This window comes from Gossypium hirsutum, chromosome D04 (genome assembly GCF_007990345.1).
Source record: "Gossypium hirsutum isolate 1008001.06 chromosome D04, Gossypium_hirsutum_v2.1, whole genome shotgun sequence".
Taxonomy (NCBI): Eukaryota; Viridiplantae; Streptophyta; class Magnoliopsida; order Malvales; family Malvaceae; genus Gossypium; species Gossypium hirsutum.
Window position 1 is genome coordinate 51,541,508 of NC_053440.1, and position 72,089 is coordinate 51,613,596.

At 33.2% G+C, this 72,089-nt stretch overlaps 2 protein-coding genes across 3 annotated transcripts; one reads left to right on the plus strand and one right to left on the minus strand.

Annotated features, from left to right (window-relative positions):
- The first annotated feature begins 33,759 nt into the window (after window positions 1-33,759).
- Window positions 33,760-53,962, plus strand: LOC121215934 (O-acyltransferase WSD1). 2 transcript variants are annotated; one of them, XM_041090833.1, is made up of 5 exons: window positions 33,760-34,116; window positions 34,200-34,784; window positions 35,521-35,874; window positions 53,487-53,624; window positions 53,718-53,962. In XM_041090833.1, the coding sequence occupies exons 1-5, from the start codon at window positions 33,886-33,888 to the stop codon at window positions 53,862-53,864; spliced, it is 1,455 nt and encodes a 484-aa protein (XP_040946767.1). In that variant the 5' UTR covers window positions 33,760-33,885; the 3' UTR covers window positions 53,865-53,962. The 2 variants fall into 2 exon arrangements, with proteins under 2 accessions (XP_040946767.1, XP_040946768.1); XM_041090834.1 differs by having other exon boundaries at window positions 33,832-34,116; window positions 53,557-53,624.
- Window positions 53,963-58,394: 4,432 nt separating this feature from the next.
- LOC107898967 (transcription factor bHLH162) lies at window positions 58,395-59,606 on the minus strand. The gene is made up of 3 exons (XM_016824541.2): window positions 59,417-59,606; window positions 58,981-59,325; window positions 58,395-58,909 (listed from the first exon to the last, which is right to left on the minus strand). Exons 1-3 carry the CDS (start codon window positions 59,582-59,584, stop codon window positions 58,715-58,717), a joined length of 708 nt encoding a protein of 235 aa, XP_016680030.1. The 5' UTR covers window positions 59,585-59,606; the 3' UTR covers window positions 58,395-58,714.
- Window positions 59,607-72,089: the final 12,483 nt, after the last annotated feature.

The window sequence follows — 72,089 nt, forward strand, 5'->3', positions numbered from 1 at the left end:
AATTAGCAAGTCACTTTTGCATTTTACGCGATTAAATCTTTTTCACAAATTAAGCACACAAACGGATAAATTAAATCACGAAAATTTCACACATGTCAATTCACATACTATAAGCACGGAAAATAATATTAAAATATTTTTTGACTCGAATTTGTAGTCCTGAATCCACTGTCCGACTAGGGTCTAAACCGGGCTGTTACAAAAACCCGATTCATAAGATCTATGAATGTAGTCAGAGCATTTTTCAAATCGAAGATCATGACTAGGAACTTATAGTGCCCATAACGAGGCCTAAACGCAGTCTTATGTATATCAGCCTCTTTAACCTTTACCTAACGGTACCCTGAATGGAGATCAATCTTCAAGAATACAAATGCCTCATGAAATTGATCGAACAAGTCATCAATCTTCGAAAGTATGTACTTATTTTTTACCATCAATTTATTCAACTAACGGTAGTCCACACACATCCTCATAGTACTATATTTCTTTTTTATGAATAGAATTGGTACTCCCTACGAAGACACATTAGGTCTGATGAACCCTCGATCGAGAAGTTCCTGAAGTTGAGCTTTCAATTCCATAAGCTCCTTCGGTGCCATATGGTAAGGAGGAATGGACACTACAGCTATGCCTGACAAAATCTCAATACTGAACTCAACCTCCCTATTCGAAGGCAACCCAGACAACTCTTTGGGAAAAACATCTGGAAATTCTCTAACTGTTTAAATATCCCCAACAGAAGATTCCACAGAACTCGAATCATACACAAGGGCCAGAAGTGCCTCACACCCTTTCCAGATTAACTTTTCAGCTACTAGGGCGGAGACCATATTAGAGAGGTAATCTTAGTAGCACAGTCCAAGCTGACTTGATGCTCTACAAACTAGTTCATTCCTAGTATCAAATCAAACTCCTCAAATGATAATTTCATCAGATTAACTGGAAATACAACACCTTGTATCTCCAGTGGACACCTCTTATAAATCTTATTAACAGTACCGATTGACCCAGTGGACTAATCACAGAAACCTCACCAGAAGTATTATCGACAAGAATTCCCATGTTTACAGAAATAGAACTAACTATATAATAGTGTGTTGAGCCAATATCTATCAGTGCAAAATATGAAACAAGATTAATAAAGAACGTATCAGCTATCACATCAACGACGTCTCTATCCTCGCGGCGCCTTACCGCATATGCCAAAGAAGCTGACTAACCGTAGATTAATTTGCACCTCTTCTGGTACTCTCTAACCCCTACCTAAACCATTTCCACTTCTGGCCTGCCCACGGCCCCGAAGTGGCTACTGAATTGTCCTCTGAGGCAGAGCCAAACCCAGAACTAGAGTTTCAACCTAATCAAAACAAAGCAGAAAATCCATAATGCAATGCTCCATAGACTCGCATCGAAGACAAGCTCTCAACCTCCTCCAACACTCGCTCAAATGGCGTCTACCACAGCCCCACCATAATTGAATCTCAATAGATGCAACCGATACCTTATCCCACAGAGTCACATCAAATCTAGCACATTTCTTAGGCAACTGAACAGAGCTAAAAGGACCCGAATCCCTCTTCTTCTTACTCTGGCCCCTCTCTTTCTCTCTCTTTCTGCGCTCCGTGTACTTTATATCTTTAGTGATCTTAGCCTTCTCCACTAGTGTTTCGAAGACTCGCTTCCTTTGTCATACCGTTGCCTACATAAGAGTACGGGGGACTAGTAAGCAAAGCTAGATACAGAAGGCCTAAATTAACGCAGAATTGCCACTAACCAATTGGGGCTATGATAATGTCTTAATCTAGGCTAAAATCTTATGTAAATCTTAATTAGAAAATCTAAAGAAAATGCCTCTGGTTTACTTGTAACTCAATTAAGATGTGTTAACCAAACTTATCTAATTTGAAACTTAAATTAGAGATTTTTACTTTTAACGGAAACCTTAAAGGATAACTAAATAATTCTAGTAAAATGCCTTCAATTCCTAAAATTAATTCTATTTTATAATTCTAAAAAAAACCTAGAAACTACCAATGAATTAAGATAAATATTAAAATCCATCTACAACTTGTTCGATCTTTTATTATTATTTAAAAGATTTAATTAATAACATTGAACCTATCAATATCTTACGAAAGTATCATATGCCGGGTTTATGCTTTATCTTACTTTAAAATTCTTGATCTAAGGTTTAAATTCGTCAAAATTCTAAAATAATATATTTAAATAACATTTATTAGCTTTCTTAAAAAGTTTATAAAGTAAAATACTTAGAAAGACCTACACATGATTTAGAATTCACCTACAAAAATCTTTAGTTTTAATCTTGAATAAAGTCCTAGAGAATATTTACATATTAATTTAATATTCTAATCCTATACGATATTTAAAATTAGTTTAAAACCTTAAAAAATATCTTACATATTATTTATAATTTTTCTAGGGTAAATGGTAGATAAGATCTAAAAGACTAACCTAAATCCGAATGTAAAAATATTATGGTTTCATTAAAATGTAACACCTACTTACCTACCTTCATGTCAAAATTTATAGGATGGAAAAACGACCTAAAGTTCCTTCTTTTAAAACGAATAGTAATAAAATAAGAAAATTAATTAAATTGACTAAAGTTAATGAAAAGTTAAATCTCCTTCAAAAAGGGCAATAATGAAAAGAAAACTTAAATAAATGAAATAAATAACACCTTGACATGATGATAATAATAACAACAACAATACACCTTGTAATAGGCCAATTTAGCCCGAGCTCACAAAAAAATAATAAATTCAAAATAATAAAATAAAGTCCAAGTCCAGTCCAAAATTATACCATTTGGCCCGATCGGAATGGCCCATTACTTAAAAAGATTGAAGGTCCATCTACAAGCTTGATGCATAGGAAACATAATTTTCAAGGATAGGCAATCTTAGATATGATATGAAATCTTAGAAGATATGATTTTGTAATCTTAGAGATTTAATTTGTAGATACCCTTTAATCTTAGTCGTTGATGTAATTGATCTGTACTGTTGGATTTGGGGAGGCTCAACTATAAATAGAGGTCCCTCCCTTCATTGTAAAACACTGGAGTTTAGAGCAATAATAATTCTTAAGAGCATCCACTCAAATTTCTCCCTCTCTTCTGCTCTTATTTTCTGTGGAGTTTAGATATGATATGAAATCTTAGAAGATATGATTTTGTAATCTTAGAGATTTAATTTGTAGATACCCTTTAATCTTAGTCGTTGATGTAATTGATCTGTACTGTTGGATTTGGGGAGGCTCAACTATAAATAGAGGTCCCTCCCTTCATTGTAAAACACTGGAGTTTGGAGCAATAATAATTCTTAAGAGTATCCACTCAAATTTCTCCCTCTCTTCTGTTCTTATTTTCTGTGGCTTGTCCTTATTTTGTTCTTCGTTCATCTTTGTTTCTTTTTAAGTTGCTTTCATTTGAGTTGGATTTTGGTGGAGGAATTTCGTTGAATCTTCATATTGTGAGAGTTAGGCTGACTTAAGCATTTTTTTTAACCTTTTTTATTTATCCATTTAATTGTTTAATCATTAATTATTCTTTTACTTTTATTCGTTTATTTATCCATCAACTTTCTTATTTACATATTGTTCATTCATTTAACCATTCTTATCATTCTTTTATTTTCTTCCATTAATTATATACTTTATTTGTTTTTAATATTATGTCACACATGTTGTTTATTTTTTAAAAACTCGTGTTATAAATCATCCATTTTAAATTGTTTGATTATTTGCCTTAATTTTTTTCCATATATTATCAATTGCAAATTTTTTTATACTATCTATTTTATATACCATTTATTTTTAAGATGTTTTGTGTATAACTTGTTCTAAATTCCTTATTACACAATATTTATTTTTAAACTCATTTATATATTATTACTTTATATATTACCTATTTTCATTTTTTATATATTATTTATTCCAAACTTATACATATATTACCTACTTTTTTATATATAATTTATTTATTGATTTGTATATTGTTGATTTCAAATTTCTTTTTCCCTTATTATTCATTTTCAAATTCATTATTTTTAAATTTTTTTACATTTTATTTTGCCTTATATATATTTTATTTTATACTCTTTGTTTTAAATTCATTGGTCTTTGATTATTGATGCTAGTATTTAAATAATTGTCATTATGTGTTTTATAAATTGTTTAGTTTTATTTTCATATTGCCGTTTTTTTATCAAAGTTTTAACGCATCGTTTTAATATTGCGTCAATTTTCTCCAATTTTAAAAAAGAAAACTTTTAAAAATAAGGCAATATTTGGTACTTTGGAGCTTTGAGAAAATCGTGCCCTAACTTACTGGGTTTCAATTTTTTTTATCCAAATAACCGAATATCCTTTTTAAACTTTAATGCATGAGACAAGCTTAGTTTCGAGGGTTAAAATGCCATATCCTAACTTACTAGTTGTGACATCTTATTACTTCGGGACAAGGAGGTCTTAACATCAAATTCGATTTATTCAAATTTTTAAAGAGGATCGTATTTTAAAATCTTTTCAAATTTTCGACATTAGAATGTTAATTAATCAATTAGGTACCAATTTTTGGGCGTTACGAGGGTGCTAATCCTTTCTCGTGCGTAACCGAGTCTCGAGCCCGTTTTCTAGAATTTTGTAGGCCAAAATCATTATTTTAATCAATCAAAATGTTTAATTAAAATGATTAATCTCAAGGTGACCTGATCACACATCGAAAAAAGATTGGTGGCCACTCCATTTTCGTTTTAAAAGTCGACCCTGTTTTTCAAAATAAAAATGGTTTCGACAGCTTAGCGACTTCGCTGGGGACCATAAGAGAGTCAAACCGTAAATTGATTAATTTTTGTCTTTTTTTTCGAAAGTTGAAATTTTGGTTTTTAACATATGATCCTTTCATTGCATTTCATATGTTTTGAGTTATAGTTTTCATCATGTTTTGTATTTTAAATTTTTAAATCTCCACACATTGCATTGCATGACCGTTGGTCACACCCTTTTAAGTGGGAGTCAGAAGCTACTCATTCGTGAGGTTTTCACCTCCGTGCAGGATAGTGGATCATTTTCGAGATACATCCGTACCTATGTCTTTGTGAGATTTTCATCTCCGTGTAGCCATAAGGACATGTATTCCCCTAAATTGAACTCAATTCATAGGAGCTTATAATGGGTGAGGATCGAGGAATCTGCTGGTTCAGGTACCCTTGGCTTAGAACCGAACCTCATATAAAGAGCCCTAAGAACCTACCCTAGGTAAAGCCGCGCCAAACCCTAGTGGTCACCCAGATAGGTGTTCTATTCTGTTGTTTATTTCTTCTGTGCTGACGTATTTTGTTTTGTTTTGTTTATGATTGCTTTGCATTTTCTTCATAGAAAAGAGGTGTTGATTCAAATTCGATTGCTAAATAGAAAAGCTTGTCATGGAAAATGAATTTCTTGATAAAGTGGAATATAATGCAACTGCCCGAATATGGTCTGATTAAACACAATGAGAGATGGCTGGAAGTTCGTGGAGGAATATACGACTATGCTTCACTGCCTGAGGATTCAAACTGACAGAGATTATTCAAGAGCTGTCACATCTCAAAGAAACTAAAGAGCATTGCAAGATGAGTAATGGGTCGTGGCTCGGATTAAACAAAAAGGAGATAGTAGAGACATGTTTTAGAAAATTCGCAAGATTTGATCCTATCATCTGGATATGAAGAAAAAGATCAATGTCTTCACCTGGAATATGAGGGCAAAGCCGCATATGTAATCCATTTTATGTAAAGAAATTTGTTTTCTAGGAAAGTTGTTCTAATGAAATTGAATTCAGATCAATGCCTTTCTTCTTGCATTCATTCCATGCATCTGCATTACATTACACCATATGCATTAGATTTTTAGAAAAGGACCCTAATTAGGTAAAATTATTTTAGTTAACCTAGGAACTGAAAAAAAGTCTATCGACTAAGCATCGTTACGGTACTCGCGTAAGAACAAAAGTAATGGACCAAAGATTGGAAAGGTTAGAACATATTCAAAGAGAAATGCAAGACCAGTTGCAAATGCAAATGTAGAAGCAATTGACCAAAATTCAGCAAGATATGAGGGACCAGATGTTAGAGTCCCAAAAGAATATAATAAATCAATTGACCCAATTGTTAACCGGGAGGCTAGAAAAAGGGAAAAGCCCTATGATTAATTCTAGAGATGATAATGACGAACCTCCGGGTTTCACCTTGATAAATGCTCAGACACAACTCGAGGTGTACGCACAAGGACCATCTATTATGATCATGCCTCAACAATATTAGGTCGGTACCTCTATACCAATAAACTACCCGATACGCTCAGTTTCTAATCCGGGGAATAATCCAACTAATCTCGTTGTCCCTAATCTCGATGAGGTGGAAAAAAGGGAAAAAGTAAGGGTAGATATTCCGAAACAACTTAAGAACCAATGCGGATGGCTGGAAGAGAAATTTAAAGCAATAGAAAATGTTGACTACCATTGCGGGGTTGACGCTAAGGACTTGAGCCTGGTCCCAGATCTAGTACTACCGCCAAAGTTCAAAACTCCAAAGTTTGAAAAGTACAACGAGGCTAGTTGTCCTGAAGCTCACATCACGATGTTCTGTCAAAGGATGACAGGATATGTTAATAATGACCAGTTATTAATACATTACTTCCAATATAGTCTAATCGGGTCAGCAGCAAAATGGTACAACCAATTGAGCTGTGCTAAAATCAATTCATGGAAAGACTTAGCATAAGCTTTTATGAAGCAATATAATCATGTAACAAACATGACACCCGACAGAATTACTTTACAGAATATGGAAAAGAAGCAAAGTGAGAGCTTCAGGCAATATGCCCAAAGATGGAGAGAGGTAGCAACACAAGTCCAGCCACCACCTTTGGAGAAAGAAATGACGATGCTTTTCATCAATACTCTGAAAGTCCCGTCCATCAACCACATGTTGGGAAGCGCTACCATGAGCTTTTCAGATATGGTAATGTCCGGCGAGATAATCAAAAACGCGATAAGGAGTGAGAAGATAGATGCAAGAGAAAGCGCTAAATGATAAACCCCAAGAAACAAGAAAAATGAAGTGAATAACCTAAGCACCAGGTATTCCAAATCAGTCACTGTAGGTCAGCCGAGGACCGTAACCACTGGCTATCAAGGCTCTTCAAGACAGAAATCCAACTCGAGGCCAAATACAGAAAGGCTCTAGTTCACACCCATCTCGATAACATATAAGGAGCTGTATTCATAATCTTTTTGAGATGCATGTGGTTTCTTCGTCCAACTCAGAACCCGTACAACCTCCATTCCCAAAACGGTATAATGAGAATGCCCAATGCAAGTACACGTGGGAATAACGGATTACTCAATCAAAAACTACACTATGTTTAAAAAGTTGGTCGAAAGGTTCATTAAAATGGGAATTGCGAAGTTTGACATTTCATCAGAATCTAATCACTTTGACGAGGCAATAAATGCGATAATTGAAGGAAGAGGCAAGAAAGTTGTGACTCCTTGAAGAAGTCAAAAACCCAGAGGGAATATTGGAGAATTTGAACATTAATGATGTATCTGAAGAGGGAACCGGGGAATAAAGTTTCCAAGCCCTTCCATACTTGGGAGTGTTTTGAACAATGGGACTGTGGAAGAGATCCTTGTATTTTCAGAGATAATCTAGAGTAATATTCAAAACACACTTGTTGCTTTAAAGCCTAGAGGCAATAAGAATCCTTTTGTGAAATAGGCTTGTGTCTAAAATCTTTATTTCAATAAAATACATCTTTTTGAGCAAACATTCTTTCCTTTTCATTTATAGATTCTTTTGTTCTTTGGACTCTCTTTTATATATTATTTTATTCTTCATTCATACAAATAATTGTCCTTAGATTTATTTATTCTTTGGAATCCGCCTTTGTACCTACAATAGGTCTTCAGATATCAACGACATGAGCGATGTTGCTACTGACTCAAAATCTCCTTTTGAGTAAGATATGTGTCTAGGGGGATCTCAAGACTTTGAATATGACTGAGATTGTAACCTATCTCTTGATTTTTTAAGGATGGTAGAACAAGATGAAAAAATAGATCCTACCTTACAAAAGTCAGTGGACAGTGAGCCTAGGAGAAGAGAAAGAGATTGGAGCTTGTTTTACCATCGAAACAAAGTGAAACGTCATTCAATTATTCCAAGAATTCAAAGATGTTTTCGCACGATCATATCAAGTTATGTTTGGCTTACTAAGACCTGTGGATGTTGTTAAGGCTAAATGGTCCATAAGTGTGTCAGAAAGACACATACTAATGGTTTTACGATAGCCAAGTTAATCACGAGGTTTCAGTACTGCTGGTCCATCAAGGAAGGGGATTACATCAGTTATGTCGTAAATACCAATTTTAGGAAGATAAAACCTATGTGCCTCTTCTATTTCTTCACAAATTTTCCATATGTGGGGCATGGATGTGATGGGGTCAATCTCATCAAAAATAGATCAAGAGCTGATAAAAAATGCAAAAAAGGAAAATGTCAAAAGTTTGTAGTATGTTCAAAGATCAGACGCCATAGGCAGCCAAAAAAAATAAAACAAGGATCGTGGGAAAGATGACCGAGACTTGTAAAGATTGGCATAAAGAAGATACCATTTACCCTCTATGCTCATCAAGTATTGGCCAGGACCTTTGCCGGGGCAACACCTGGCCCATTGATTTATGGAATGTTGAACCCAATCAAAGAAAAAAAGGTTAAAAGCTATTGGTCACGGTCAGATGATGCAAGCTTACGACAAAGAGGTTCATCCTAGAGAATTCCACGAGGGGGACCTGATGTTGAAAAAGATCATTCTTATACAAAAGGATTTCAAAGGAAAGTGGATGCCAAATTGGGAAGGACCTTATGTTGTAAAGAAGGCCTGTTTTTTAGAAGCATTGATATTGATCGAGATGGATGCCAAAGACTTGCCCAATCCGGTGAATTCAGATTCAGTCAAGAAGTATTTTACCTAAAAGGGGAGAGGCCAAGGTGAAAACCCGCAAAGGGCGCCTTGAGAAAAAAATCAAAAAAAAGAGAAAAAAGAAAAAGATTAGAGGCCAAGGTGAAAACCCAAAAATGGCACTTTGAGACCAAAAGGGTTTTGAGTTGAAAACCCGAAAAGAGCGGCTCAAATTTTGATCAAAAGTAGGGATGTGGTAGTCTTGCTATGCCTGAATTATTAATGAGGAAGTATGCTACATCTTAGGGCATTGAAAAAGTACTACAGATCCCCTAAACACATATTAAGCTCAAAATGATCCACAAGAAGTTCGTACAAAGAAGCTCAGGCTGCGATATCTGGGGCACCTAGGTTTCCATCTTACCCATTTTTGAATTTGCTATCTTTGATTACCTTATTCTTTTCAAGATACGCCCCAATCAATTTCTTTTTATTGCCTTAGCTATCTTTGATTAATTTAATTGTTTCGAGCTATACTTCTAATTAATTTCCTTCTTGTCCATTGTTATGATCTTTTTCAAGCATTTTATATTGACATAACGATTAATGGACTAATAATACTTTCATAAAAAGAGTTTCGCATATTACTCTAGAAGCTTCTAAATAATACGAGAATCTAAAACAGGACTATTATTTAGAACGCATCAAGTTTAAAGGTTGAAATATCTAAAAAGAAAAAATTCTAAATTAATACTATCTCTTCAAATTTTGTTATCAAAAGTATTGATTGAAAAAATGATAAGATATCGTGTTGGTGATAAAGCTTCAATGAACAAGCAAGCAATGATCACCGAGTAATAGGAAAAGGTTTTTCTTGGAGAAGAAAATTCTACAATTGTGCATAAACATTTGGTATGACACCCTGGGAATGGTGTAGGAGACCAAAGAGATTCAGATCCTGTATCCTTGAATTGCAGTAGGAGAGGATTGAGAAAAAGCCAGATCTTATACTCCTAAATTACAGTGGGAGTAAAATGGTTCAAATTTTATGTCTCAAAAGTACAGTGGATTGAACCTTGAAGATTACAGTGGGGGCAATCTGATTAAGTAAAATATGAGTGTTTCTGTAGAAATACCCACCGAACAAAATGGCGTTCTGACGTGTCGGTGATAGAGCCTTAATGAACAACGAGCAATAATAACTCAAATATTAGGGGATCATTTTCATGAAATTTTGCATTTGTGCATACACATCTAGTTAGGAGATTTTGATTCATTCTAATCATAACATCCTAATCACTAGACATAAATAGGCCCATGAAATGGATTCTACAGGTCGTGTTCCCTAGAGAACAGATCGGTGAAACCACAAATCCTATCTCCTTGAAGTTACAGTGGAGCGGATTAAAGTTACAAGTCTTATCTCCCTGAAGTTGCAGTGGAGGAGACTGAAGAAAGCAAGTCTTATCCCCCTAAAGTTGCAGTGGGGCAGACTGAAGATGGCAAATCTTATCTCCCTGAAGTTGCAGTGGAGCAGACTGAAGAAAACAAGTCTTATCCCCTTGAAGTTGCAGTGGGGCAAACTGAAAATGGAAAATCTTATCTCCCTAAATTTGTAGTGGAACAGATTAAAGCCAATAATTCTATCTCCCTGAAGTTGCAGTGTAGCGGGTTAAAGTTACAAATCTTAACTCCCTGAAGTTGCAGTGGAGCAGACTGAAGATGGCAAATCTTATCTCCCTGAAGTTGCAGTGGAGCTTATTAAAGTTACAAATCCTATCTCCCTGAAGTTGCAGTGGAGCGGATTAAAGTTACAAGTCTTATTGAAGAAAGCAAGTCTTATCCCCTGAAGTTGCAGTGGGACAGACTGAAGATGGCAAATCTTATCTCTCTAAAGTTGAAGCGGAGCAGATTAAAACCAATAATCTTATCTCCCTGAAGTTACAGTGGAGCAGACTAAAGATAACAGATCTTGTCTTTTTGTATTGGCAGTGAAGCAGATCGAAAACACCAGCCTTGCCTCTCTGAATTTGCAGTAGAGTAGGTTGAAGATTGTGGATCCTATCTCTCTAAGCAGTAGTGGAGCAGATCAAAGACGGTGAATCTTATCTTCCTAAGATAGTAGGGAAGCAGATTTAAGCCACCAGTCTTATCTCCCTGACCAGCAGTGGAGTAGGTTGAAGATTGTAGATCCTATCTCCCTAAGCAGTAGTGGAGCAGATCGAACACGATGAATCTTATCTTCCCGAGGTAGTAGGAAGCAGATTTATGCTACCAGTCCTATCTTCCTAAGCAGTAGTGGGGTAGGTTGAAGATTGTATATCCTGTCCCCTTAACAAGTAGTGGAGCAGATCAAAGAAGGCGAGTCTTATCTTCCCGAGGTAGTAGGGAAGCAAATTTAAGCCACCAGTCTTATCTCCCTGATGTTGCAGTGGAGCAGGTTGAACTTACCAATTTCTACCTCTTTGAAGTTCCAGTGGAGAAGATCAAAGCTAGAAATCACTTCTCCCTGAAATCACATTGGAGCTGATAGAAGCACTAATTCCTATGCCTCTGAAGATGCAGTGGGATGGAATGAGACTACTTGAAGAAGACAAGCACTCAAAGAAGTCAGAACCCGGCAAGACCGAGCAAAATTGGCAATTTTATAGTCTTTGCTCCATTCACGTTACACAACAATGAGCAAAGAGGGGCTGCTGTAATAGGCCAATTTAGCCCGAGCTCACAAAAAAAAATAAACTCAAAATAATAAAACAAAGTCCAAGTCCAGTCCAAAATTATACCATTTGGCCCGATCGGAATGGCCCATTACTTAAAAAGATTGAAAGTCCATCTACAAGCTTGACGCATACGGAAACATAATTTTCAAAGATAGGCAATCTTAGATATGATATGAAATCTTAGAAGATATGATTTTGTAATCTTAGAGATTTAATTTGTAAATACCCTTTAATCTTAGTCGTTGATGTAATTGATCTGTACTGTTGTATTTGGAGAGGCTCAACTATAAATAGAGGTCCCTCCCTTCATTGTAAAACACTGGAGTTTGGAGCAATAATAATTCTTAAGAGCATCCACTCAAATTTCTCCCTCTCTTCTGTTCTTATTTTCTGTGGCTTGTTCTTATTTTGTTCTTCGTTCATCTTTGTTTCTTTTTAAGTTGCTTTCATTTGAGTTGGATTTTGGTGGAGGAATTTCGTTGAATCTTCATATTGTGAGAGTTAGGCTGACTTAAGCATTTTTTTTAACCTTTTTTATTTATCCATTTAATTGTTTAATCATTAATTATTCTTTTACTTTTATTCGTTTATTTATCCATCAACTTTCTTATTTACATATTGTTCATTCATTTAACCATTCTTATCATTCTTTTATTTTCTTCCATTAATTATATACTTTATTTGTTTTTAATATTATGTCACACATGTTGTTTATTTTTTAAAAACTCGTGTTATAAATCATCCATTTTAAATTGTTTGATTATTTGCCTTAATTTTTTTTCCATATATTATCAATTGCAAATTTTTTATACTATCTATTTTATATACCATTTATTTTTAAGATGTTTTGTGTATAACTTGTTCTAAATTCCTTATTACACAATATTTATTTTTAAACTCATTTATATATTATTACTTTATATATTACCTATTTTCATTTTTTATATATTATTTATTCCAAACTTATACATATATTACCTACTTTTTTATATATAATTTATTTATTGATTTGTATATTGTTGATTTCAAATTTCTTTTTCCCTTATTATTCATTTTCAAATTCATTATTTTTAAATTTTTTTACATTTTATTTTGCCTTATATATATTTTATTTTATACTCTTTGTTTTAAATTCATTGGTCTTTGATTATTGATGCTAGTATTTAAATAATTGTCATTATGTGTTTTATAAATTGTTTAGTTTTATTTTCATATTGCCGTTTTTTTTATCAAAGTTTTAACGCATCGTTTTAATATTGCGTCAATTTTCTCCAATTTTAAAAAAGAAAACTTTTAAAAATAAGGCAATATTTGGTACTTTGGAGCTTTGAGAAAATTGTGCCCTAACTTACTGGGTTTCAATTTTTTTATCCAAATAACCGAATATCCTTTTTAAACTTTAATGCATGAGACAAGCTTAGTTTCGAGGGTTAAAATGCCATATCCTAACTTACTAGATGTGACATCTTATTACTTCGGGACAAGGAGGTCTTAACATCAAATTCGATTTATTCAAATTTTTAAAGAGGATCGTATTTTAAAATCTTTTCAAATTTTCGACATTAGAATGTTAATTAATCAATTAGGTACCAATTTTTGGGCGTTACGAGGGTGCTAATCCTTCCTCGTGCGTAACCGAGTCCCAAGCCCATTTTCACAAATTTTGTAGACCAAAATCATTATTTTAATAAATCAAAATTTTTTATTAAAATGATTAATCTCAAGGTGACCCGATCTCACCTCGAAAAAAGATTGGTGGCAACTCTATTTTAGTTTAAAAAGTCAACCCCGTTTTTCAAAATAAAATTGGTTTCGACACACCTTATTCATAATACAATAAAAGAATCAAAGTAACATAAACAAATCATATTAAAATGTATGAAAGGGGAATGTGTAAAAAAAATAATTATAAATAGACATGAAAATAAATAAAAAACGAAATAAGAATAAATAAAAATTATACAAGTGTTAATAAATATAAAAAATTAAAATAAAGTGCATAATTTACATTAAATACATAAGGTATAAATGCATATTGAAGGGAAGATATAAGTGTAAATAATTTATTAAAGATGGAAACAAAATGACATAGCTTGATTTTGGGACTAAAAGATAAAACAATGTTGAAGACAGAGGACTGATGTAGTAATTAATTTGCTTTTAATTTATAAATTTTGGATTAAATCGAAGGTTGGAATAAACAAAAGGGTTACGGGTGAAAATAGGTCAAAGAGTGAGGGCGGTGATGCAAAAAATAGGGTATTTTTATAAATTTAAAAAGTAAGGAGGTAGAAATAAATTACCTATTTTTGGCACCTATAAATGAAAAAAAAAACAATTCACTCTTTCATTTTAAGCTTATTTTTTTCAAAAAAAAAAACTCTTCCTCTTTTTCTTTTTCCTTCTATGTTGGCCATGGCTCCACCACTCGAGAGCCCAACGACTCTCTGGCCACCGGTGGTGGAGCTGTCGCATACGTTGACCCGAAATATATTTTTTATTTTTATTTTTTTACAAAATCTAAGTTTTCTTTTAAAAAAACTCACTACTTTTTCTAAAATCAAAGTTTTTATTTCGAAATACTTTTAAAAAAATAAAACTTTGTTTTAAAAATTTTAAACTTTTCGTTAAAAATGACTAAAAAATATATTTTATTTTAAAAATAAAAACTTTCAAAAAATCAAAACTTTTCCCAAGATCAAGCCTATTTTTTAAAAAAAACGTTCATTTTAGAAAGGGGAAAATGGTGTTTTTGGGGCTCCTAAGGGCGGAGGACCGACGTTCCGGTGACGTCTCCTTCATCAGAGCCCAAACTCGATCCCTCGTGATATACATATGGCAAAAAGAAAAAAGAAAGTAGAATGTTTGTTGTTGATTTTTTTCTGTTTTTCTTTAAGAACAAAATATGAAAAGCCTCTCTTTTTTTTTCAATTCAATTTATCTATATATATTGTTTTTTTAATCTTATTTATTTGTAAAAAAAAGATGATAATAATAATAGTAGTAGTAATGATAAAAATAATAATTCGGGCTCTTGACAAGCCCAAAAAGGAAAGAAAAATAAAAGAAAAACAAAGGTCTCAAATTGACCAAAATCGAGTGGGCTTCGAAAGGCCCAAGAGAGAACAAAAATTTAAATGGGCCTCTAATTGGGCTCAACAGAAATTGGTGTATTAATACCTTAATATCATACCTCAAGCCCTCCTCAAATTGAATACTCTTATCATAGCCCATTGCCACTAACCCACTAGCATATTTGCTCAACCTAAAAAAATTAGCCTAATATTCGGTCATAGTCCTATCTCCCTGAGTTAGGCCCATAAACTCACGTCTATGGGCCTCAACATAACTCGCTCCCACGTACTTGTTCTAGAAGTCGTTCCGGAAATAATCCCAAGTAATCCGCTTCGGTTGAGTACCCTCCTTAACGGTCAACCACCACTGATAGGCTTCATCGCAAAGCAAGGACAATGCACCCTTTAGTTTCTGGTCAGGAGGGCAATCTATGTCATTCATAATCCTTTCGACGACCACCAATCAATACTCGACCAAAGTCGGGGTGACCCCAGTGAAGCCTCTAAATATCTCTGCTCCATTTGACTTGAGTCATTCAGTTATCGACCTTCGGCTCCCAGATCCGAAATGGGTCCCTACGACCCTCTCAAGAACTCTTAACATGGCTTGAGACAATGTGTCGTTCCCAACCGTCTGAGTCTAAGACCCTATCTTAGCAATAGGCGTACCCATAGTCTCGCTCGTATCCAAATTAGGCATACAACCTATTGAGGATACCTCAGCTTGAGCCCATCTTTGGTGCCCATCATGCCTATGGGTACCTTGTCCACGAGTTACACGCGTACTCATTGTAATTTATTTACATTTCTAGGAATTTATGTATCAATTTTGAAGTTTATTTTCAAATATTTTATGTTTGAAACTTTATCAGAAGAGTTTACAGAGTTGTTACGGTCTCTAACTACAACAAAGTAATTCTAATATCACATTGTTTTTCTAAACTAAAAGTTTAGCTAAGGTAGAAGTACTTACAGGATCGACGTCAGAGACTTGGCATTCTACAAACTTATTTTTTTCAAATTTATACAGAAATAAATTTTGTTCGTAAAACACTTTTCACAAAATTGTGAACTCAAAACACAGTCCAAGTTTTGAACCTAACTCTAAGACCACCAAATGTAACACACAAACTCGGCCTAGACATTATGGCCAGATCTAGAGAAGCTACCATGATACACATTAAAAACTCACAAAATATTAGAGCTTCTAGGAATAACACAACTTTTAGTGAAAACAACTTCGGTTTATTTTTTAGTGAAAATATCTTTCTTATTTAATTCATTAATTTTGCATACTTAATTTATATTTACAAAACGTTATTTTATGCAGCGGAACTCTTAATTAAATTTAGTTTGGAAAACGCGAGTCATATTTTGAAAATCCAACGTTTTACTTACAGTGAAATTTTAACTTAAAAATGATAAACGATTTAAAACAAAAAATAAAAGTCTCAAAATAAAACAGTCCAAAATGTTCAAAATAGTCCAATAATACCAAAACAGAACAAAGCAGATTTTCAATTAACACAAAATAAAAGTGTTTAACCGAGCTCTCGTCACACCAACCCGTCTTATGTCTGGGGATTACTTAAGAATCAAACAAATGGAGAATGAGCTTACATGCTTAATCTGTAACTTAAAATTAAATTATCAGTTACAATTTTATACATGATTTTAGATTTCAGTTGGACATATTTCATATACGAAAACAAAATTAGAACATATCAGATGCAGATATACAATCCAACCCCCATCCGCTACACACCATATAAGGTATTAAATACCCATCCAACCCTACATACCGCTTAGTGACTGTATGTCACTTTTCAAAATTTTTGCAATCTAGCTGCCAGATCATTAGGTAATAATTCGCACAAAACATATATATATATGTGGTTGAGCCACCAATTGCGGTAGATAGATTAAACTGCCACACTTCCTCCATAACCATATTCTCATCCCAATGCAAATGTAGAACTAACAGATCAGAAATGTATATGACATACATGCTTTTATAACAATTAAGTTCATGCTTAACGAATAATAGTTCATATTTATCATAATATAAATCATACTAAGAATGTAACATATTAATCATGCATAAATAAATCGTATTTAACACAAACAAAACATCATATATCATGATTTATAACCTAATTTGTATCATACGAACCCTACGGAAGGCCTACGTTCGACTCGTATGACGAATACGACTTTAAGGAAAACATTCAGAATTTAGGCCCATACGCTTGTGTGGCCCACATGGTCCAATTGACCCAGATCATGTGGCTCACACAACCGTGTGATGTTGACAGTCCCAAATTTTGGTTTTCACCATTCACTGTTTTCTGGGTTTTTTGTTACACACCAGGTTAAAATCCAATGTAGGCTAAAAAATTGAGTATTTAAGTACTTAGATTAATGAACAACACAGATTAATAACCGAAATTTACCAACCTAAATGATTAATTTAATAAATCCAACAACGAATGAACCCAATAACAGAAACGAATGAACCCTACAACGACAGAACACTCACCTCCTAACAAGACAACAATTTTGAAATGAACTCAGTTCATCAGAGAACCAAAAGTCTCACGATCTTCCCCTAATCGTGACACAACATATAAATCAATAATCAAACTCACCTCCATCGAAAAAAATTACATAACCTCAACAAGCACATCAACCAACAAAACAAGTATAGTCTTACCCAATACCCGGATAAGCACAGGATCGAAACAACAAAGAAGAAATTAAAAAAAGCAGAGGTTACGAGCAAAAAAGTACTGATAATTAGTAAAACTTAGAACAAAATTGAAAAATAATTTGTTTGGAAAATGGCAATAAGGGACGACAAAATAAAACTGAAAAATGAAAAAAAAAAGAAAAAGAGGAAATGTTAAAATAATGTAAGAGATTTTAGGAAATTACTAAGGGATAAAATCAAACCACAATCTCACTACTAACCACCTTCCACTCTTCAGAATTTAAATTCAACCCCATTACCACATGTGGATGGCACACGCAGGAAGTAAAAATATTTCCACTTGTTCATGCAGATATTCAAACACAAGAACCAAATGTAAGCTAAGACCTTACAACTGAACCAGTAGGCTCATTCTATCACAAACCGAGTGAAAATAACATTTAAATGAAATAAACAAAGATAGAGCTAGGGAAAAACATAACTAAATTTCCCAAAAGTGAGGTTTGAACCCATGACCTCAAACACACAATCAACACCCTTAACCACTGTAACAGATACTTATTATGGAAGAATTTAACAAATCAGAAATTTAAATTTTTGGGGTGTTACATTTACACCACCTTATGAATAAATCACTCATCGTTGTGAATGAACCATTAGTAATAAAAAGGGTGGATGAACCATCAAATTTTTTTTGATAAAAAGTTTTTGCAGACAAGTTGTTAGTATAGTGTGGATGAACCACTCATCGGTGCAGATAAAAGCTGCTAATACGGTGTGGATAAACCACTCATTGGTGCAGATAAAAGTTGCTAATATGGTGTGGGTAAACCACTCAACGGTGTAGATAAATTGCTCATACTTCCTCTGTTCATATCATCCCACCCCACCCCATACAATGCACTATATGTTGGATGTTGTGCCCTAAGTGTACATGATCTGCAGTAATTCGTTGTAGCAAATTAAACTAGTTTTCACAATTTAGGATCTTAAATATAAGCATTTTAATTAAGTTTTATTTACATTTTAGTAAGTATTAATTAAGTTGATAAAATGTGTAATTTGAGTCATTTATTGACTTTAGAAGGTAAATGAAGCCTAATGATGAGTTGATATACTTTGTGAGTGTGCAGGAGACCATTAGAAGGCATATTAACTCGATATTGGCCGTTAGATTGCAACACGGAGCAAGGGATGTCACAACATAGGGAGCAAAATAAGAAAAGTCCAAGACTACCTTCAATGTCTCGACAGAACATAAGAATGTCGCAACATACCCCTGAGGACACCATAAAGTTTAGCATATTGTCCTCGATGTCGCGACACAAGACCTGGTGTGTTGGACATCGCCTCTGTATGGGAAATTAATATGAGCCAAGGGCGTTTTGGTCTGCACAATCTGATTTTAAGCTGGAGAACGTCAGCTGACCTAGGGTTGTATCATTTTCTCTTTAAATTTTAGTCTTTAGTTTTTCTATTCTCTTAGGTTTTAGATTTTTTTCTTATTCTTATTTATTTTTGTGAGGATATCAGATTCTGGAATTCCTATCAAACTCTATAAGGATTCTGCGCTTAAATTCAATACAATCAGGCTTCTTTTAAACTCTATTCTTGAAATTGTTCATTATATTCATTCTTTCATTCAAGTTTATATTGTTTATTAGATCCATGAGGAACTAATCTTCCTATGGGGGATTAGCGAGTGGAAGTATGAACAATTAACTATTTTGTAGGGATTCCTTAATGAATCAGTTATTCAGGAAAAGAAGAATCTAAACTCTAGGCTTGACAACCCTAAGAATTCATCAAGGTGAGAACTAACCCAAATTTGGTATTGTCTATCTGTGAATACCTTAACCTTGAATCGATCTGGACTATGAGGTTGAAAGATAAATAGTTCTTACCGACTCAATATTTCAGTGGACATAACGAAAAATCCTGCTAAGTTATTGACTAGTTAATTAAACAAGGAAACTCGAGATGATAGTTGATTATGACTACCAAAATGAGCTAATCACTTATGCCCAAATTTGATTTACATTTGATTATTTGGTTTCTTATTTTCATTTATTTCTATTTCCTTTCTTATTATTTTATAACTTATTCAAAAACCTTTTTTTTAATTCTTCGTACTATAATTTAATTAGAGTATTAATTAGATCTATTAATGTTTAGATTAGAATTAACTTAGTGTTCGCCTCCTTTGGGTACAATCCTTGGAGTACTTACATACTCTGTTGTAACTATATTACAATCTGACCTTTATACTTGCGAAATTGCCTTTTCACATCTTTTGTGCAAGATTTCTACTTTCGATGTTGGTATGTCCGAAGGCGGTCAAGTTGTTGATGCCGTTGTCGGGGAGGCAACGCCACTACATTATTATTTTTTCATATTGATAGAATTAAGAAATATTCATATTATAGTTATAGGTTTTAGTTATTTTATTGCTCGCTAACATTACTAACATGTTTCTGTTCTCAAAGAATCCTAGTGCACACTCTCGCCCAAGATATTCGTAGCAGTGACCATAGAAATCGGTTTAGAAGAAATAATGGATAACTTTAACTCTATGTGGTTGGATGAGGACCTAGATTACGATAGTGATATCTACTGTAACAACCCGTTTTCAGTGGTGTCGAAAATAGTGGTTTCAGAACCACAATTTCGACGAGTGAGTAAACATTTTAATGTTTATTTATTTTTATAGGGTTAAATTAGAGTCGTATCCATATTAACCAATGCTACAACGGACCTTGGTTCAACCCATAATTACCAACATTTCACAATAAAACCCATGAATTTACATTTTCAACAATTTAATTCCTAATTCAAAATTAATCAAAAATCACTTAACAAAACAAGTTTGTTTAACAACCAAGATTAATAATCTATTAAATAACTTCAAAACATATTAAAAAACAACCATGTCAAATCCCTCATCAAAAATCACTTAACAAAACAAGTTTGTTTAACAACCAAAATTAATAATCTATCAAATAACTTCAAAACATATTCAAAAACAACCATGGCAAGTCCCTCAACCTTTAACAGTTTTGCAAATTAACCCATAGGCTAGCAAGGGTAAGCTAAAGTGAGCTCAAAAATATAAAAATCATTAAAAATAGGAGAAATTTACATACCATGTAAGAACAAAGTGTTGGCTGAACCTTCCTTCTTCTCTAATGGCTATTTTACGTTTTTGAAACAAAAATGGAGAAGATAACATCTTTCTTTTGTATTTTATTTACTTAAATTTTCTTTTATTTACTAAATTACTATTTTAACCTTATTATTAATCAAAATTTTCAATAAAACCTTGTCTATAACTATCCACTAACTTAATTATGGTATATTTACCATCTAAGTACATTAACTTTTCTTTCCATAGCCATTTAGCCCTTTAAACTAATTTATACCCACTTTTGCAACCTTTATGATTTAGTCATTTTTATCTATTTAACCATTTAAACTTTAAAATTTCTTAACGAAACTTTAATACGACCTTAAAAAAATCTCATAAACATTAAATAAATATTAAAATAATAACCCACTCCCCGAAACCACTATTTTCGATACTACTAAAATTGGGTTGTTACATGGTTCTTCTAAGAAAGGAAACATTCTTTGTTTTCTTATTTCCTATAAGAGGGTTCTACTATCAGGATTTCTAGATTACTATAGTTGCTTACAGAGATACTTTGTCTTTAAGACGCTTAACCTATGGTTAACTGAACTGTGTATCAATACTCAGAAAAAATAATAATACATTAATAAAGACGGTTACACCAGAACTCAGAAATACTGAAAACAAATTGAATATTTTCAAAAGCTTAGAAATATTCTTTCCTCCTTGGCTCTGATACAAGAATAGTCCTGAGACTCTGGGAATTGGATGGATTATAATAGTATGGAAATATTGGAAATAATAATTTGAAATTAAATTTGATTGGTTTTAAATTTAAATTTTTGAAAAACAAAAATAGTTTGAAAAAAAAAGTTAGATTCTCTGTAGAAAAAAGTTTGTAATCTAATAATATGTTATCTGAAAAGTAGCAATTATATAGGTTTGGGAATAACGTAAGGATAAGATCCCCCCAAACAAAGATGTTGTAAAAAGGCAAGAGCCCTCTATAAAAGACTCTTAGTTTTGTAATGAAAGGTATGACTTCAAAACACTCAATATAGAGATCAAAAGTTTGTTTCTCCGAAATTTTCTAGCTTTCACAATTTAAGTTTTCAAACTATTTAAGTTTTTCAAAAAATTTAAATTTAAAACCAATCAAATTATTATTTCTAATATTTCTATACTCTTATAAAAATAAATTTAAAAAATATAATACATCAAATACATTAAAAACATTAAAATAAATATTTCTCAACAAATTGAAAATACATTAAAAAAATATTTATACTTAAATAACATAAAGATAGTTACAACTTAACAAGCAAATGCCTTTAAAATAGTATCATCATTAACAATAAAAGAAGAGTTATACAATATCTAAATAATAACAATTAAATAGTAACAATATAATAACAAAATGGTAGCAAAACAACAACAAAACAACTGATTCCGATCGAGCTGAGGCCAAAAAATCCTACTTGAGGCCTGGCACATTTAAAAACCGGGTTTTATTTGTTTTGTCCAAGCCTATTTTTCGAACCTATATTTTTACTCAAATCCTCTCAATATTAGAATGAGGACTTGGACGAATAACCTTACGAGCATGAGATCTAAGTGTAAGGGATCACTTTTCCTAATTAGTTGTGTTCAAGTTTGGTGTTAAAAATTCATATAAAAAATTGGGCTAAAAATAAAATAATAAACGCTACAACTAATAATACTAAAACTAGGGCCAGATACTGTTCATTGTATTATGAAAAGAGAATATATAATATTGGCGCTGCTATTACTATAATAATGAAGAAGATGTAGATTACTAAAGTCAGAAAAATACACTAACTTCAACTGTTGGTCCGCAACATTTAAATCTTTTATCATCCATCCTTGTACTCAATATTTGACATTCAATAATTATCAAGTTTACACAATTTTATCTGAGGCATCTAATTTTATTTGTGGGCATAATTTAGATGCGGGTTTTGGATTGGTGAATTGGCCTATAAATTTCCATCTTCAAAGATTGAATTGTTGTGAATTTAATTTTTAAAATGAAATTTTAAATTAAGTTATAACTTATTTTAATTTCTTCTTAGTTTAATTTAATTTAATTTTTAAAATTTTGACATGAAATAAGGTGGATATTTGGATATCGGTTTTGAGAAAAATAAAATAAATTTTGTTTTTAAAGGATAAATTTGTTTTATTGATTTCTTCACTTTTGCAAAGCAAATGTATTTATTTTATTAAAGCCCAAATCAGATTTAAATTTCATATTGCTTTTTAGAGTGATAGACCAACCCGAGGCCCAATTTGAGTTGCTGCTAGGATTGAATCCACGCCATTTTTAGGGTCCATCAAAATAATCAAATTAAAATGATGTCTTAAACATAAAATCAACCCAAACCCCAAATACCATCACCACTCATAATTTACACTGCAATTTGAGCGTTTAGCGACCGACGGTGCCGTTACTGCGAAATAATCGCTATTTGAATCCCTGGTTTCTTTTTGCAGTTCACATAACGGTCGTATGCGAAAACTCATTGGCGGATATAAGGGGCAAGTAGAGGGACAGTCGCATTTCCTTGAATTTTATTATATTAAACCCCTTAAAAATTTAAAATGTGTTCCCTAAACCCCCTCCCAATATATATTTTTTAATTTTATTCATATTTTAAATTTTGTGCTTAACGAATCAAATTTACAAGTAACAAGTTTACTTGATGATAAGAGAAAATAATATGAATAAAATTAAATAATAGTTGTTAACTTTTTTTAAAAAAAAATTGGCTAGTAAGTTCTAAGCGACAATTTGATAATAGATACAGTAGACCAATACCCATCAATGAGTAGAACATATCTTAAATTCAAGTCGATCTAACGGTCAGTGTCGAAGATCGAAGAAGAAAGCTTTTTAGATTTTGGTTCACAGATTTGAAATGTTCAAAGTTATTTCATGAAAAACATGAACAGAAGAAAATAAGAGGAAGGAAAGTTTCGATTGGTGTAGACTGTGCGAATAGAGAAGGTCATACAACAACAATTTTAACAACCCGGTAACTTAAATAAAAACTTTCAAATAGTTCAATGATCATTTTATAACTTTTTAAACTTAAATGGTCAAAACATAAACTTATTTAAGTGTAATTTATCCTTATAAAAAATTCACCCGGTTTCACTTTAAAATATATCTGTTTTCTCATTTTAATACTTAAAATTTTTTAAATTATTTTAGTACCTAAAATATTTCACTTTTGCGGTTTTAGAGAGAACCTTGTTTTGAAAAATGGAAAACTACATCATTAGTCACTAAACAATGGGCAAGTTTTTATTTTAGTCATTTAACTAAAAAAACTTATAATTTGATCATTGAACTATTAAAAAATTTTCATTTAAGTCACTGAACTATTCAAAAATTTTATTTAAGTCACTAGGTTATTAAGTTTTTTTTTTAAAATTTCACCAACGAGCTCTAAGCGACGATTTGACAATTGATATGATGGATCAGTACCCATCAACGAGTAGAAGAACTCACTTTAGATCCAAGTTAATATGACGATCAGTGCCGAAGATCGGAGAAAAAAGTTGTTTGAATTTTGATTCACAGATTCATGATTTCTAAAGTTGTTTAATGAAAAAAAACTAAACTATAGAATAAAAGGGGAAAGAAAACGTTCAATTGGTGCAAACAATGCAGACAGTGCAAACAAAGAATGCCATATAGTATCGATTTTAACATCCCAGTAACTTAAATGAAAACTTTTGAATAGTTTAATGACCAAATTGTAACTTTTTTAGTTAAGTGACTAAAATAAAAACTTATCCATAATTTAGTGACTAATAGTATAATTTACCCTTGAAAAAACAAAAACTTCCTACCTGATTAAAGAGTGGGATGCTATGTCACTGTAATTCACCACTCTTTATTAGTTAGTGGTGCTTAATGTAGACCACAAGTTACTGGGATTTTAAATTCCTTGGTTCAAAATTGGAAAAGCAAAAGGCTTTTTGGCTTCTTTAACCACATAATATTGAGAATCATGTGCAACTTTTTGTTTATACTTTATATTCTGCCTGGTTATGCTTTAATAAATGCTATGCTTTTCTTCGGATAAAACCCATAAATTCTTTCAAGAATTTGGTTAAATCATATATGCACTTAAAATAATTCATAGGTTAGAATTTAATTTTTATATTTTTATTTTCAAGAATTTATTTCCTCTTCTTTTAAGATTTTAAACTGGTAGTTTTTTTTTATTAAATTTGTTAGTGTGACATTTTGAAATTTTAAAAGAAATACTCATTTGATTACAATGTAACATTCCTAAGTTAAGGTACGTTCAGTGCCCCAAAAGAGTCAGTAGTTGTTAGACTAGCTTTGGCTTGATGGCAATGGTGTAGGTAGGGGGCTAGCAGGAAAAAAATACTTACTGGATAGCAATGTAACATTCCTAAGTTAAGGTAAGTTCAGTACAAGAACCGATAGTTGTTAGACTAGCTTTGGCTTGATGGCATAGGCGTAATTAGGAGGGTTGGCAAGGAAAAAATACTCACTTGATAGCAATGTAACATTCCTAAATTAAGCTAGGTTCAATGTCTCAGAAGAATCGTTAGTTGTTAGATTAGCTCTGGCTTAATGGCAAGGGTGTAGCTAAGGGGGTTGGCAAGGGCCCCGACCCCCCTTAAAATAGAAATTTTTTTATTTAGGCCCTTAAAAATTTTAAAAATTTTAAATTAGTAAAGGTAAAATTATACTTTGACCCTCCTAAAATGATAATTGATTTAATCCTTTAAAATATATAAAGATATAAGTCATTAAATTGTGAAATTACATTTTTACTATTGTAATTACAATTTTATTTTTCCTCCATAAAAAAGCTTTCTAGTTTCGCCCTACTTGATGTATGCTTTCCTTGGTTTCAAATGCATGGCTAACAAAACCTTAAGGGGGGAAGCAAAGTCAGTAACTAGACCATAGGAAGAGAAAAGACTGATCCAAGATCTAGGCAAAAGGGAATTGATTTAGGTATGTAAAGGCTCAAGGCTTAGGAAATGAATCGCTAGAAAGATCTCTTCTTTCGTTTAAAGCAAGTAGGCCTTAAACCAAAGCTTTGATCAATGTGCTTTCCCCTTATTGTTAGTCCTCTTACCATACACCACTTCGAATGGTTACTTCCCCCTACTTAACATAGGCCAATTCACATCGTTTTTATAAGCAAACTCTACAGTTGGAAGAACTTATTCCCACTTGCTTGGTCTCTCTTGCACTAAGCTCCTCAAAAAGTCTTCCAGTAAACTACGATTAGAATCTGGCCATCCTGAGTAATAAGCATTGCTAAACCTCAATTCAATCCCTAATTTCTTCCGTAAGACCCTCTATTTGGTGTCTTGATTGGACGTAATGCTCCCCTTTCGTCATAAGACATGGTTTCTCATCACCTAATGATGATATCATATCACGATCATGTGGTAGCCCCGTTCAAATTCCATATGCAAATTCTAATTGAAATAACAAAATCTGATTCAAATTTATGAAAAATACAAAGGGATTAGTGATTGAGTATAAATGGTTTTTACATTTCATTTGTGTGGATGGTCTGGCAAGCATTTTTCTTAGCTGACCACTTTACTAGATTGTTAATATCTACAGTATGCTAAGTAAAAAACTATATCGTGTATTGAAAAAGGTATTCTGTATTATTTCTGTATTATCTTCATTGAACTGTACAACACTAGTATTTATAGAATATATAAGCTAGTTGTTGCTAGTAACTGCTACTAACAGCATAACAGTTTTGAATAACAGACTAACAACTTATAAGAACGGAGTCGTTACCACTATACTCTAACATTCACCCATCTTTTCGACAGATAAGACCCTAAGAAGACTTCTAAATTGAGCAAATGATGAAACAGAGAGCGGCTTAGTAAGAATGTCAGTAACCTAATCACACGCATGTACCTCGCCAACGACAATAGAACCATTAGCAACTTTCTCGCATACAAAGAACAGATCAAGCTCTACATGTTTGAATTTGGAATGGAAGAGAGGATTAGCAGCTACTGCGACTACACTAGATTTGTCACACCAAATAATAGGTAAATTAGAGAGTGAAGTTGTAATTCCTTTAGCAACGAGACCAACCAAGTAACATCACTAGTAGCTGCAGCAAGACTCCGATATTCAGCTTCCGCCATGGACCGCAAAATGACTTGTTGTTTCTTAGAACACCAAGAGACTGGTGTGTGACCAAAATACACACAATAACCCGTTATAGATCGACAATCATCAAAATCCAGTCCCCAGTTAGCATCGGCATAACCAACTAAAGAAAGTCGAGTAGATGGACAAAAAACAATCCCATAATCAAGGGTACCACATAAATACCGCAAGATTCGTTTTAATACAATCAGATGGACAGTAGTAGGCGCATACATGAACTGAAATATGCAATTTACCGGGTAGACAATATCAAGTCGAGTTAGGACCACATACTGTAAAGCACTTGCTAGAATTCTGTATTTAGTATGGTCACGAAGATGATCCCTGTCATCCTTGGATAGATGAGATGAACTAATCATAGGAGTATGAACACTCTTTACATTAGTCATGGAACTCCTGTCTAACAAATCGCGAATGTACTTTCGTTGGCATAGATGAAAACACCCTGCAGCGGAACGAATAACCTCAATCCTTAGAAAATAATAGAGATCACCCATATATTTAAGTGAGAACTCCTTATTCAACTGCTGAACAAAACTACTTATACAAGTAGGCATACTTCCAATAATGATAATATCATCCACATACACAAGAACATAAAGAGTGGAGTTACAGGTAACTTTAACAAACAAAGATGCATCAGACTTCGATATAAGAAAACCAACAAAAAGGACAAAGTACTTCAATTTATCAAACCAAGCACGCGGAGTCTGACGTAGCCCATACAAAACCTTCTTCAGACAATAGACCAAAGGTTTGCCATTAGAACCATATTGAACATACCCTGGAGGTTGCTGCATAAACACTTCATCAATAAGATCGCCATTTAAAAAGACATTATTCACATCTAGCTCACGAAGTTGCCAACCCTTGGAAACAGCAATAGATAGTATGATTCGAATAGTAGTAGGTTTTATTATCGGACTAAATGTTTCATTGAAATCACACCCAGGTACTTGAGAACATCCTTTGGCTACTAACCGAGCCTTACAACGCTCAATCATGCCATCAAGATTTTTCTTCACTTTGAAAAGCCATTTACATCCGACCACTTTGTGATTATTTGGTAACGAAACAAGTTCCCAGGTGGAGTTATTAATGAGGGCATCATACTTAGCCTGAGCAGCGACACGCCATTTGGTGGTAAAAAAGGATTCCTCAATCGTGTGAGGCTCAACAACTTTGAAAGACAAAGCCTTAGGCTTAAAAATACCGTCCTTAGATTGAGTAACCATCGGATGAGTATTTGTTAGGGTCAAAAGAGCTGACAGATTAGTAGGAGAGACTGGAATATTGGAAGCGATCGTAGTGGAAACAATCGTGGTTGGATTGGGTACACCATTATTGTCAGGTAAAGAGGACAGAGGACAGAGCTCATGGGCAAAGCACAAAACAACCTGAGGAACTTCAGAGTTAGAGGGCAACGGACAAAAACCAGAAGGTGAGGTCAACTCAAGGGGTTAAGCAAATGATGACTTCGTGGGTCGAGAACAGACAGGCTTAACAAGAGGAACATATGTTGGTGAGAGAGATTGACTTAACGAAGCTGTGGAACATCTCGTAGCAGTCGTAGAAAATAGAAAACAGTGTTTATCAAACACAACATAACGAGAAATAACGACCTTACCATCCAGTGTGAGACATTGATACCCTTTATGTTGAGAACTATATCCTAGAAACGTATAAGGTTGAGAACGAAAATCTAACTTGTGATGCAGAAAGGGACGCAAATACAGAAAGCAGCTACACCCAAACACTCATAAATGATCATATGTGGGATCTTGTCCATACAGAACCTTGTACGGGGATTGTCCTTTCAGAACCAAGGTAGAAAGGTGATTGATAAGATGAATAGCACAACAAAATGCATATCCCCAATAATCCATAAGAAGATTTACTTGGGCCGAAAGTGTAATACCCATGTCAATAATATGCTGATGTTTGCATTCAGCCACTCCATTCTGTTTGGACATATGAGGACAAGACCGTCTCTGAATTATCCCTTGAGTTGCCAACACTGACGTGAAAGTACGAAACTCTCCTCCCTAATCACTTTGAAATTGTTGGATATTTTTCCTAAACTGAGTTTTGAATAATTATTGAAACTGAACAAAGCAATCCACCGCCTAAGACTTTTGACGAATAAGATAAGTCCAAGTAAAGTGAGTGCACATGTCAATAAACGATACATAATATCAATTACACCCACAGGCAACTAACGTAGGTCCCCATAGTTCGGAGACCACTAAAGCAAAAAGATCAGTATATTCAGTAGTAGAGGTTGAAAATGGCAGTTTATGAGACTTCTCCTTTTGACATGCGGTACAAACATTATCAAGACAAAATTTATTGGAAGCAATATTACATTTATCTAAAATAGATTTAACAATAGAAGTAAAGGGATGACCAAGACGCTTATGCCATAAAGTAAAATTATCACCGCTACCATTCCAAGCCTGAAGTCCAATGTTGGTAATAAAATGAGCCACAATAGACGGAACAGACGCAATTAGTGGAGAAAAATGATAAAGCCCATCACGAATGTGATTTTTTATCAAAATTTCTTGAGTCTTGATGTCCTTAACAACACAGTAAGTCGGATGAAATTCAAAAACCACGTTATTGTTAGTGGAAAACTGAGACACAGACAGTAGATTCTTCCGTATAGTTAGTACACACAAAATATTAGATAAATGAATCAATTTATTCTGTGTAGGGAACACTGAATTTCCAACAGACGAAATCTTGGTGGGAGTCCCGTCACCCATTAAGAGAGAGGATGTACTTAAGTCAGGTGTAAATTTATTCAACGCAGAGGCACCCCGACATAGATGGTGTGTAGCCCCTGAATCTGGATACCAGGACGCAGTTTCGACAGACATAAGGATATAGGAATCAATACCATCAAGGTTGGACCCAAATTAGGTGGCATGAATATTAGACCTAGTAGAATTAGATACATCAGATTCATGCAAATTGGGTAAATGAGGGAGCCCAATGCACGCATCAGACCCAGTGTAAACACAAGCCCTCGGTTTGGTCCTCCAAGGAACAGACGGCCCAGACGCATGATAATCACTGTCACCGGAAGGCCCAATCTCGCGTCTATGTCCAAGAGAATTAACAAACTCCACACAATTGGATGTTGACCCATTTGAAAAATTAGTAGCTTGTGGCCTAAGAGAAGTAAAAGTGCCCCCAAGTTCCTGGTTTGGGCCAAATGGCTTGGCACACACGGGCTGACCAGAATAATGGCCATAGTTATGTGGCCTAGTAGCAGTAGGCCCGAACCCAGCAATAGCAGTAAAAGGGCCAAATTGTGGGTCCTGCCCAGGCGCTAAAGGAGAAGACTCATGCCTAGGCCCAAATTACAACCTTGACCCAGCAGCATTGTGCCCAAATCTATCGTCAAAGACTACAAAGGGGTTAGGAACCCTAATGGACAGCCTAGGCATGTGAGGCGCAGCACAAAAATTTCCGCTAGAGAAGAGACCATGTTACACTGTCATCGAAGGGCCATCAAATCCACCAGGAGCCTGCGATGGAAACGAAAAATGAGCTGCTAAGACCTGACCCGGACAATCGACCAACGTTGAAGCCCGAACCACCGACGGTTGACCATCATAATCGCGATTATAGCGATAATAACATCGCTGGGCTAAATGCCTAAATCAACCGCAAATCAGACATTGGATGCAGGAACGAAAACCTCTGCCACAACCGCCAGACGGAGGATGGCCACGAATAGAATCCACCATCGATGGTGACGGAACAGACTCTACAAGATTTGCATGAATCGACAGTTCTTGAACTGCACGCATTTGTCGCTTTTCATATTCTAATAACATGTCAACGAGATGTTGAAATGGCAGAGTTTCAGACGAGAACGATGCTAAAGTAAACATGGCGTCAAACTCCGGTGGTAGACCTGCAAGGACAATCTCAACTTTTTTTGCCTCTGAGATCCAAGAGCCAGAGGCCTCGATCAAAGTACAGGTATTCTGAATCTTTGCTACATATTCTTTGATTGAGAGGCTACCTTTCTTTAGCGAGTGTAGATCATGACGAATGCGAGATAGTTTCGCACCTGTGACTGCTGTGAAGAGACAAGTGGCAGTATTCCAAACATCACACGCCGTTCGAGCATGTGTAAAGAAGGATAATAGTGGAGAGTAACCAGGAGGCAAGTAACCTATCCCATTGAACGAATGCCAAGGCATTCGGATTTGGAACGAGAGATCCCTTCAGTGACTGCACAAAATGCGGCAGAACAGGTAACTTGCCCTCCAAAAAATCAGTCAGTTCGTAACCTTCAATGATAAGGCGAATATGTTGCTGCAACTGAACGAAATTTCCATCATCTAATTTAACCGTGTCATGAAGAGGGAAGGATTGAACGATCCGAGCACCATTGAACGCCAGATAGCCATGCTCGACAGAGGCAGAGTCAGCAGAAGTAGTGGTAGACATGGGAGCAAATGAAGATCAGGTCTCCAGCATCGAGGCGATTGATATCATGTTAATATCTACAATATGCTAAGTAAAAAAAATATATACGTGTATTGAAAAAGGTATTTTGTATTATTTCTGTTTTATCTTCATTGAACTGTACAACACTAATATTTATAGAATATATGAGCTAGCTGTTGCTAGTAACTGCTGCTAGTAACTACTGCTAACAACATAACAGTTTTGAATAATAGACTAACCACTTACAACAACAGAGCCGTTACCACTATAACATAAATTCTCTCAAGAATCTTTTAGGCTTTGGCATGTCAATTGGAGATTTACATGAATACTGTTAGCTGCATAATTATATCTGTCTACTTTGATAAAGACAACCATTTTACTAGTCAAGAGGAGCATTGGTTTTCAATTTAGACAGATACAATTTATGCATTTCTTTTTACTTTATTGTTCAATGATGCAAACTTCTCAAATGAGTAAGGTTTTCTTATACTCATCCAGCTTATTATATACTACCTACATTTGAGGAAAGTAGCATATAAATTTGTGCTTGTTTAAGTAGTGTAATGTTCCTTTTTTACTACAATTTGCTTTCAAGGAAAATTATCAACGAAAAATGCAGTAGATATATAACCCTTTTAAATGCCATATGATTAATATAGTAATTCGATTTTTGAAATGCATATGCTTGACATCCTTGATTTATTTATTCTTCTCTTGATATTAAGACCCAGATTCGACCACACTTCGTTTTTTGTTTTATTGCAGCTCCACTTTTACTAGTTGCAAGTCATTAACAAACTCAGCCCATTAAATGTGAGTTTTAAAATTTAACAAAGTACAAGTGATTATTTCTTAATCCTGTAAGGAAAAGATTCCGTTGTGATTGTATCAAATAATAATATAAAGATGTATATAAAATTATTAAAAAATAAATAAAAACAAAATGTTTTAAAAAATTAAAAATTATAAATATTGAGAGGAGTTGAGTGTCGGACTCTCAACGGAAGGTATTGTTTTACTCGAGGAAACACCTCGGTTGACAGTTGATATAAATACAACCTGCAAGCGTACTTTACATAATTAATATTTTAACAATACATATACCTCAGTTATGAGCTTGTAAATCGTATGTATACCAACTATCAATTAAGGCGTTTTTTTCGAGTGAAACAATACCTTCCATTAAAAGTAAAAAAAATCGAATTCCTCTCAACAATAAATACACCTGGACGGAATTGATGAACACCACCTATATTCAACTACCATTTTTACAAATTCACATAAAAAAACTGAAGGGTTTTATTATTATTTCTTTGTTTTACCTTTATGATGTTTGCAAGTTCACGGCCTAGTAACCTTCTCCACCACATATTGCGGTACGGAAATATAGTCTCTCCTACCTTCATTACTTCTCTTTACTTTTAAGGGAAACCGACGAACGAGCAATAAAAATAAATTCAATAATTAAAAATATTTTGTTATATTTATATTTATATTTATATTTATCATAATATTATTTTTAGTTACATTATTACAAAATATGTTTTTTATTTTAAAATGTAACATTAATAAATTTAAATTTTATAATATTAGTAATTAAACCTAAATTTTTAAAATTTAAAAATTAAAAAAATTCTAAATTTATAAATAATAAAATAATTTGTAATATATTTTAACCAAAAAATAATTGAAGAGACCATCATTGTTAAGTATTAAAAGACAACACAAGTTTAAGTAATATAAAGGATAATCACCGACAGAAATAGTAAAACAAACCTGAAAGATGTGAAAACGAAAAGGAACAGGCGTCCTAATCCAGGGCTAGCCGCCCAATTAATGACCCATACTTCTTGGTCAGAGCGACCCCCATTATTTCACCTTTGGTAATAATATTCTAACTGTTACTATGAACAAAAACGTGCTGAGTAAAATTTTAATGGTAATTCAATTATTATTGGGTTTTTATTTTCGTTGTTTAATTGTAAAAATTTTAAAAATAAATAAAAATATTTTTTTAAAAGAAAATATAAGTATCGAACTATTATAAATGGATTATAAATGGATTGTCTAAATAACCATAAACTAGAATTAAATTATTATAATATAAATAAATTAAAAATTGATACAATTTAGACTAAAATTAACATTATAAAATTTTGAAACTTACTAATATAATTGTGCACGATCAATTTTAAACTTACTAATATAATTGTGCACGATCAATTTTAAACTTAAATACTAAAAATCCATAAATATCATTTAAGAATTTACCCAATACCTCATTACCAAATAATAATAATTTTAAGTTCGGTAGACGAGCTGATTAGCCTCTTTAGGTCAATGTTGTTGCATCAATAAATTTAGGCCTCCTACATGGATGAAGACATAGAATTGACAATTCATGATCAACACCTACCACAAGTAATAATAAAAGCTGAGAAGGAAATTATTGAACAACCCAACATTGTAAACCTATCTCACATGCATGATAATTGGGATCTACAATAAATGTACTACATAAATAGGGCAACCCAAACCCTAAGACCCTCATCAACTCAAGTTAGATATTAGAATTGAGAACCATAATGAACATTGGAAGTGAAGCTCAAAATAGAAACATGGTGAATGAGTTGAATGTAGATGAAGGTGAGTATTCAGAGCCAGTTAGTCCCACTGGTCAGTATTTCAACAGCTCAGAGCTGTCCATTTGTGTTCTTGCTGTTTTGGACTCCGATATCCCTATCGATGATTCCCCAGCCTTGGCTTTGCTTAAAGATGTCTTCCTTCCCATTAATCCTCGCTTCTCTTCTCTCATGGTATATATATGTCTTACACTTTATTTTCTCTTTCTCAATCATCTTTCAGTGGTGCTAACTATTAAAGTGATGCTGAGAAACAGGTTAAAGATGAAAATGGAGTAAAGCAGTGGAAGAAGGTTGAAGTAAAGCTAGAAGATCATGTAAACATCCCTAATTTCCCACCAGGATTATCACCAGAATCTTATGACAACCATCTAAGCAACTATCTGTCCAAAATAGCAATGGAACAACTCCCACATAACAGGCCACTATGGAACATTCATATCATCAAGTACCCAACTAGCAATGCAGCTGGTAATCTAATATTCAAGCTCCATCACTCACTGGGTGACGGCTTTTCTCTCATGGGTGCTCTTCTTTCTTGTCTACAAAGAGCGGACAACCCTTCGGTTCCATTGACATTCCCTTCACTTACTTCAGCCCCCACAACCCCAAGTCTTTCTCTCAAGACCAACTGCATCTTCAAGAACATTCCTAATGTCTTATGGTCCGCTTTCAACACCGTATCAGATTTTGGGTGGAGCCTGTTGAAAAGCAGCTATGTTGAAGATGATATTAGTTTGATAAGATCCGGGGGCCCTGGTGTAGAGTTCAAGCCAATTGTAGTTTCAACAATGACATTTTCACTTGATCACATCAAACAAATCAAGACCAAGCTTGGAGTGGTATGCTATCTTTTGGTACTAAAATTTATGTCACTTGCACATTAAATAACCCATTAATTGTTTTCATTCAATCTGCCTTACAATTATGCATTTAATTGAAAAGACTTATATTTTAATAAATAATAGTAATATATTGTTAATGAATTAGATAACATCATTTTAATTCAAATATTCAAATCAGGTAAAGTTTATATATAATTTTAATGATTTTTCACATAAATAATTAAATATAATTACTTTAATCTTTTTAGTGAAATGGTAGAGCATATAAAAGATCTAAACATTTAGCCTTATTAGATAAGTTGCAGTTAAGAATCTGCAATTCTGCACCTATTTTTCCTTCTTGGAGAAAACAATGTGCTGGTAGACAAGTTTGTTAATGTTACACCTCCGTATATCTTTCTCATTATATTTTCTTTAAGGATAGTCACCAACTCAAAATATAAACAATAAAATAAATATTAAAAATTTTCTTAAATTTTTATTTTTATTAAATAATTATTTTATTGAAAACGAATTTTAATCAAATGAAAAAAAATATATATTTAAGTGCTGAATGGAGTATAATGGAATTACGAAATTTTGTTTGATAAATTCTAAAAATGCATTAATTTCTTCGATATTTCAAAAAGAAAATATAGTATATGGTCATAATATTTTTACTATGCTCCATTATCAGTAAGGTTTTGTTTCATATTTTCCGTTTAGACTTTCTTATTTTTCGGGTCATTAACAGACAATAAATGATGTAATTACGGGGATAATTTTCTTTGGGACTCGATTATACATGCAAGGAGGAAGCAATAAGTTGAATAATGAAAATTCAACAGCCCTTGTGTTGCTCAATACTAGGAACATTGGAGGGTACAAATCAGTGAAGGAGATGGTGAAACCCAATCCTGAGTCAGCGTGGGGAAACCAGTTCGGGTTCTTGCATGTTTCACTGCCTGGATTGACCACTGTTCAATCTTGCAAACCTCTTGATTTTGTTTGGAAAGCTCAGAAACTTATCCAGAGAAAGCGAAACTCCAGAGCTGTTTTTCTTACTGGTCAGCTGCTAGAGTGTTTGAGGAAGTTTACAGGGCCCGAGGTATGTTATTTCAACTTTATGATATATATAGATTTAGTATTTGATATACCGGCAGAGTAATTTTTTTTATTTCACAAACAGCCTTAAAAATATGACAAGTCTCTTTTTTAAATATTATATTTTTAAATTTTACTATATTCTTGTAGGACATTTGTTAACCCTTGACCCTATAGAATCTGATTTTATCTTACTGGATAACCCAAAATAATTTGTAGACACTTGGTTTTAACAAGAACAATTATCAACATTGTTATACTCAACTCCATTGCCACCTTAGATCACAACGGGCATCATTTGAAAGTTCCATCTATCAAATCCTAATGAAGCTCTCCATGGCTCTACAATTACCTTATTAGGATACCATTTCAGGGGAATTTGGTCTAGTCTAGCTCCTCCTCTTCTATAGAAGCAAAGACTCCTTTTTCTATACTAATATTTTGTCCAACTTTCAACTTAGCTCATTCAATCCCTATAAATACTATGAGTGGCTCTCCACACCACCACAGTGTGAATCTTTTACCACCTCTATCACTAAATATTGCATCAACAATTAGTGTTGTGTCTAGGGGAATTAGAAAAAAAAAGTTGTCTCTAGAAAATGAAAACATTCACAACATGCAAAACTTTGAAATCCCAAAAGAAAATGAAGAAACATAAAGAAAATCATAAAGTTAGCAAAAAAAATGAGCTATCTGAAAGAGTTAGTCAATAAAGGAGTTAGCCAAAAGGCTCACCAAATAGTTAACAAAAAAAAATGGGCTAGCTAAAAGAGTTGGTTAAGAAAGGAGAAAGGAAAAAGGTTCATAAAAAGGAGTTAGCCAAAAGAGTTCGCCAAAAAGGAGATAATTAGAAAAGTACGAAAAAAGTAACTAGCAAAAAGAGTTAGCCAAAGAAAAAGACATAGCCAAAATAGTTAGCCAAAAAAGGAGCGAACCAAAAGAGTTCAATAAAAAAGAGGCTAGCTAGATGAATTAGCAAAAATGAAAGCTAGCCGAAAGAGTTAGCAAAAAATGGACTAGTTAGAAGAGTTAGCAAAAAAAAAAAATTAGAGCTAACTAGAAGAGGTAACCAAAAAGGGAAGGCTAGCCAAAAAAAAAAAAAGAAGCAATTAGAAGAGCTAACGAAAAAAGGGAGTTAGCCTGATGAGTTGCTAAAAAGGAGTTAGCCAGAAGAGTTTGCCAAAAAAGGGTTAGCCAGAAGAGTTAGACTAAAAAAAAGGCTAGCTAGAAGAGTTTGCAAAAATGGGAGTTAGTAAGAATAGTTAGACAAAAAGGAGGTAACAAAAACAGTTGGTCAAAAAGAGAGCTAGATAGAAGAGTTTGCCAAAAAAAGGGGGGCTAGGTAGAAAAGTATGCCAAAAAACAAGAGGGCATCTCGCCTACCAAGGGAGACCCCCTAGCACACCAGTGCCCACCACTACGGGCACCCTTTGTAAAATAATGGTCTCACATTTTCCCAACCTCGCATCAATAGCCAAGTATTAGACCTCTAAATTATTATCTATTAATGCTTATCCACTATTAAATTTATTGCTTAAGGGAAAAGGTGGCTAGCATTTCTATTATATGCCAAAAATGTTATGCTCAATGAGATGATGAAGTTTTCAAAGCTAGTCGAGATTCACTTAAAGAAATGAAAGATTAATTGGAAACCATGCCAAAACATCTTATAAATAACAAGGAAATCAGGTATTATGATCTAAAGTACGTCGTTGGAAATCCCTACTCTTTAGGCTCACCTCTAAGGTATCTTATTTTGACTTTAGAGACATCAACGAATTAGTCCCACCTTACATTGTTTTTACATTATCTCAAGGGTAAAAACTACATCCTTCCTCGAATTCAAAGAGAGAGGCACACTCCCCCTCGATGTCTTAAACAAGGATGCGAAAGTAAAAAAACTTGATGCTAAAGTGAAAGGTACAGTCCCCCATGACACCTTAGAAAAGGATGCAAAGATGAAAAAAAAATCTCAATGCAAAAGGGCGAGGTACAATCCCCTTAATTCCCTAGAGAAAAATACAATAAAAAAATCTCAAAACTAATGAGTGAGGCACAGTTCCCCATTGTATATAAACTTATGCTCTCAAGACACAAGGTTAGGGTTCCCTCAAAATTTGTGTCTATAATGTATGACCAAATAATTCGCCTCTTTAAGCCCATTTCGCTAGAATTTGCCTTAAAGGCACCTTATTTTGCTTTACCATATCAAGCTCGGCTTTATAGGTTTTTTATTTCGCATCACTAAATCAAGCTCACCTTAACAGGCATCCCATCTCATTTCACCAAATCAAGCTTACCTCTATAGGTATCTTATTTCCGATTTGCCAAACCAGGCTCCTTATAGGTAATTTATTTTTCTTCGTCAAATCAAACTCACCTCTAAGGCATATTATTAACCTCTTTAAGTGCACTTCACTAAATTCACCTCTAAGACTACAACAATAGTGTTTCTATTACCATAAACAAGAGACACTTCATAAAGAAGCATTATCTTGAGGAAGGTCATTTTATAACTTTCCTCTCGACTAGGTACTATAGTTATAACTATTTTTACTACCACCTTAAATCCCAATGGGATCAATTTGGAATTCTCATTTTATCACATCCTAATAGACCTTTCATACCTTTACACATCCTATATAGTAAGACATCATTCTAGAGGGACCCACATCAAGTTTCTTCCTTTATATAAGCTCCCCTTATCACCAATAATGCTTTAGGGCTCTTCTCCTATACCAAAACTCTACCCAAATCTAAACTTAACTCCTCTATCACTAGTGGCTCTTGGGACCACCATGGTGTGAACTATCCCCAACCTCCATAATTAAATCTTACATAAAAAAAATCTTTTTTTTTACAATTTTAACATTTATTTTGAATAAACCATTCTTGTTTGGAATTTTTTTTGTTATTTTAACATTTATTTTGAATAAACCATTCTTGTTTAGAATATTTTTTGTCCAAAAAAATAATTGTTCGAAAATAATAGTGTTAAGAACAACTATGTACATAATAGAGCTTTAGACTAGAACAATTGTCATCCAAAGTAGTTGCCATTTGATAATAGCTCTTGCTAGGAACAAGTGTTGTTTAGAACAACTATTGGTTAGAATAGTTTTTTTTTCTTCAAAAGAAATTATGTCTGTGTAACACCTTTAACCCTTATTACCAGACTTTTCAGAACAAATACGAACATTTCATATCATTTAATATACATATCAAAAACCAATCATAAATCGCTCATATTGTCCCTTATATGAGCCCTCGAGGCCCAAAATATGCATTAGAAGTAGATCGAGACTAATTTAGAAACTCAGAGAATTTTTCTCAAAATTTTTCTCACTAGCTCAAACCAGGCCTCAATATGCTTATTGAATACCATCATTTAACCATTTCAAACACACATCAAGTATGATTAAACCATAGTTATATAAGTTGATTGGAAATATAAAAAAAAATGCAACTCATAACATTTACACAAACTAACTTTACTCAAAACCATTCCAACCTTATACATGCCATATAAACCTTAGTACACGTTGCAAAAGCTACCAGATTAAGTTGGATAGTGTGACTTGATGTGTTGATCTGATCTCTCGACCTTACGTTAATCTACAATAACATTAAACAACACAAGTAAGCTTAATGAAGCTTAGTAAGTTCGATAAGTTAAACATAAATCTTACCAAACTTAATATAATAAATTAAATAGTAAATTAATAATGCACTCTCCCTGTCAAACATAACATAAATCAATGAACACCCTTCTTTCAAATCAATATCAATAATAAACGATAAATCTTTCAATTTCAATCACATAAGTCATTTACCAAATCTTATCGGATCGGAGAACGGCTTACGAATATTAGTACATTGTTTTTAGAAGCCTGAAGGCTAAAAAGAAGTATATAAGTGCTAAACAAAAACCCGTAAGGGTTGAACGAAAGCTCATAAGAGCTGAACGAAAACCCATAAGGGTTAAACACAAGCTCAAAAGAGCTGAACAGAAACCCATTAGGGTTTAACAGAAACTCATATAAGTTAAACAGAAGCTCATGAAAGCTAAACGGAAAGTAAACACGAAAGTTCGCAACAAATGCTAAGCCTCGGTTTATTTGGGTAATTTTCTGTCAATTCTCCCTTTGCTAATCGCCACACAACGATTGTACACAATCCCACATTCCATTTAAATCACATATTCACTTCAAATTCATAATTTAACAAGATTCCATTTTTAACAATATACCAAATACATAATATCATACATAAATTTAATATAATTATTAAACTTTAATCATACGAACTTACTTGGGTTAAATTGTAAGATTTGTAGAAGTTCAGGGACTATTCTACTAATTTCCCTTTTTCACGAGTATCTACGGCCTCTTGATCTAAAACATAAATTATTCAGTCATTAGTATATATTTCAGTTCCAATTCACTTCACAATTAATACCCCTTAATTTTTGAAATTACACAACTACCCCAACTTTAACAACTTTTACAAGTTAGTCCCTTACTAATTAGTCTATCAAATGAGCTAATTTTTCTCAATTGATAATTTATCTAAATATTCTATACTATTATACAACTCTTGATATTTAGAATTTTAATACCAAACCCTAATATTTAACCTTTTCACAATTTGGTCCCAAAATCAATATCTATCAAAATCACTTTATAAAATCATCATACCAAAAAAAAATAAAAGCTCTAGGTCCATTTTAATTCATCAAAAACATTCAGTATTCATCAATGGCAACTTTCAAAATTACCAATAAAATCAAAAACCAATGAAATAGCTAGTTGGACCTAATTGTAAAAGTCTTAAAAACACAAGAATTACAAGAGAAAGGCAAGAGTTAAACTTACATAGAGCTAAAATAGAAAACAGCTTCTTAAGGGTTATCCAATGGTGTTTTTAGGCTGAAGATTGATGAAGAATTGCCTAGAAACTATTAAATCCCATTTTTAGTTATTTTAATTTTATTTCATTTCCAATTTTACCCTTTAATCACCTGATTTCATTGTTTTTTTGCTTATGCCGCCTCAGCCTTCCCATGTGTGTCTAATTGCTTTTTTAGTCCTCCCTTATTTGCCATTTAGGCTATTTAATCACTATTTCTTTAATTAGCAAGGTTTACACCTTTTTCAATTTAGTCTATTTTAATTAATTAACTATCAAAACGTTAAAATTTTCTAACGAAACTTTAATACTACCTTAATGACACCCCATAAATATTATAAAAATATTTAATACTCTGTTTATAACATCGAGATCTCGATATCTCATTTTCTAAACCACTTACCTAATAAATCCTTATTAAACACAAATTTCTAATTCAAAGATCTTCTTAAAACCATATTTGACTCGTAAATATTGAATAATAAAATATAAGAGCTCACTTGTCGGATTTGGTGGTCTCGAACCACTATTTTTTACACCACTGATAATCGGGCTGTTACAACTCTCCCTCCTTTAAAAAATTTCGTCCTTGAAATTTGTTACCTTGGAATAGGTTCGGATATTGTGATCTAATTGATTCTTCTGTTTTCCAAGTAGCCTCCTCTAAACCATGACGATGCCACAATACTTTTACTAACAATACTCATTTATTTCACAATTCTTTAACCTCTCGAGCCAAAATTCTCACTGGTTCTTCCAAATATGTCATATCTGGTTGCAGCTCAATCTCACTATGAAGAATCACGTGTGAAGGATTAGATCTGTACCGCCTTAGCATCGATACGTGAAACACATTATGAATATTTTCATGTTCTGGAGGCAAAGCTAATCTATAAGGTACCAGGCCGATTCTTTCGATAATTTCATACGATTCGATAAATCTTGGACTCAATTTCCCTTTCCTACCGAACTGTAATACATTTTTCCACGGAGAGACCTTTAAGAATAGTCGATCAACAACAGAAAATTCTATATCTATTCTTTTCAAACCAGTATACGATTTCTGACGGTCTGAAGTAGCTTTCAAACTATCCTGGATAATTCGAACTTTATCTTCAGTCTCTCGGATCAAGTCGACTCCTACTAGCTTGGATTCACTCAATTCAGACCAATACAATGGTGTCTTACATTTTCTCTCATAAAAAGTTTCAAACGGTGATATAGGTAAATTCAGCTAACGGTAAATACCTTTCCCAGCTACCTCAAAATTCAAGTATACAACATCTCAACATATCTTCCAGAATCTGAATCACTCGTTCGATTGCCCGTCGGTTTGAGTATGAAATACTATGTTGAAATTTAGCTTTGTACCTAGAGCCTCTTGCAATTTACTCTAAAATCTCGATGTAAACCTCGGATCTCGATTTGAAATAATGGATGTTGGGACCCCATGTAACCTCACAATCTTTGTTATATACAATTCTGCTAACTTCTCAAGTGAAAAGTCTGTTCTAACTGGGATAAAATGTGACGACTTAGTCAATCTATCAACAATCACCCAAATCGAATCTTTCTTTCTCAGGGTCACAAGTAGACCGGATACAAAATCCATCGAAATAGGCTCTCACTTCCATACAAAACCCATTGGTACCTGATGTTTTGCTTTCACTTGTTGACAAATCAAACACTTAGCTACAAACTCACAAATTTCCCATTTCATACCCGACCACTAATACATCCATTTCAAATCACAATACATTTTTGTACTACTCGGATGAATGGAGTACAGGCTATTGTGAGCTTCAGAAAGAATATCATTGTTCAAACCCAGATTATTCAGAACACAAATTCTATTGCGATAACACAACATACCACTATCATCAACACTATACTCTGAACTTACATTGTTCTGAACTATCTGTCGTTTCAACACCAATTTCAGATCATCATCTTGAAATTCCCGAATCCATTGAAAAAAATAAAGGTTTTGTTCTCAACTCTGCTAATACAAAACCATCTTCATTAAGAGATAAATGAGTGTTCAACACTCGGAGTACAAACAATTACGACTTTCGGTTAAATGCATCCGCAACTACATTAGCCTTTCCCGAATGGTAGCCAATAACCGGATCATAATTTTTCAATAACTCTAGCCACTATCTCTGTCTCAAATTCAACTCTTTTTGAGTCATTAGATACTTTAAACTTTTGTGACCTGTAAACACGTAACATTTCTCACCATATAAGAAATGTCTCCAAGTCTTCAAAGCAAATACGATTGTAGCCAACTCAAGATCATCTGTATGATAATTCTTCTCGTGTGGCTTTAATTGTCGAGAAGCATAGGCCACTACCTTTCCTGGCTACACCAATACATAACCCAAACTATTCAGAGATGCATCACTATAAACAACATATGGTACACTAGATTCTGGCCGAGTCAAGACCGGAGCTTCTGTCAACATCTTTTTCAACTGATCAAAACTCTGCTGACACTCATCAGACCAAACAAATTGAACGTTTTTCTGTAACAATCAGGTCAACGGCGAACCAATCATCGAAAAGTTCTTGACAAAACGCCTGTAATAACCTGCTAGAGCCAGAAAACTTCGCACTTCTGAAACATTTTTCGGAGTCTTCCAATTTACCACTACAGATACTTTTCTCAGATTAACTCAAGTCCCTTCAGCTGATACAATGTGACCCAAAAATCCCACCTCATGAATCCAGAATCAACCTTTCTTCAAACCGAATGCACATTTTTTCTTCGGGTGGTACAATTTCTCGGGCATATTTACTGAGGTATACAAATTGCCTCTCATACTCGGCTACCGATCTATTTCCTTGGCGCGAGTTAAGAAATTCCCTCTTTTTCTTGTCTAAATACCTCTTGTCGACATATTTCTTTTTAAATTCGCTTTAGAAGAATTCCCATGAGATTTTTTCTTTTAGCACTATAGCCACTATTGTTGACCACCAATTATAAGCTTCTTCTTTCACTAATGAAACAGCACATCTCAGATAATCATCGGGAGAACAAGCTATTTCTTCAAAAACTCTTATTGTATTATGAAGCCAATATTCAGCTTTGACTGGGTCATCATCTAAGAAATGTCTCCAAGTCTTCAAAGCAAATACGATTGTAGCCAACTCAAGATCATCTGTATGATAATTCTTCTCGTGTGGCTTTAATTGTCGAGAAGCATAGGCTACTACCTTTCCTGGCTGCACCAATACATAACCCAAACTATTCAGAGATGCATCACTATAAACAACATATGGTACACCAGATTCTGGCCGAGTCAAGACCGGAGCTTCTGTCAACATCTTTTTCAACTGATCAAAACTCTGCTGACACTCATCAGACCAAACAAATTGAACGTTTTTCTGTAACAATCAGGTCAACGGCGAACCAATCATCGAAAAGTTCTTGACAAAACGTCTGTAATAACCTGCTAGAGCCAGAAAACTTCGCACTTCTGAAACATTTTTCGGAGTCTTCCAATTTACCACTACAGATAATTTTCTCAGATTAACTCGAGTCTCTTCAGCTGATATAATGTGACCCAAAAATCCCACCTCATGAATCCAGAATCAACCCTTCTTCAAACCGAATGCACATTTCTTCTTCGGGTGGTACAATTTCTTGGGCATATTTACTGAGGTATACAAATTGCCTCTCATACTCGGCCACCGATCTATTTCCTTGGCGCGAGTTAAGAAATTCCCTCTTTTTCTTGTCTAAATACCTCTTGTCGACATATTTCTTTTTAAATTCGCTTTAGAAGAATTCCCATGAGATTTTTTCTTTTAGCACTACAGCCACTATTGTTGACCACCAATTATAAGCTTCCTCTTTCACTAATGAAACAGCACATCTCAGATAATCATCGGGAGAACAAGCTATTTCTTCAAAAACTCTTATTGTATTATGAAGCCAATATTCAGCTTTGACTGGGTCATCATCTAAGAAATGTCTCCAAGTCTTCAAAGCAAATACGATTGTAGCCAACTCAAGATCATCTGTATGATAATTCTTCTCGTGTGGCTTTAATTGTCGAGAAGCATAGGCCACTACCTTTCTTGGCTGCACCAATACATAACCCAAACTATTCAGAGATGCATCACTATAAACAACATATGGTACACCAGATTCTGGCCGAGTCAAGACCAGAGCTTCTGTCAACATCTTTTTCAACTGATCAAAACTCTGCTGACACTCATCAGACCAAACAAATTGAACATTTTTCTGTAACAATCAGGTCAACGGCGAACCAATCATCGAAAAGTTCTTGACAAAACGTCTGTAATAACCTGCTAGAGCCAGAAAACTTCGCACTTCTGAAACATTTTTCGGAGTCTTCCAATTTACCACTACAGATACTTTTCTCAGATTAACTCGAGTCCCTTCAGCTAATACAATGTGACCCAAAAATCCCACCTCATGAATCCAGAATCAACCCTTCTTCAAACCGAATGCACATTTCTTCTTCGGGTGGTACAATTTCTCGGGCATATTTACTGAGGTATACAAATTGTCTCTCATACTCGGCTACCGATCTATTTCCTTGGCGCGAGTTAATAAATTCCCTCTTTTTCTTATCTAAATACCTCTTGTCGACATATTTCTTTTTAAATTCGCTTTAGAAGAATTCCCATGAGATTTTTTCTTTTAGCACTACAGCCACTATTGTTGACCACCAATTATAAGCTTCCTCTTTCACTAATGAAACAACACATCTCAGATAATCATCGAGAGAACAAGCTATTTCTTCAAAAACTCTTATTGTATTATGAAGCCAATATTCAGCTTTGACTGGGTCATCATCTAACCTACCCCGAAATTCTTCAGCCCTACACTTTCTAAGTTTTTCTATTGGAGTACGTTTACTAGATTCATTCATTGGAGGTGGTGGAGATGCAACCAGAGGCTCTACAGGTGGTACAGTAGGGGCAGGAGTTTGTTGAGCCAGATTTCACTATTGCATGAATCCACTAAACCATTTATTCATAAACCCAAAGAGCATATTTTTAAATTATTGTTCTTGAGCCGAAGGAATTGGGACATTACTACTCGTCCCATGTTCCGATGTGTAACACCTCTAACCCGAGATCGTCGTCGAATTGGGGTTACGAGGCATTACCGAACCAAAAGCTTAATTCTAATTTTAATTAATAAATGGTAAAACCAAAATAAAACTAATCATGCACTATTTATATATATATTTAGCTTAGCAAAATCAAATATAAAATTCAAGTAAACCAAATTTGCATGCTTAACAATCAAGTGGAATACATAGACTATCCATTCAAATATAGTAAAGGTGTACATTTTATTACATTTGAATAAAATTGATATTTCACTATATTTATTCAAATATATAATCTTACCATTTCCAAGAAACATTATATATATTCATTAAGATAATATAGCACTCAATCAAATTTCATAGTCAACCACACTTTTTGAATTAAACATGAACCAAATAATCTATTTGTATATACAATATTTCCTATTACCTATTTAATAAATCTCAAAATCTTATTCAAATATTACATAAATTAATCAAATATAATTACAACTTGAATAACAAATTATGTCCTTATACTAATAAATATAATAACTAACATGAATTTAACCCTTAACTGAATATACATGGCTTATAATAAAATCATATGATCAAACTAATTTGTCCTATTTAAAACCAAATGCAAACCCAGGCATAGCAAATTTTCTTTACTAAATAATTGAATTGAAGTGGCCAAACTAATACCAATTCGTCTAGTGCATAATATGCCTAAATTAAATCTAACATCAATCTAACCAAATTAATCGTCCAATACCAAAGCATATAAAACATATAATTTACCTGTTTAAATATATATAATTGAACTATCTATTTAAATGCATGTGCATAAATGCTGTGCATAAATGCTCATGCTTAAATCATTTCCAAAATATATATTTCATTATATTACCTTACAAAACTAAGCATTTCATTACCAGTTATATATATATATATCTTAATCCATACCCATATTATTATATTCTATAAAATAAATATCAAATTATAACTATCAGCAATTACATTAATTAATCAAACATATACACCTATAATAACATTTAAAATCAATTCCCATGAATTAAACATACCATTTGCAATTTCATATCCAAACAAATCACACATAACATGCACATATATAATACCATCCATAAAATGCTTAATCATAATCAAAATATGCCTAAACCATAATTCACCCAAACCGAGCACAACAATCTAATTAAGCCATTTTCGCATGGCTTTAATATATACATATTTGAATTAACCAAACTTCAAATCTAGTCTATACATGTCATAGTCCCAAAATAAATTTTAGCTTATAAGATACCCTAATTAGTCGATAGTGTGATAGGTTTTACTGACGAATCCCCGAGCTCGTAACGGCTTCAAAATCTATAAAACAAAGGTAAACAAATACAAGCACACAGTAAGCTATTTAAAGCTTAGTAAGTCAAAAGCATATGTATATATATATTTCTCACTATCATTAATACAACCAATTTACCAAGCTAACTAAACCAAATAAATATATTTATACATTTAGCATACGTAAGTTGAATATTTTACTACTAGAATACAAGTATATTCATCATATATATATATATCTTACAATTATGATAATAGGCCAAAATCACTCATAATTTCAAACATATTTACACATTATAGACTTAGTAAATAATCTTGAATCATCAATTCAATATAAAACTTACCTTAATTTCTTAACATGGTAATAATACATACCTGAACTTTTAAATTTGTTTTCACATTCGTTCTTAAATTAACGTTGCCCGTTGAGCTGTTCGGAATTGAAAAGGATATGCAAATAGTTGGAAAGTCTGTAAAATGCCAACGTCCCGACGTGGTCTTACATGTATTTACAAATCGATGTCACTGTCCTAGACAGGGTCTTACACGTAAACACAAGTCGATGCCAACGTCCCAGACATGGTCTTACACGTAAACACAAGTCGATGCCAACGTCTCAGGCGTGGTCTTACACAAAATCACATATCAGAAATCTTATCTATTCCTAAGGCTCGTACGGGGCTTCCGATTATTGAACCTAATCAAATCAAACTCAAAAATACATATTTCTAGCTTAATCATATTCGACCATTATCAAATAAAATTCATAAAATTGCATTTATTATGTAACCTATGTATATAATCAAATTTAACAACATTTATATGCTTACAAACTTACCTCGGATATCTACGGACATAGTCGACTACTCAACTACTTTCGACTTCCCCCAATCTAAATCTGTTTTCTTCGTTTCTTGATCTAAACATATTAAAAATTAACTCTTTTATTCAATAAATCATTTAGTTTAATCCAAAAACACATAAATGGGCAAATTACCAATTTTCCCCTAACATTTCACACTTTTTGCAATTTAGTCCCTATTTCACAAAATACAAAATAAACAAACTTTCCTTGCACAATAGCTTATCCGAATATTCACTAAGCTCATATAAGTCCATGCATGTCATTTATTTCACATTTTAGTCTCTCAATTTACACTTTTCTTAATTTAGTCCTTAATACACATTTTTATCAAAAATTACTAATTAAAACATGAAAATCTAACAACATATATTTATTTTCCCTCATATAATAACATAAACAACAATCTCTCTTCAAGGGCATATCATAAAATACACAACCAATTCAAAAATTCAAGCATGGGCTTTGTAGTACTCGAAGCAATGATCTCAAAAACGTAAAAATTATTAAAAACCGAACAAAATTCATACCTTAATCAAGCTTGCAAGTGTTGAATATGTTAAAGCTTTTAAACAATCTTTTTTCTTCTTAGTTTCGGCCAAAAAAAATGGAGAAACAATGCTTTAATTTTAATATATTAAACATATACTATAATTAATAATTGGTTTACTTTATTAACCTTTATATAAATATATACACACATATATATAAGGCTATATTTTATATAAATTTATATAAATATATACACATATAATTAATAATTAGTTTACTTTATTAACCTTTATATAAATATATACACACATATATATAAGGCTATACTTGTACTTTGCCACCCACTAACTATATTTTGGCCTTTTTACATCATAAATCCTCCATTTTATAAAGACAACAACAATTTGGTACCTTTAGATTTAACCCTAAATTTTTCATTTTACGCGATTAAGATATTTTCTTTAATCGGTCACTCAAACGACAAAATTAAAATACGAAAATTTCACACAATTAAATTCACACATCATAAACACACAAAATAATATTAAAATATTTTTTAACTCGGATTTGTGGTCCCGAAACCACTATGTCCGATTAAGGTCGAAATCAAGCTGTTACAATATGTCTGTGCTCTACTATTAACTTCATCATTATCAACATGTTCAGATCTTTCTGACCTCTTTACAATCTATAAGAAAAAAAAGGTTAGATTGGATCATACATATCACACTATCACAGATTTATATGACATGTATTTTTAGGCATTTCACACGCTACGTTTAGTCCGAGGATCGGCTAAATCGTAACTCTTATACCACTAAATGTAACACCCCTAACCTTTATTCGTCGTCAAAACAGGGTTACAAAGTATTATTGAACTCTTTAGAACAAATACGAACATTTCATATCATTTAATATACATATCAGAAACCAATCATAAATCACTCATATTGTCCCTTGTATGAGCACTCGAGGCCCAAAATATGCATTAGAAGTAGATCGGGACTAATCCGGAAACTCAGAGAACTTTTCTCAAAATTTTAAAATTTTCCCTAAGTGCAGGGGACACACGTCCGTATGGCCAGGCCATGTGGCTCACACGGTCGAGTGACACGTCCATGTCTTATCCCGTATGGGCATTCGATGTGAGGCACACGGCCGTGTCCCATCCCCGTGTCCATGCCCATGTAACTCTCTGACTTGGGTCACACGGCCAAGTCTCACACCCATGTGCTAGGCCGTGTGTTTTAAAATTAAGGTGCACGGGTCATATAGCCAAGCCACACGCCCTTGTGCTAGGCCGCGTGCAAAAACCTTGACATTCTGTTTCTCAAATTTTAAGATACAGAGGACACACAGCTAGACCACATGCCCATGTGCTAAGCTGTGTGTGACACATGGCTGAGACACACACCCGTGTCTCTGCCCGTGTGGACGAAAATAGACCATTTTATGGCCACTTTTCTCACCTAATCTTTGTGTCAACCTAAGCACAACCATTTGCACATTCATAAATCATGACAATACCTTCAATTCAAGCTAAAACCAAGTTTTATACATAACATATCATCACATATATTCAAATATCCAATCTTACCAAATTAACCATAGACACATATGCATATTTTACTAAATTCACTAGCTCAAACCATGCCCCAATATGCCTATTGAATACCATCATTTAACCATTTCAAACACACATTAAGTATGATTAAGCGATACTTATATAAGTTGATTGAAAATATAAACAAAATGTAACTCATAACATTTACACAAACCAACTTTACTCAAAACCATTCCAACCCTATGCATGCCATATAAACCTTAGTACACGTTGCAGAAGCTACGTAATTAAGCTGGATAGTATGGCTTGATGTGTTGATCCGATCTCCCGACCTTACGTTAATATACAAGAACATTAAACAACACAAGTAAGCTTAATGAAGCTTAGTAAGTTCGATTGGTTAAACATAAATCTTACCGAACTTAATATAATAAATTAAATAGTAAATTAATCATGCACTCTCCCTGTCAAACACAACATAAATCGATGAACACCCTTCTTTCAAATCAATATCAATAATAAACGATAAATCTTTCAATTTCAATCACATAAGCCATTTACCAAATCTTATCGAATCGGAGATCTGCTTACGGATATGAGTACATCGTTTTCAGAAGCCTGATGGCTAAACAGAAGCACATAAGTGCGAAATAGAAACCCGTAAGGGTTGAACGAAAGCTCATAAGAGCTAAACGGAAACCCATAAAGGTTAAACAGAAACTCAAAAGAGATGAAGAGAAACCCATTAAGGTTGAACGGAAACTTATATGAGTTAAACAGAAGCTTGTGAGAGCTAAACAGAAAGTAAACACGAAAGTTCACAAAAAATGTTAAACCTTGATTTACTTGGGTAATTTTTTGTCAATTCTTCCTTTGTTGATTGCCACACAATGATTGTACTCAATCCCGCGTTCCATTTAAGTCGGATATTCACTTCAAATTCATAATTTAACAATATTCAATTTTTCAACAATATACTAAATACATAATATCATACATCAATTCAATATATTATTAAAATTTAATCATACAAACTTACCTGGGCTAAATTGTAAGATTTATAGAAGTTCAGGGACTATTCTACTGATTTCCCTTTTTCACGAGTATGTATGGCCTATTGATCTAAAATATAAATTATTCAGTCATTAGTATATATTTCAGTTCCAATTCACTTCACAATTAATACCCCTTAATTTTTGAAATTACACAATTACCCTAACTTTTACAACTTTTACAATTTAGTCCCTTACTAATTAGTCTATCAAATGAACTAAATTTTCTCAATTGATAATTTATCTAAATATTCTAGAATATTATACAGCTCTTGCTATTCAGAATTTCAATACCAAACCCTAATATTTAACCTTTTCATAATTTGGTCCCAAAGTCAATATCTATCAAAATCACTTTATAAAATCATCATACAAAAATATATTAAAGCTCTAAGTCCATGTTAATTCATCAAAAAAATTTAGTATTCATCAATGGTAACTTTCAAAATTACCAATAAAAAAACTAATGAAATAGCTAGTTGGACCTAATTGTAAAAGTCTTAAAAACACAAGAATTACAAGAAAAAGGCAAGAATTAAAAAACAGCTTCTTAAGGGTTATCCAATGGTGTTTTTAGGCTGAAGATTGATGAAGAATTGCCTAGAAACTATTAAATCCCATTTTTAGCTATTTTAATTTTATTTCATTTCCAATTTTACCCCTTAATCACCTAATTTCATTGTTTTTTTCTGCTTATGCCGCCTCAGCCTTCCTATGTGTGTCTAATTGCCTTTTTAGTCCTCCATTATTTACCATTTAGGCTATTTAATCACTATTTCTTTAATTAGCAAGTTTTGCACCTTTTTCAATTTAGTCCTTTTTAATTAATTAACTATCAAAACGTTAAAATTTTCTAACGAAACTTTAATACTACCTTAATGAGACTCCATAAATATTTATTAAAATATTTATGACTCGGTTTATAAAATTGATTTCTCGATACCTTGTTTTCTAAATCACTTAACCTAATAAATTCTTATTAAACACAAATTACTAATCCAAAGATCTTCCTAAAACCACATTTGACTCGTAAATACTGAATAAAAAAATTTATGAGCTCACTCATCGAATTTGGTGGTCTCGAACCACTGTTTTTAACACCATTGAAAATCGGGCTGTTATAGTCCAAAACAACCATGATTCATGATAGCTCCTATTTAGAAAAATTGTTCTTTAAGAATATTCATCATTCAAGACAACTCATATTTAGGACAACTATTGTTAATAACAACTATGTTGAGAATAATTGACGTTGAGACCAGTCATATTTAGAACAACTATTGTCCAGAATAATCTATCAAGAGCAAGTCATGTTCAAAATAGATCAAGATAACTCTTATTAAAATAACTTTTTGTTCAAGAACAACTCATGTTGGGATTGATTTTGTTCAAAACAACACTACTTATAACAGCTCTTCTTCAAGAACAACTCTTATTTGAAACAACCTTTGGTTGGAACAACCTACGTTTAGAACAACACTATTATAGAAACATGTTCAAAGAACAACTTATCAAAGAAAAAATGATTAAGAAAAACACATTTTTCCAAGGATGCTTTCTAGAAGATGTATATTCACAAGGTATCATTTCACCAAAATAGAAGAAGTTGAGATAACTTTGTAATATAGCAAGATTCTTGGGTTAACTTTACTCTTCAAATGTTCTCAAAAGCTTAGCTTGGTGGATCAAAGATGGAAGTAGTTAATAAGCCCCCTTTTCACTTTTCCTTATAGTATTGAGTGTTTTTCCCTTTCTTTTATAAACATTGCAAACTTTTGTTCACTATTCACCATTATCAACAATATAAATTATTGTTTATATATTGTTATCTTTGTAATCTAAAGTCTCTCAATTTACTCCAATTCAATATCTAATTTTGTAACTTTTATTATCTACATCTATAAATAAGAGTTCCCATAACTCATTTTTTTTAGGAAATTTTGGAACTTTTGGCTTTGGGGCAACTTACTCTCAAACTCTTTCTATAATTCTTTTTAACTTAATTCTCTCCTTATCTTGGTTCTCCATCTTATTAAGCTTTGAATCAACATTCTAACCATCACTACAGATTGCTCCAATCTCTTTCTAACGTCTCTCAACACATTTCATTTCACTTGTTTGGAACATTTCCTCTCCTTACCAATACACCTCTACCTCATCCGAACTTGAAATTTTTAAAATTTATCCAAAATTTCTAATATTTGAATTAATAGTTATAATTTAAACCCAACCAATACGTCAAATGTACTGTTATGGTTCCAAATTAAAAGAAAGGGTAAAGTCAGTAATATTTTATATATATAACAGACGACAGCCAAATACATCCATAGCACATTAAAGAACTCAAGCATGACAATCTCGAATGTGATTGGACCAGTGGAACGAATGGCATTGGCTAATCATCCAATTAAAAGCTTGTACTTTATGGTGGTCGGCGTACCTCAGGTTTGTTTACAGATTTTGCTAAAACTTTTTATTTATATATCAATCATATATATATATAAGATGGATTTAATGGATGACTTTGCACATTTCCAGAGTCTAACCATAACAATGGTTAGTTACATGGGAAAGCTGAGGATTGCCGTAGGAACCGAGAAAGGCTACATTGATCCGCCCAAGTTCAAGTCGTCTATCGAGAATGCCTTTGAGATGATACTCAAAGCTGCCCATGAAACTGTTTAAACTTCTCTTTTCTATTGTTTACAGTGCATCATGAATATGGATGTATGATCCTCAATGGCCCCGAAGTTTAATATTATTTTATTTTAGATTTTTCCTCACTTCATTGCTAGCATTTAACTAGTACATAATAATTTCACAATTTGGTCTTGATGGACGAAAATGAATTCACAAGAACAATAGAGCACCATGCAAAGCAACTCCAATGTCAAATATACAGAAATGGGTAAGAAAAGGGGTCTATCATTTCGGTTAAAAAACATAAATTCCAATGTGAACATTTATTATATATATGTTGGAATGATTTTCAAAATAAGTGAACCAAACAAATAGAAGCTATGAAACAGGTTTGATTTCAAGCCGAGAAAATTTATTTAAAGGACTTTGGGGGGATTTGTGTACATTTTCAGGGGCATTGAAATAATATGTCTGGAAATCTATAAACATATATAAAAATTGAAGTCATAGAAGCACTGTAGCAGGCTTGAGAAAACTACAACTATCCATTTTTCTTTTTTCCTTTTTTTTCGCATTATCTCTTGACTTGTGAGTTAGGGGAAGAAAGAAAATTATGAAGGAAATAAAGAGAAAAGGGTTTATTTCACTAAATGTCCCTAAACCATCTATTAAATTTTAAATTGGTCTCTATATGATCCTAAATAGTTTACTATAATTTTCTTCTATAATTAATATAAAAGATAATGTACTAAAATTATTCAATTTAAATAAAAAAAATATTAATAAATAAAATTGATTTTTATACCAATCTATAAAAGGTTTATTAAATTTACAAACAAATAAAAGAAATAAAAAGACATAGGAATACTTTAGATGTGCTAGCTTAATAAAATGACCATTGTTCTTTGCATAATTACTTATTTAGTTCTCCAACTTTATAAAAGAAATCATTTTAGTCCTCCACTTTGCACATGGCCACATGCCTGTTAATTTAATTTAAGCTAATATATCATAAAAGCCCTCAAACTATTGCACCATGTTTAAATAAACTTTTGTACTCATTTTATAGTCAAACATGCCCCTAATCTATGGGTTTTATTCATTAAAGCCCTTAATGATAGTTGGAATTGACTTTCTTTTCCTTTTATAAAACACCATGAAAGTCGGCCATTTCAGCTCAAACCTCTGTATTTGCAAGCTAAAGCCTGCTGGTATTTTCGCCAGTTGGTTTCTTTGTATATATGACAAAAATCTAACTTGCCAATCTTGGTTACCTAACTCCCTCATGCCTGTCACCGGTTGTTAATTAAAGTCCACTCTACCCTTTCCCTTCAACATATCAATGGAATCCAGTATGCTCTTTTTTCTCTTTCTAATAATTGGGGTAGGGGATTTGATTCTATTTTCTTATTTTGAAATATTAAAGAATTTCAATCTCATACATCGTTGTTTTTAGTAAGAGAAATTTTTATGACTAATAGAATTACAACACATATAAAAAGGATAAAAAAAAACTACTTCAATTGATCAAGGGCTTCAAATAGGTAAAAACAACAATATTAGGTGCTTATTTGACTACAAAATAAATATAAAGACTTATTTAAACACAGTGAAATGATTTAAGGGGTTTTTTATACATTAATCATATTTAAAATTAAATTTTATACCAACAATAAAAATTCTATCAGAAATAAATTAAAAATCCCCGGCGGGGCTTAATCCTAGTATATTTTATTACAAATTACAAAGAAGGGATTGCATGTCCTGTGTCAAGGATTTGTATCCCTAGTTTAAAAGTTAGACAGACTTGTTTACATCTCGTATATCTTGTCGCAAGTTGTTATTTCAGATGTTATGAAGGGTTGCCAATGGCAACCTTTTGAGTTTCAAAAGCTGAAGACCCAATCAATGAAAAGTCAAGTTGGTTGAATTAACACCATAATTTAAGAGCTATATATGATAGTTGTGGAATCCACCAATATAAACCTACGCCTAATTTGTAATTTAAGCAGTATAGGGAGTAAGGTCGATCCCTCAGAGACTGACTTTACTGAAAATTGTTTCTCTTTCGACCAGATTCGTGTCTGGGCAGTCGTCGTGCACAAAAAATTTAGGGGGATAAAATTTGAAAACCTGAAATAAAAGGAAAAAAAACATAAAAAGTAAAAGCTGAAAACAGAATAATAAAAACAGTTAAATAAATCTAAAGAAAAATTAATTAAACCTAGCTCAGTTTCAGGCACGAATTTTTCCTCGTCTTTGAACCGATCCTCGAAATTAGATGAACTCCTCTTTTCCAATAAGCTAGTTATAGCTACCAAGGACGCCTCAGACACCAACTCTTCCTTGTGTAAATTAGTTATGGAATGTCCTATAACTAACCCTTACCGATCGAACAATCAACGAAACGTTCGTGATTTAGAACTCCGGCAACTTTGCGTTCTAGAAGAGCCTAGCTCGAACCAATGTCCTCAACCGCATGGGACATTTAAATCCGGTTACTACTTCCCTTGACGGAACCAAACAGCAATCCCCACTTGGCACGCCAATGTGTTCACGGAAAACCGATTGGACAATCAATCCTTTCAGAATTTCAACTATACGTCTAACCACACTAACTCAAACGATGTCTTTTTTTACTTAGTGTTGATTTGACTTTGTGAGTTGACAAAATCATACTCTTAATCCGAAGAAATAATAAGTACTGGAATTTAGGAGTTAAATTACTCGGGTTCGTAACTCACGGGTCTTGACGAGGCTAACTCCGACCTAAAGCTGAAAATGGATTTAGTTGACTAAGGTTTGAGGCATATTAGAGTTGGATAAATTAAATAAGGTTAAAACGGGTAAAAAGAATGGGTGGCGTGTTTAAGTATGGGGGATGGAATTTTGGTAGTGTATGAGAGTGAAATGGTTTAGCTTTCTGAAAATGAAAAGGAAGTTTGAAAAAGAAATTATAAATGGTTTAAGTTGGTGATAAACTAGAAATTAATAAATTGAAAGAAAAAGAAACCAAAAACAACAAATAGCTTCGTGGGAATGAAGAAGAGATTGCATTCAAAAGATGAAAACTTGATTAATGACTTTATGAATAAATGAACAATGTAGCCCCCTATTTATACTAGTGACTTTGTTAAATTAAGAGCCACTAGACATAGAAAATCAAGGAAATAAAATATTCCATGATATAAAAATTCCTACATAATCTCCCACTAAGTCAACATAAAATTTCAGCTAATTACATCTTGGAAAAATTCTGCTTTGGCCCGCCTTCTTTGCTCCTTTCTTCAATTTAGCCCAATTGCTTCTCCTGTTTCTCTTTTAACCCCAAATTGCACCCCTATATAAAATTTAATATAAAATGGAAAAATCAGTGGTACATTCTCATAAATTGACCAATTAAGTTTCATGAAATTTGTATTTTTAACATTTAATCAAGCTATAACTCCTGAATTAAATCTCTATAAATACTTTCTCCAACAAAAGTCAAATAGAAGACACCATTGAACACAAGTTTGGTATATTTTATGTATTGTTTTCTCTCCCCGCTCATTCTCGAAACAAATCTTTATATATATTTCTTTATAATTAGAATATCTTTTACGTTTATTTTGTGGTTCATAAAAATTAATAGTTTGGTGATTCGTAACTATTCTCCAAACAAATCAACTAATACAGAAACCAATAAACACCAGCTCTAATTTCAAATCTTAATTGTAGAATATCATTCAATCCCAAAGCATATGTCACGATAATATGAATAGAATCAAAAGTTGTTTGGTCAGATAACTAAACTTATTTCCCTTTCTTTTCTTCATCACCAAGCACATATATATAGAATTTAGTATCGGAAAGCATTCTAGACCCCAAGATTCGACAGCTCTTAGGTTACCTTCATCTAGCAGGAATCCGAGTACATCCAAGTCCGTTCCAAATCCAATTCATGGCGGGAAAAAATTGTATAAACGCTCGTTAAATCGCATGTATCAACTCTAAGCACAAGTAAGGGAGTTATCTCCCAATTTTAGTTTAGTTCAAATACGATCTCCATCACAACATATTCAATGTAAAGGTAAGACATTAATGTTAAAAAATCCTTAAAACAAAGGCCAAGACAGATTCTTGGAAACAATTATGCATGCATAACTCCACCCAAAAAACCAACAATGAAGACAAAGATTAAAATGACCAGATCACCAATAGGCAAATCCATATAAGTACATATTAGAATAGCAGTTGCAGATCCATTCATCAACAACAGCATGTTAACATAAAAAAATAGTATCATAAATCTTAAGCTTTAGAGACCAACCTCTCAACCAGTGTAGATAACCTATCCACACAAGAAGTAACAAGCCTGTCATCATCTGATCCATGTATGTTATGGGCATGCCGGACATCTTCTATGCTTAAACCTACTGCAATTAGAATACTTTCATGATTATAGAGACTCATAATAAATTTACAGTCAAAAAGGGAAGTTGATGTTATTGAGCTTTTTGAAATAAACCCAAGTTTAAATTCTACAATCTTTCCTCTTACTCCCAAGAAATACTAGGAAAATTTGGAAAAGTGCTTATAAGCTTTATTAATGGAAAATGGCTGACAAAGATACATGCACTATCAATACTACATCAACTGACCAAGGAAAACAAAGACAATATCATTGCATCCATTTAAAGTTTCACGATCTATATTACACAGTCAAGAACAAAATTTTGATGCAGCAGCAGCCACAGCAGCAGGCAGCCGAGCTAGCTAGCTATACAGTTATAACGAGAACATTAAGGCTGCTCCTTCCTTGCTATCTAATTCACTGCTACAATCCCTTTTGTTCTCTTAATTTTTAATTAAGCTTGTGATTTTATTGCCTAACGATAAGAAGTTTTCCAATTTCATGGCATGTACGTGGATCCTAACATGATTGGGAAATCCCAGGTTTCGGAATAGATTTCATAGTTCAAATCCCACGTTTCAGGATGGATTTGGTAGTTCCATAACTCTTGTTGAAGTTCCTCTTCGCAGCTGGATCCTTTCACTAACCTTTTCAGCTTATCCTTTATTATTTGTGCTCCAACAAATGCTCCAATCTGTGATCAAACAAATTGATTAGAGTAATTTCTTATTTGGCTGAACAAGAAGATAGATGTGGATAAATTACCTCAGCATGAACAATGTGGAAAACTGTATTCCCTAGGATAGAGAAGCTGGCGTTTAGTACTTGAGCTCCATGTTGATGAATTATGTAAATCATCTCATAAAACATGAACTGACTGTCTTTCCCAGTCGTTAAAACCACTTCCATGGCGGACCCATTTTCGCTCATCTTAATTTCAGGAGATTTCAAGCTTGCTGTGGTTTCACTTGTGATAGTATCGGCACATGTATAAGATCTCTTTCTGCTCATTAAGCTTTCCTTTTTCTCTCTGGATTCATTCATCCTTGTCTTCAACTTCGTTATGTAGTTCACAGCTTCATCTATTTGATCAGGAAGTGACAATGGCTCCTACAAACATGAAAAAACAAAACAAAAATGAAAAACCCCACATTCAAATTCAATAATTCTGACAAAACACAGCCATTAAAAACAAACAGACCTTGGAATTACGATGGGGAAGTAAAGAATTGAGGCTGGCATACAAATTCTTCATATGATTTCTCCTGTTCTTCTCTATGATCTTCCTCTCGACCTTAGCTGAAGAACAACGAGCCCTCTTCTTCTCAGTTTGCTTGTCCACGGCTAGGTATTCCATTTGAAGTTCCATTGGTGAAGATGCGTTAAGGTGTTGTTGTGTTGGTTTATATAACCCACCGAAAACAGCTTGTGGCTGAAAAAATCAAAGGGAGTGGAAAAAGAAAAATAAAGTGGAAAACGCCGAAACTTCAGTGAGGGAGTTAAAAGGGATTACGGTTGGAATATGATGGAAGGAATAGTTGAATAAATGAGAACACGCAGACGTCGTCATTTGTGTTACGTCACCCTCAGTCATAAGCATATAGGTGCATGCTAAATATCTTTAAAATATTTTCTTTTTTATTTAATTCATACCCAAATTTCTATTTATTTTACGACTGGATTTTTTATATATTCAGAATTAAATTGGTAATGTAACTTTAATCTTAGGGGCACACGTCCCTATCTTTTTCTTCCGGTTTTTCTAACCTTTCCCGGAACCAGCTGTTTTCCTTGATTTTATTCTGCCAGCCTTTTACATGTGGAGACGTCTATTTCGGTATTTACTTTCGTGTGTAATTAGGCTTTTCCTTTTCTTTTAAAGTAGTCCATTTTTATTTACCCGTATTATATTTTAGTTATCTATATTTAAAATGTTACATTTTAATTACTTACGTTTTTTTTACGAAATGGTCACTCTATCGTTAAACTCCGTTACCTCCCTAACGACAGTCTTACGTGACAGTCCAAATGAGCTTTAAATGCCAACTTAGATGTCTAGCTGTTGTGATGAAAATAGATTTTTAATTAAATAAATTTAATTTGAACTACTACGTAGGACATCCAAGTTTGCATTTTAAAACCCATTTGGACTGCCACGTAAGGCCGCCGTTAGGGAGGTAATGGAGCTTAACGGTAGAGTGACCACTTCATAATAAAACAATAACGTAAGTGACTAAAACATAACATTTCAAACAAAAGTGACAAAAATGTAATCAAAGGCAAACAAAAGTGACTATTTTTATAGTTTACCCTTTCTTTTAATTTTTTTTATTTGTATTTTTAATTTTAACAAATCCCTCTAGGAAAAGAAATTGGAGCATTTCTAAGTTGGTGAGTAATTTGAATAAAGACTTTAGTAACTCAATTTATTTTTTCAAATTTCACCTAAAGAGGTGGTTTTTCAAAAAAAAAATATTTATTTGATACACATGGTCCCCTATAAGATAAATACTAAAACTTCAAAAATCATTGATGTGTTCCCGTAATCGATTAAACAATTATAGAATCACAGAAGTGACTCGATAGTCTAATTTAGGTTAAAAGGATAAAAATAATAGAAAAAGATGGATAAAATAAGATAGATAGATAAAGTAAGGACCTCGACCCAATGACTATGTTTAGAAAAGAACCGTAGGTATAAAAGACTTCAACCCATTTTCTATGAAACAAGTTAAAGAACCGAAAGTATCAAGAAGAAACCCCGACCTGTTACCTATACAGAGGTAAGAACCAAAGTTAAAATTGTGATTGCCACACTTTAGAAAAGAAAGAAGGGGAATGATAAGATCGGAAAGGTGAATGCCACAAGATGTGAATCTTGAGAAGTTCGATAAGTGTTCGTAAAGAACTAAGAGAAATAATCTCACAAATATATTGATCATAATGGCCACAAATGAAGTTCATGCATACAATGTCGTATTACATTCAATGGATGACTGAATGGTCATATGATTCTCTTCTTGATGTGCATGCACTTGGTCAAAACATCCCTCTTAACCATACATGAACCTTTGATGTTCATCCTTGCCATCCATGCATCTTTAAGTTCAATGTATGCTTCATTAATCTCTTACATCCTCCTTATCGTAGGTTCATGTATGTGGATATTCAATGAATTAACCAATAGTCAAAATTTTCTCCCTTAAGCACCATCCATCCAAGGTTTGTATGTATGTTGAATCTAGCAATGCATTAATCAAAACCAGTCCTCTCACTAAAACCCTAAAGGGTGAACAAAATGCTATTAAAAGCACCCCATGAATTAGATTCTCAGGAAAAAAAAAGATTGAACCCTTCATTGATTCTTCAGAGGATAAGATTTCACATCCTTCATGGGATATTATCATTCATCCATCAGGGGATAAGATTTCACATCCCTCAAAGGATCATATTTCACATTCTTAAGGAAATACTATTCTGCATCCCTCAATGGATAATATTTCATATCCTTTAGGGGACATTATTATTCATCCCTAAGGGGATTTTATGATTAACCCTTCAAGGGATAATATTTCACATTCTCCAAGAAATACCATGGAGATAATATCTTGAGTCTCTTAAAGAACCATTCATACACTCATCAATTAGGAAATAATACTTTAAAACTCTTATGAGAACATTTATTCATCTATCAAGAAATACTATATCATTAAATGCTAAAGTTACATATTTTATGTAATTAAATTGGTTAATTTATGAGAGTGCACCACTAATTTTTCCATGTTTTTGTTGAATTTTGTGCAGGGGTGCAAGTTGGGGCTAAATAAAAGAAAAAGGAAACAATTGGGCTAGATTGAAGAAAGAAGCAAAGAATGAGGGCCAAAGCAGAATTTTTCCAAGATTAATTAGCTGAAATTGTTGACTTTGTGGGAGATTATTTGGGATATTTTTTATATTCTTTCTTTGCTTCTTTCTTCAATCTAGCCCAATTGTTTCCTTTTTCTTCTATTTAGCCCCAACTTGCACCCCTGCACAAAATTCAACAAAAACATGGAAAAATTAGTGATGCACTCTCATAAATTAACCAATTTACTTACATAAAATATGTAACTTTAGCATTTAATCAAATCCCCCTACTTAGCTTATGTTAGTCCTCGAGCATTTTGTATGAATCTGCAAAAGGAAAATTTTTCTCCAAAATAGGACTTGACCCTCATGGTTTGCACAATTCAACAATTTAATCCTAGCACATTAACATCTCAAATAACCTAGCCTAAGAAGTAAGTAAATATATTTCAGAATTTATTAGAGCTAAGTAAATATATTTCAGAATTTATTAGAGCTTGATAGACTTACCTTTCATTTTATTATTTTTGTACTTAGGACATTTTTGAATTTTTTGACGTGAGACATGATGACAACCCAAGCACCATGTTCCGGTTACTCAATTCGGACGTCTCTAAGCTGGTTATTTCGCCCTACTCATTATAACTTGTTAGCAGAGTGAGTGCAAAGAAATTGGACAGCCACACGAACTTTTTTACGCGAGATGTGATGACAACCCAAGCACCATGTTCCGGTTACTCAGCCCGATGTACAACCCCAATTTTTCACTCTTAACATTTGTATCAAATGAGTATTATTATTCATTTTTTCTTTTTTTTTCTCTTTTTTTTAAGAAGAGAAGACAAAAAAATTGACATGTGATATAAGGTAGGCAGTCAAGCAAACTCATAATTCCTAAAAAAAAAATTTCTTACCCACTGAGTCTAGGCTATTGAAAAGTTTATGTGTAAAGAACTAAATAGCTAAATAGGTCAAACCATAAGTGTACCATCCCAATTTATCAAAAGAAAAATTTTACCTTTCACGGAAAACATGCAAAAACAACGACAACGAATAAGAAAAATAGAACCAATATATGTTCCCTTCCCCCCTACTTATTTTACATTGTCCCTAATGTAATTTGAATTGAATTAAATGATAAAAAGTAAAGGTAAGTAGGGAAAGGAAAAAGAAACTCCCCATGTATTTCAACGTCGTGGAGGGTTGCCTCATAAGTGTGTCCACAGTGTTAAATGGAGGGTAGGTGGATTGGGCCTTGACTAAAATTAAAAGAATTTTGTGGGCTGACATGGGGGATTTAATTTTGTCTTGGAATGTCTCCCAGCAAAATAAAAGTAATAAGAAATAATAAGAAAAAAATTAAAATTAAAATGTGCATTTTTTATTTCTTAAATTTATTAGCTAAGCTATAAACTCGAGAAATAAATTATTAAAAACCAAGATTACGAGATTTGGTAAAACTGTCGTGATACATGCTCCAAGTAAGTTCCCAAGAAAGAGAGGTGAGTCACAATGGACATTCTTAAGTACCAAGTCTTTCCTTAGATAGAACTGATCCTCGACATGCATTTTCATTTTCCGTTTTACCAAAAATTTTATTTTCATAAAGAGAAAAATTTGGGTTGCCTCCCAACAGTGCTTTGTTTAACGTCATTAGCTCGACGACCTGTTATTCAAATTCTAGGCTCCTCGAGAACAATTGTAAGTGTTGCCAGTTCCCTGGTAGAGGCGCCAAAACTGATGGGTGTCGAGTCCACCAATATAAACCTACGCCTAATTTACAATTTAAGCAGTATAGGGAGTAGGGTCGATCCCTCAGAGACTGGTTTATTACAAATTGTTGCTCTCTTGACCAGATTTATGTCTGGGTAGTTATCGTGCCCAAGATATTGGGGGGAGGATAAAATCGAAAACCTGGAACCTAAAATAAACAAATAAAACGTGTAAAAAGTAAAAGTTGAAAATGAAATAATAAAAGTAGTTAAATAAATTTGAAGAAAAAAATAATTAGAATAAGCTCAGCTTTAGGCTAGAATTAGCCTCGTCAAAACCCGTAAGTTACGCACCCAAGCAAATTAACTCTTAAATTCCAGTACTTATTATTTCTCCGGATTAAGAGTATGATTTTGTCAACTCACAAAGTCAAATCAACATTAAGTAAAAAAAGACGTCATTTGATTTAGTGTGGTTAGACGTACAGTTGGAATTCTGAAAGGAACATTTCTAATCGGTTTTCTGTGAACACATTGGAGTGCCAAGTGGAGATTGCTGTTTGGTTCCTTCAAGGGAAGTAGTAACTGGATTTAAATGTCCCACGCGGTTGAGGGCATTGGTTCGAGCTAGGCTCTTCTAGAACGCAAAGCTGTCGAAGTTCTAAATCACGAACGTTTCGTGGTTGTTCGATCGGTAAGGGTTGGTTATTGGACGTTCCATAACTAATTTACACAAGGAAGAGTTGGTGTCCGAGGTGTCCTTGGTAGCTATAACTAGCTTATTGGAAAAGAGGAGTTCATCTAATTTCAAAGATAGGTTCAAAGACGAGAAAAACTCGTGCCTAAAGCTGAGCTTATTCTAATTATTTTTTTCTTTAAATTTATTTACCTGATTTTATTATTTCATTTTCAACTTTTACTTTTTACACGTTTATTTGTTTATTTCAGGTTCCAGGTTTTCGATTTTATCCTCTCCCCTAATATCTTGAGCACGACAACTGCCCCGACATAAATCTGGTCAAGAGAGCAACAATTTGCAGTAAACCCAGTCTCTGAGGGATTGACCCTACTCCCTATACTACTTAAATTGTAAATTAGGCGTAGGTTTATATTAGTGGACTCGACACCCATCACTATATTAGTTTCCATAAGGAATTAGACAATTGGTTATCCAATCCATCAAGGAATAAAAGTAAACTTCTGAACAAAACCTTACAATAAGTCAACTCTTAATTTTGTAGTAGAGGTAAAGTATCGTTCATTACTACCTTACAAGACAAATTCAAACATTTCAGGGGCTATCCTAGGATAAAACAATCTTAGCAATGTATTCCTCCAACATAAGAATCATGAATTACATTTCCTCCCTAACAACAACAAAGCTTCACCCCCTATAAGAAAAATTTATGCCTAATCTCTTATTTAGTTATAAGAATAAGTTCTCAAAAACAAAATGCCTTTCACCAAGCTATTTATGTAGATGTTAGAAACACTACCCAACAAATTTGTCTCTAGTGTTACCAACCTCATCTTATGTGATAGAACAACACACCTTAGAGAACACCATCAAGGTAAATGCCTTCATTGTCATCTTTGTATAATTTCTTGCATAAAGGGACTTGATATCATCATGAAATCTACTAAATGCTAAACAAATACTATAGTCTCTCACACATTTTTGTGAAAATAATATCCACGTAGTCCTAGACAACCTCTCTGTAATCATCAATACAAATAAGGAATCAATCATTTACTTCCTTAAGTCGTTGTCAAGTCACTTTATATCCTGTCTCAAACCTGAGGGGCACATATTGTTATACCATAGATCACAAGCCCAAAGAATAAGTATAAAGCCTAGAATACTAATCAACCTAAGAGAAAGGAATACACATAAATGGGAAGATGTAACTCAAAAGGCATTCGACAAGTACCTATCCAACAATGGTACCTACTAAAAGGCAAGAGGCAAATGGTAGGATGACCTCTATTTGGTAAAGACATTAACATCGATCAGCCACGAGTAAGAGACAGTTATACCTTACCCATTCACACACTCTTATGTAGTCTGAAAAGACATGACACCTTTAACATAAAAGGACAAGGTATATTCACTTTGAGCTATGATTTCACCATTACCTTTACTTTGCCTAAACTTGCCTTCTAAACTCTAATCTAACCCTTATTAGATTTAAGCATCATAAAGTGGCTCAAAGTAGAAGCTTTGGTGCCCCCATAGTTTACCCTCTATTTTATAGTTTCAATCATCATTAGCTTAAAAGTCTTCCAACCCATAGTTGTCTTAAAGTGTGACTGAAATAGATTCAAATACGACCACATATCTAATTTTTTAAATACTTATTATTTTTTACTACACCCTAAATGGATAAGTGTCACCCCTTGAATCATTATTGTTAAGTTCAAACTTTTCACAAGCAATGTATCAAGTAATTTTATTGTATTTTGTAAGTTTTTAATTTAGATTATTATTCGGTGCATTGACAATGGAGTTTTTTAATTCCACTCGTAAAGTTAAGAAAATGTTATGTCTTTTTTTAAGGAAAAATATTTGGTATACCCTCAGTGGAGTTTTTAGACTTTACAAATAATATCAAAGTGATAACAAGTGTCCTATCAGGATATAGTAAAACATTATTTATATATATATATATAAAGGTAGACCTGTCCATGGGCCGGGCCGGGCCCGGAAAAAAATTTATGCCCGACTCTTAGGTCGGGCCCGGCCCGGCCCGAAATATGGGCTTAAAATTTTTCCCAGGCCCGGCCCGGGAAAAAAATAATAAGCCCAAGCCCGGCCCGGTCCGGCCCGATTTTTAATAAACACAAAAAAATATTTTAAAAATAAAAAATAAAAATATTTTTAAAGTATTTTAAAATTAAAAATTAAAAAATATATATTTATTATATTCGGGCAGGGCCGGGCTCGAGCCAAAAAAGTTGAGCCCGAGCCCGGCCCATTTTTTAAACGGGCCTCATTTTTTTGCCCAAGCCCATATTTCGGGCCATATTTTTATCCGAACTCTCCCATATTTCGGGCGGGCCGTCGGGCCGGGCCAGGCTGCCCGGCCCATGGACAGGTCTATATAAAGGCACATGACAATTTTTAAGATTGCTTGTAAAATAAAAAATAATACATTGTTAATGTACCAAATACTAACTTTTTTTATTCACCAAAAAAATTACTAACCTTTTTTTAAAATATCAATTAAAGATATGTAATAGTTTTTTAATCCCACTTCTAAAAACTTTTTTTTACCAAAAAAATTTATGCTAACATAAGTAAAATTATTTATACTAAAATTTATTACATTAATTATGGTTTAACAGAAAAAATAAATTATAAATAAACAATAAAAAATAAAAAATATTTTATGTAGTTATTTTCAGTGGTAATTTAAAAAAAATTAAAGATTCTAATTTATATTTATTGTTGTAATTTGAGTTTAGTTTTTAAGTAATTTTTTAATCGAGTGTGAGTTATTCTTTATACTATTAATTATTACAAATAATTTAATTATAATCAAAATAAGAATTTTATATCTTAAAATTTTCAACAACTAAACATTTAGTTGCCACATATTATATTTAAATAAAAATATCTCGTAATAAATGGGGAGTGGACTTTGGTCCAACGGCTTGCGTCGGATGATTGGTTTTGCAATGTCAAATATTAACACTTCCGAAGCATAATCACTATTAAATTAAGAAGTAATACATAGACTAAGTTATTTAAAACATGTTTAAAAATATGAGGTTGAAATATTTGTTGAATCAGAACCGTAAAATAGCAGAGACGTTTTCCCTGAGGGGGCCCGTCTCCCATGGGCTGTCAAGTGTCAAGCCAACAGAGACTTGAAGATTATACTTTTTCTAAAGGGAAGGGGGGTTGACCCGAAGGCCAAGGCTGCTTGATGGAAATCACTGTGTGAATTGCGGCTCTGTTCCACCTGTTGATGCACATACTTCCTCCTATTTCAGAGTTGACCGCCAACACCCCATCGTTTAAGCTTTCAGGTTTTCAATTGTTATAGTACTTTTCAGTATGAACAGGGTAACACAAAGTCCGGCCGCTAAATGGGAAACTCCTTGGAACTTCATAGGATATCCCATGGAACCACCACACTACCTCAGACTCTCTCTCTCTCTCTCTCTCTCTCTCTCTCTGAATCTAGACAGATGCCTTTTGGGGGGTTGTCATTTCGGGGAAATGCAGGATGGCAACGACACTACCTCAGACTAGACTTCTCTCTCTCTCTGATTCTGAACAGATGCCTTTTTGGGGGTTGTCATTTCGGGGAAATGCAGGATCGCAACTTTTCTTTTTGGGGGTTCATTACAACACTCAATAAAATATTAAATATGCTCGTTGCAGTGGAAGTAGACTCACTATATCCAAACCTTTCAAGTCAATTATTATTTATTCCATTAGTTCTATGATAAACGTTGATTATTGTTACCAATGGATATTTAATGTTTTTTATTTTAGTTCCATTTCATTTTAAAATTATACATTTTAGATAATATCATGTGAAAGTATTAAATTTGCTGAATTAATTGTTATAGTGAATTGCAAATTAAGAAATAACTTAAAATAATCAGCAAAATTAGAAAAACAAAGTAAGGGCAGGAATTAAATTATATATTTTTATGATAGTAAAAATGTAATTTCACAATTTTAATAGTTTACAGCTTTACAATTTTTAAAGGATTAAATCAAATTTTTATCATTTTGGGAGGTCAATATGCAAATTTACCATTACTAATTTAAAATTTTATAAATTATAAAGGGTCTAAATAGAAAATTTTTTATTTTAAGGGAGCCCTACCAGCCCCCTGGCTCCGCCACTGTAAACAATGAACACAGTCGATTTGTTTATATAGTTTGGATTCAATCCTAAGTCTACGAGATCATGCCCAAAGAGTTAATTCCTTATAATTTCGACAATACATGAGATGATTTAAGCTCAATCTTATGTCACAGGTAGAGGTGCTCATGGGTCAGGCGGCCCGGCCCAGCTCGACGGCCCGCCCGAAATATGGGAGGGTTTGGGTAAAAATATAGGCCCGAAATATGGGCTTGGGCAAAAAAATGAGGCCCGATTAAAAAACGGGCCGGGCCTCGGGCACCACTTTTTTGGCCCAGCCCCGGCCCGGCCCGAATACAATAATTTTTTATTTTTTTTATTTTTTTGAATTTTAAAATACTTTTAAAATACTTTTTTTAAATTTTTTTAATTTTAAAAATATTTTAAAAATACTTTTAATTTTTTTAATTTTAAAATAATTTTTTTATTTTTGTTTTAATTTTTAAAATAAAATTTTGGTATTTATTTAAAAAACGGGCCGGGCCGGGCCCGGGCTTATGAATTTTTTCCCGGGCAGGGCCTAGGCAAAATTCTAGGCCCATATTTCGGGCCGGGCCGGGCCGGGCCCGGGCCTAGGACCCGGGCCGAAATTTTTTTCCGGGCCCGGCCCGGCCCGGCCCATGAGCACCTCTAGTCACAGGGTTAGAACTTTCGTCTCGTGATCCATACGACCTTAGGCAATCCTTTCAATCCAAACACGCCTAAGTTAGCCTAACCGCCAAACAATTGAGGATTCACAAAGAATTCCTCTGAGACAACAATTTATGTAGATAAAACAACTTAGCCAAAAGAAGGCTCAAAAGAACAGAAAGTCAAAGAAAACTATGCACAAGAGATGTTTGAGTAAATGCCCTCAATTGTATTATTTTCTTTCAAAGAATACAAGAAACAATAAAGAATGGAATGAATTACATGTGAAGGGGAGGCTCTCTATTTATATTTGAACTCCCCAAAATCGACGGTCTAGATCAAGTTATATTGACGGACGAGATTAGCATATCCCTTAAATCTAGGGATTTACAAGATTACATAATCAAATCCAATCTAATCTTATAAGATATGATTCTCCTTAATCTTCTAATATTAGTTTTCTTATTTACCAAGGTAGTCTATACTGCCATATCTTTATTGGGCCACCCAGGCTTCAATCTGACAGGCTTCTCCAATAGGTCTTTGAATCGGGCCAGCTCTTTTGGGCCAAAATGTAACGACCCGATAGTCACGGGTGTCGAAAACTGTATTTTTGAGACCCCGTTTTCGTAAAACAAATTTGTAAATATTTATTAAAAATATTTACGAAGTTAGTTGTGTAGTAAATTAGGTTCTGGTTAGGTGAATTTGCATGAATTAAGAGTAATTAGGTATAAGGACTAAATTGCATAAAAGATGAAAGTTCAATTATAAATTAAAGAAAAAGTAATGGGACTAAATAAGCAATTAAGCCTTATTTCAACAAGTGGATCGTAATAGTGATTACATGTGTAAAAATAATATACATATGTATATATTAATAAAATATGTATTACTTAATATTTAAGTGAATATATATAATATAATAATAAAGTAAATTTAATAAAATAAATAAGTAAATGAAATAAATAAAGAATAGAAAGAACAAAGCAGAAATTCGAAACAGGGTGAAAAAGAAAGAAAAGAAAGAAAGAAAGGAGAAACTAGGGCTTCAAGGTTTCAAGTTCAATTGGTTAGTCAATTTAATCTCTTTTATTGTAATTTTTATGTTTTTAGAATCTCAATATTAAATACTACCCAAAATATGTTGAAATTTTAGAAGTTATTGAGTTTTTAAATGTTGACTATGTTGAATAATTTGAGTATTAGGGATTAAATTGATAGATTTTTAAGTTAGAAATGAAAAAGGATTGAATTGTAGAATAAATTGTAAATTTTGAGTAATAGGGACTTAATTGTGAAAATTTTGAAATTTAGGAATTTATGTGAAAATAAGAAGTTGAATTTAGTCTAAAGTGGAATTTGCATGAAAATAAAGAATTAAATGTGAAGAATAAAAGTTAGTATCAGTTTAGGGACTAAATTGGAATTTAGACAAATGTTGTGTAAAAAGTTGAAATATTCAATATGAAATTTAAATTGTATTGTATTGATAAATTTTAATTGTTTTAATTTCGTAGCTAACGTCGTACCGGAACTTTCGACTAAAAAGGGGAAAGATAAAGTCGACGAGAAATAGCTCGGAATTTCTGGTTTGTATTTCTATAATCCGAAGTTAGTTGTTAATTGTTGTAATTCAAATTAATGTATATGGTAAATGTTGAGGTAAGAATTATTGTGTTTTGCAATTGAAATGGATTGACTTAGTAAGTGATGAATTTATGGAATTTATATTGATTGAATTGGTATATATATTGATTATATTGATTATTTGAATTGAAATGAATATTGGTTGTATTTGAAAAGTGAATTGAAACCCTATTAACTGTATCGGGCTGCGAATATAGAAGGCATACCATAGGATTGGAAGAGTTCAGGGATTTTTTTGACTTCGAGTCGATGAGACACTGGGTGTCAATTTATTGCTTCGGATATATTCGATGAGGCACTGGGTGCCAATTTACTTCGGTTTAGCTGATGAGACACTGGGTGTCAAATTTTTACTTCGAATTATCCGATGAGGCATTGGGTGCCAAACTAGTGTGTTTTGGTTGGATCCATGTATTCGTCCGAGTCCGAGTCATTTTAATATGGGTAATTAATCGAAATTGCATTATGATTGATGTTAGATGGTATTGTATATGAAATGAAAATGGGACAATAAATTGAAATATGGATTGAGACACATGAATTGTGTATTCATGAATTGGATATGGAATGAACAAAATTATTGTTTAAATGATATGTTTATTATATTGTGAACAGCTATTTATATAGCTAATATGATAATTGAGATATTATGAAACAAATGAAATGTGATATGGTTATTGAAATATTTAGATTGTATATTTGTGATTCATATTTTTTTTATATTTGGATTATAGAAATACCACTGAGTTTTACTCAGCGTACGATTTTGTTTTCCATACGCAGGTTAGGTATTTAATTTTGATCACTGATTCAACATCCAATAACGGTCCTGAACTCAAATGTGGTGATGTTTATCCTTTTTTTTGTCGACATGTACCTAAAGTGTCTAATTATTGGCCATTTTGTGGATTGATTGTAAATAAGATTATAATTTAATATTGGTTGGTTATATATATAAATATGTGTTTATGTTTGAGGTCATATTATGGCATGTTTAAGTTAATGTTTAAATGAACATGAAATAGGTAAAATAGATTAAATTTGGCATGTTTACAAGTTGGATTTGAATGATGTTCTATTGATATGTTTTATTGATATAATTGTGGTACCTATGAGGGTACATTGGTTAGGCACCTAGGATGATTGTTATCAC

Coding starts and splice junctions, on each gene's coding strand:
- LOC121215934 (XM_041090833.1), top strand. CDS start 33,886: ATGAACATTGGAAGTGAAGCTCAAAATAGAAACATGGTGAATGAGTTG. Junction 35,875..53,486: donor GGAAGTTTACAGGGCCCGAG/GTATGTTATTTC, acceptor TATATATAACAG/ACGACAGCCAAATACATCCA. Junction 53,625..53,717: donor TGGTGGTCGGCGTACCTCAG/GTTTGTTTACAG, acceptor GCACATTTCCAG/AGTCTAACCATAACAATGGT.
- LOC107898967 (XM_016824541.2), bottom strand. CDS start 59,584: ATGGAACTTCAAATGGAATACCTAGCCGTGGACAAGCAAACTGAGAAG. Junction 59,326..59,416: donor TTCCCCATCGTAATTCCAAG/GTCTGTTTGTTT, acceptor TCATGTTTGTAG/GAGCCATTGTCACTTCCTGA. Junction 58,910..58,980: donor TCCACATTGTTCATGCTGAG/GTAATTTATCCA, acceptor GTTTGATCACAG/ATTGGAGCATTTGTTGGAGC.